The 71,211-nt window shown below is 49.5% G+C and overlaps 2 protein-coding genes and 1 long non-coding RNA gene across 4 annotated transcripts in view; 2 read left to right on the forward strand and 1 right to left on the reverse strand.

Annotated features, from left to right (window-relative positions):
• Positions 1-4,937: 4,937 nt before the first annotated feature.
• On the reverse strand, positions 4,938-10,848 carry LOC144163371 (uncharacterized). Its single transcript, XR_013320894.1, has 3 exons — positions 10,525-10,848; positions 7,990-8,074; positions 4,938-5,499 (listed from the first exon to the last, which is right to left on the reverse strand). It is a non-coding gene; the product is annotated as an uncharacterized LOC144163371 (long non-coding RNA).
• Positions 10,849-18,095: 7,247 nt separating this feature from the next.
• LOC144163367 (coatomer subunit alpha-like) lies at positions 18,096-51,589 on the forward strand. The gene is made up of 13 exons (XM_077694324.1): positions 18,096-18,457; positions 21,515-21,899; positions 22,923-23,094; positions 25,748-25,905; positions 28,609-28,771; positions 29,166-29,367; positions 30,066-30,205; positions 30,288-30,672; positions 35,285-35,431; positions 37,258-37,344; positions 37,997-38,182; positions 40,638-40,902; positions 50,287-51,589. Exons 1-13 carry the CDS (start codon positions 18,230-18,232, stop codon positions 51,426-51,428), a joined length of 3,660 nt encoding a protein of 1,219 aa, XP_077550450.1. The 5' UTR covers positions 18,096-18,229; the 3' UTR covers positions 51,429-51,589.
• A 16,252-nt stretch (positions 51,590-67,841) lies between these two features.
• The window catches only part of LOC144162144 (uncharacterized), a 50,462-nt gene continuing 47,092 nt past the window's right edge, over positions 67,842-71,211 (forward strand). For both annotated transcript variants that reach the window (XM_077692631.1, XM_077692632.1), the window contains exon 1: positions 67,842-67,978. Coding sequence is in view for 1 of the 2 variants with exons in the window: in XM_077692632.1 (XP_077548758.1) it covers positions 67,952-67,978 (27 nt within the window). In the remaining variant the exon portion in view is untranslated. The remainder of the gene's footprint in view (positions 67,979-71,211) is intronic.

Consider the following 71,211-nt stretch of genomic DNA (forward strand, 5'->3'; position numbering starts at 1 on the left):
TGCTGTCGGCGTTCACCTCATGAACGTGGCGTTAGGCCTATATACGTCGCGCCGTCGCACGCCTCCGTCAGCCCTCCCTCTGCTGCACATCAAAAGGCCTAACGGAACTGTCGCCAAGTTTCGCAGGGAAGTGTTTTAATTATTCCACACAATTGTTATAATTTTCCCGTCGTCAGAAAAAGTTGGCTTTCCTGCAGTGCGTTTTCACGCACGGACATCATCAGTGAGAGGCTGAAAGCTTCACTTTAAAAGACAAAACATGGTAATACGTATACGCGTCCATTTCAAGGTCGAATTTCTGCGAAACGCACAACCTATTTTCTGCACTGTGTTGAAGTAGACATTATTTTTGTTAAAAGGTACACTTGTTCTACAATTTATAGCAGAAAAGGTGTACGCAATATTGTCACGAAGCCAAGGACGATGCAGTTGTGTTGAAGGAGAAACAAGTTTATTGGAGCGAACTTGTGCTCCCCTAACAACTCAAAAGAATACAGAGGCGGCGAAGCAGCGGTCAACAAAGTGACTTGCACAGGCGAGTGTCGTCGAATCGAATGCCCCGGCGTCCGCACTGCAGGCCTTTTATCTTTCGGCGTGCGTGGTTCTCGAAACGTCGATTCGCATCGAGAACATAGTAGATCCAATAAGATCATTCTGGGCCGTTCACGTTAGATCGGAACGCTCTCCCCATCACAACTCCCCATCGCTCTCCCCGGCACAGAAAGAAAGAATGGAACACGCGCTTCCCTTGGCGCAGAGATAACGCAGACCGGCGCAGCCGGGCGGTAAAAGCAAAACACAAATAAGCAAACCCAATGTATGGTTCGCGGCATTACCCCCACTCTAAGAGTGCATCGACCCGATGCTAACATAAGCGACAGTCCGAACAAATGAAAACAGAAGTTCGTCATCGTCCGTAGAAAGGTTTTAGGCGAACCACGTGGACGACTTCAGGCCGCCTGCGTTGTCGTGATGTGCCGGAGTCACCATCAGGGATCACTTCGTAGGTAAGTTGGCCAACACGTCGTAGAATCTGGTAGGGTCCGAAATAGCGTCGCAGGAGCTTCTCACTGAGTCCGCGTCGTCGAATGGGAGTCCAAACCCACACACGATCCCCTGGTTGGTACTCGGCGTCTCGGCGTCGGAGGTTGTAGCGGCCCGCATCCACCAGCTGCTGGTCCGTTATACGAACTCGAGCGAGCTGGCGGGCCTCCTCCGCACGTTGAAGATATCCGTGGACGTCGGCGTTGAGGTCGTCGTCTTCTACGTGCGGAAGCATGGCGTCGAGCATCGTAGTCGGCCTTCTACCGTAGACAAGCTCGAACGGCGTCAGCTGCGTCGTCTCCTGGATAGCCGTGTTGTACGCAAACGTGACATACGGGAGCACTTCGTCCCAAGTCTTATGTTCAACGTCAACGTACATTGACAGCATATCTGCGATTGTCTTGTTCAGACGTTCTGTTAGTCCGTTCGTTTGGGGGTGGTACGCCGTCGTTCTTCGGTGATCCGTGTTGCTGTAGCGTAATACTCCTTGCATCAGCTCCGCAGTAAATGCCGTTCCGCGGTCTGTGATTAGGACTTCTGGGGCTCCATGTCGCAGCACAACTTGGCTTATAAAGAACTTTGCCACTTCTTGTGCAGTCCCCCTCGGAAGAGCGGCGGTCTCTGCGTAGCGCGTCATGTAGTCTGTCGCTACGACAATACACTTGTTCTGTGATCGTGACGTAGGGAACGGGCCTAAAAGGTCCATTCCAATCTGTTGAAATGGTCTCGATGGGACGGCGATCGGTTGCAGAAGTCCGGCGGGTCTTGTCGGCGGCGTTTTTCGTCGCTGGCAGTCACGGCAGCTCCGGACGTAGTGGGTGACGTCAGAGGTAAGGCCGGGCCAGTAGTACCTCGCCTTGATTTTTCCAATAGTGCGGGCTGTGCCGAGATGTCCGGAAGACGGGTCGTCGTGGCACGCTTCCAAAATTTCGTCACGAAGGTCCGCGGGGATGACGAGAAGGTAATTCGCTCTTGTTCCGGGGCTGAAATTCTTCTTCACGAGGACGGAGTTTCTCAGGCTGAATGCTGGTAAGCTGCGTTTGAAGGTCCTAGGAACGGCAACGTTGCATCCCTCGAGGTACTCGATTATGACGCGTAAGTCGGGGTCGGCACGCTGCTGGGCGGCTAGGTCGCTCTCCGTCACGATCCCGAAGAACGCGCTGTCTTCATCAGAGTCTTCTGGTGGTGGCTCGACGGGGGCGCGGGACAGGCAGTCGGCGTCGGAGTGTTTCCTGCCGGATTTATAAACGACTGTAACGTCGAACTCCTGCAGGCGCAAGCTCCACCGCCCAAGACGGCCAGAGGGGTCCTTCAAATTGGCGAGCCAACACAGCGCATGGTGGTCTGTTACAACCTTGAATGGCCTTCCATACACGTATGGGCGAAATTTTGAAATCGCCCATATAATAGCCAGACACTCTTTCTCAGAGGCAGAATAGTTTTTCTCCTCCTTCGACAGACCACGGCTGGCATAGGCGATTACCCTTTCGCAGCCGCTTTGCTTTTGGACAAGGACGGCACCCAAGCCTATATCACTGGCGTCCGTGTGCATTTCCGTTTCGGCATTTTCGTCGAAATGAGCGAGCACGGGCGGGCTTTGCAGGCGTTTTTGCAGCTCGGAGAATGCTTTTTGTTGGTCGTTTTCCCAGCTGAAAGGGGTGCTGTCTTTCGTCAAGCGCGTGAGTGGCTCTGCAATGCGTGCGAAGTTTGCGACGAAGCGCCGGTAGTATGCGCACAGCCCGAGAAATCTTCGCACGCCCTTCTTGTCTTTCGGCCTAGGGAAGTTCGCGATAGCTGAAGTTTTTGCCGGGTCAGGTAGGACTCCCGCGGCGTTGACGACGTGGCCCAATAACTTGAGTTCCTCGTATGCGAAACGGCACTTTTCAGGCTTCAGCGTCAACCCCGACGTACGAATGGCCTCGAGTACAGACTCCAACCTTGCAAGGTGTTCGTCGAAAGTCCGGGCGAATACCACTACGTCGTCGAGGTATACGAGGCAGGTGTGCCACTTAAGGCCAGCTAGCACAGTGTCCATGACTCTTTGAAACGTCGCTGGTGCTGTGCACAGCCCAAACGGCATCACCTTGAACTCGTATAGGCCGTCTGGGGTTATAAATGCAGTCTTCTCTCGGTCTCTCTCGTCCACTTCAATTTGCCAGTAGCCGGTCTTCAGGTCCATCGATGAGAAGTACTTCGCGTGGCAGAGGTGGTCGAGGGCGTCGTCGATTCGGGGGAGGGGGTACACGTCCTTTTTCGTGATTTTGTTCAGTCGCCGGTAGTCAACGCAATACCTTAATGTGCCGTCTTTTTTTCTTTACGAGTACGACGGGCGCAGCCCAGGGGCTTTTCGATGGCTGTATAATGTCATCGCTCAGCATGTCGTCGACTTGAGTCCGGATGGCTTCCCGTTCGTGTGAAGAGACGCGGTACGGTGACTGTCGGGTAGGTCGGGCTCCATCTTCGGTTATTATTCGGTGCTTCGCTAGAGGGGTCTGACGTAGTTTTGCGCTCGACGAAAAACATTCGCTATAGCGACGCAGCAAAGCCAATAATTTTTTCCGTTGTTCTTGCGGTAGCGCCGGATTCACGTCGAATGGCTGCGGGAGCTTGAATGTTTCTACGGGTGTGCGTTCAAAGTCGGCGACTGCGATCACATCACTTGCTTCTTGCGTTTCTTCGAGGAACGCAATTGCAGCTCCCTTGTTTAAATGCAGGTACTCTTCAGTGAAATGAGTGACCAAAACGTGAGATTGGCGTTGCTTAAAGTGCGCAATGCCTCTTGCGACGGAGACACCGCGGTCGAGAAGCAACCTTCGATCACTCTCTACGATAGCGTCGATGTCAGAAGCAGCATCCTCACAGTAGACGGCGATCATCAAGCTTGCGCGGGGTGGCAGGGTGATGTGATCGTCGGCGATCCTGACAGCAGCACGGTGATCGGGGTTCGGCTGCGGCGTCGTGGAGTGATTGGAGGAAAATGTTATCGACTTGGTCTGCAGATCAATTATTGCGCCGTTGTCCGTCAAAAAGTCCATTCCGAGAATCACGTCGCGGGAGCAGTTAGGCAGAACGACGAACGCCGCAGGGTACGTTGTGCCGTCTATGGTGACGCGCGATGTGCACGTTCCACTTGGCGTCACGAGGTGGCCTCCTGCTGTGCGTATGTGCGGACCGTCCCATCTGGTCATAACTTTCTTCAGTTTAGACGCAAATGGTCCGCTCATTACCGAATAGTCAGCTCCCGTGTCTACGAGGGCGACTACGTCAAAGCCGTCGATGGACACCTTGACGTCAGATGCAGTCGTCCTCGAGTTCCGGGTTCGTCGGGGCGTCGTATCTCTGCTTGTACGTGTTGATGGTCGGGCACTGTGCATCGTCGTTGTCGTCGTCTTCTCAACGGACGTCTCGGTCAGGTCGGGTACGCGTCGCGCCGTGTAGCTGTCGTCGTGTTCGGGAGTCTCGTCAGGGTTAGGTCGGGTCGTCGGGATGAGGGCATGTCGTGAATCACTGTCTTCAGCGCGTCCTTGCGTCGTTGGAGGGTTTCTAGTTTTTCGCCGTAGAGCAACTTCAGCTCCAGAAGTTGCCGCCTTTAGTTTCCCCCGCGTGGGCTGGGGGACCTTCCACGGGCGAAGTCAGCGTTTCTACGGCGGTTCGGCGATTGGTAGGGATAGGGCGACGGCGAACGGTTGAAACGCGCTGGGCCACGGCTGGTTTCAGATAGATACTCGTCGATCTCACGTGGTCGTTGGCCAGGGAGAGGGCGAGGTGCGTCGACGGAGAAACCACGCAGTCCGAGTCTCTTGTATGGGCAGCGACGGTAAATGTGGTCGGCTTCTCCGCAGTGGTAGCACACCCTTATGAAAATTTCTATGTCCAGTCAAAAGACAGTCTGCGTCCCGAAGGAAACAGACTGCGTGCGTCCTGTGTGTTTCCTCTGTGTTGGAATTTCGCCACCGACTTTCTGCGTACTCCAAGTGTCCCGTGTGTTTCCGTCCTCCATGCGTCCAGTTTATCTCCCAAAGGCAACACAGACACCATACGGCCTTTGTGTGTCCCCTATATGTCTTGAAGGCAACAGACCGCATTCGTCCCTTGTGTGTCCCCTGTATTGAAATTTCGCCACCGACTTTCTGCGTCCTCCAAGAATCCTTTATGTTTCCGTCCTCTACGTATCCCACAAGCTTCCACCTTTTGAGTGACCTTTGCATGCTGTCAAATAACAGTGCCCCACAGCCAGCTGCATGTAGAAAATGTCAGCCAGCTCCACAGTCACTGTTTCATGCTGCAGCTGTTTCTGTAAGAGCAAGCTGACGAAAATCACATGAATCACACGACTCTTGCAAACCTGACTATTTTATTCAGGTTGGATCCATACGTGCTGCTGCCACCTGCCACACCAGGTGTCGCCTCATCTTTACCCCTCACAGGACGGGATAGCCACTGCCACGCTTGAACCTGAAATGACAAACACATTGATCGCATATGAAGGGGTTTAAACAAACACGTCTCAAACATTTGCTGGTTATGCTTATAAATATAAAGGAGTGTTCCCATACAAAACTGAACCAAGTATCCTGAAAGAGAAGGTATAACTTCTAGGTTGCAAAATTAGCCACAAAATTTAGACCACATAAATTAACTAATGAGCTTACGAACATCAAATATGACACACCGTTACATAGGCAACACAACCCAGAACTAAGTACTGTTTAGATTCATGGCCTCCTCATGACGGGCATTTATACAGCCTCGCAAGAACATTTGAGATGAGATTATTGCAGCAGCACTGTGGGAACAAAGCAATATGGGGGGGGGGGGGGGGGGGCAGGGAAGGCAACATAAAATTGCATGAACATGCTAAGACAGGCATTGATCAGTCGTCATCATGAGTAGTTGCTTGTGTCTACGCGTTCTTTGGAACCTATAAAGCCAGCAGTTTTATTGTGCATTTCGTTTACGAGACAGCACTTGCATTGTCTAGTTTGTTTGTCTGTGCTTGCTTACAAAAAGCAAAATGTACATCACCATGAACTGACCAACCTCTAGGTTGGCTCCTCACTTTTTATATTTCCTTGTGTCGATGGGTAGCAGACACGGGAACAGAAATAAAAAACAACCCTAGAAAAACGTGGTGGATCACACACTTGCACCCATCATTGCACGCGTGCCACGTGGTCGCTCATCCCAACAGATGTACAGTGCACGGAGTGACCCCCAAGCAGCGAAAGCTGGGCGTGGTCGCTCTGTACTTTGTGAAAATACAAGCTACTAGAAAAATTTGACAGATAGCACAAACAGTGCAGGTGCGCCAACTTTGCACCATGGCACCAATTTTTCAACGCACAACAGAAAACGCACCGGTATGTCAGTGACACCGTGGAGGAGAAATTCGAAGACAAACCAGGACATCAGTGACAGTGAAAGGGTTAAAGCGGTCGAATACAGCAAATTTAATTTCAGGGTTTATGCTTACCAGCAATGAGGAAAGCTACCGCAGTAACTTGAGCAGACTACTCTGTAACGTGCACTCAAATGCTAAAAACACACGAGCATTTTTGCATATGTTTGCACACAGAGCATTCATACTGTTCGGAAATAATGCAGGTTTTTCCTACTATAAACATCATAATATTGCCCCCAACCACGCCATTTGATTTGTTTACAAAATATTTTGTTACAAGCACCTGGCCACACCCTGCAATCTTATCCTTTTTTAAGGGAACCATCTTTTTCCCCTTTTTCCTTTGTATGCTGCACCAGCAGTCCTGTTTGATATGGAAAGGGTGTTGCTTTGCGATCCCTATCCTAGCTTTTCCTGTTTTTTATTGAAAATGTTCTCGATCTAAATGAATGAATGCAAAAGAAACCCTGCAGCATTCAATTCGCCAACGCTCATCCATGCACGTCCCTTTGCTGACTCCTTCGAGGTTTGTGTTTTTTTATGTTTACTGCGGAGCACAAGTTTCCTCCGATAATCTATATTTTTACAAAAACCCTGCATTATCCGTGGCTACATAACAATATTCCAAACAAAGTCTGATACACAAACCAGAACCCCCCACAGCTCTTTCTTCAATTGCTGAGTACCCTTCTACAATTGATTGATTGTAGGGTTTAACGCGCCGACGCAACGCAGGCGATGAGGTGCGCCGTAGTGGAGGGCTCCAGATTAATTTTGACCACCTGGGGATCTTTATCGTGCGCCGAAATCTCGTACACACAGGCGTTTTTGCTTTTCGCCTTCATCAGAAAAGCAGCCGCCGTGGCCGGGAATCGAACCCGCGACCTCGTGCTCAGCAGCGCAACGCCTTAGCCACTGAGCCACCGCGGCGGGTACCCTTCTACAATTAGGACCATCATTATATTTGCTAGAGTAAATAGCTGTTCGGGGGGGGGGGGGGGGGGGGGGCTACGATGGCCAGTGAGACTCATTACACTACATGAAACACAGTGGCAAAAAGGCATGCAATACACCCTTTTCACTGCTAGGCACAAGTTGCATCTAGGGCATTGAAGTGAATTCACCTAAATTCTACTTCTGGGTGCATGGAATTGTTTCACTCATGTAATGTAATCCATAATATGACTTTTGAGTAGAAGTCTAAAGATCTAGTTCATCTGTAATAGGCGGTAGAAGAAAAATCCCCACACACTGTCTGTGGGCACCACGCAACTACCAGTGAACAAGGGTGACAAAGTCGTTATTAATTAATTCATGGAGCAAGGAAGCAGCCCTGATGCGACAAAAAAAAATAAGAAAGGTACCAGGAAGTTTCTCACCCTCATCGGTTCCTTATTTTTTGCCCCATCTCTGCAATGTTCTTATGTCTTAATATCACTAAGGTACCACAAGAATGCCACAATGGTTTTCTATGTTTTCATGTTCTCTCAGCCTTCAAAATCGAGATTTTCATGCATTTGACAGCCGTAATGAACTCCACTTACAGGTCGTGCAGGATAGATAAAAACAGGAGGCAGCCAATTCTTCTGGTAGCTCACAACGTACATCCTCCATGTCAAACACCTGGCCCTGTAAAAAATGGAAGTTCAAGTAGTAAACAAGCCGTAAATATGCGGTATAATGCCGTGAAATACTCGCTCTGACAGGACATGACAGAATTTGTTTTTTGTAGGTGCAAAAAAGGCACCTTCAGTTCTTTCAAGCTAAAAAATAAGTACAGTGCTCACTGATTGAAACGCAACACTGCGAGCGCGTGGCTGCCAATACATGCAGCGCCATCCATGGACGCCGCTGTCGCTGACAGCGCACCGCTGTCGCTGCGGGGAACCACTGCCCTGCTTATTGGCAACCGGAAGCAGCAAGCTTATGGTCAAAACACTCTCATCCTCGTGGTATACCACAATGCAACACCTAGCTTCCACGGGCGTCCACTGGCGGCGCTGCATGTAGCGCAGGCCACGCGCTTGCAGTGTCGCGTTTCAATCCGTGAGCACTGTACATACATGACAATCCTTACAAGGCTTTCAGCCATACTTTAAAGGAACAGAAGCATCCTTACACTGAATTAATGTTAAACTAAGCCTATTAAATATCCCTAGGTGGTAGAAATCTGTGGCCCCAGATTTCCACTGTGCAAGCATATTCTCTGGTCCAGAGGGTGCGAAACGTGGTTACGGCTTTTAAAGGAGCCATGAACAGAAAACACAAGTTTGGTTCTTCAAAGGATTCCGTTGCTAGAATCACGCTGACACCATTTTTAACATAAACTCCACTCAAATAAGCTACAAATTAGGAACAAAGGAAATGGCCATGCGACCCACTAGCTCATTTCCCGCAACAGAACCTATGTCATACCAGCCAGCTCTGCAGTTAGCGGAGGGCGGCAACAGCAAACGCGAATTAGGCAGAGGCTATAAGCTTGCCGAACGAACCATTTGCGCTTAAATTTAGGGCACATTCTTTATACAGTAGTAAGAATGGTGGGACCAACAGTAAAGGTTAGGAAAGCACACGTAAGCATAGAAGTACCGATGCATACTGCTGTTGGTACTGCGCGCACTATGCTTGGTTTAGCTGCACAGGACTGCGGGGCTTTGGGGTTGTCTCGGACAACAATGGCCGATTGACACAAGCAACGGTGTCTTACGTGACCATATTTGTGGAGCGAGCACTATGTTTCACGAAACGATTATTTTCTCGCTGAACAAAAACAAGCCACGTTTAAATACGGTAAAAACAAAACAAAAGCAGAAAGCGGCTTGCCACGGTATGGTGGCACCATCTAGGTTAACTAACGGTAAAGAAGGTTTCCCGATCGGCTGCAGAGCGGTCGGTTCCTGTGATGTCATTGCAGACCCTGAAAATGCACGATTTAGCGGGAAAACCAAAATTTTAGCTTAAATTAATGAATTTCTCAGTGAATAAAGCATCGTTTGCATTTGGACAAGTGCTGGGGGCACCATACCACACGAAATCTTTCGAATAACACAAACTTGTATTTTGTCTTCATGGCGCCATTAAAATTCTCTCTGAGGCACATGGTGAACGTCTCAGCGTGCCAATACCTCCAAGGGGTAGGCAAGTTGAAATGCTGACGAAACGAAAAAACAGGATGGTGAAGGAGCACGGTGGCAAGCCCACGCCCTGTTGAATCTTTTTCGCACCGTGATTGTATCCCCATCACATGCATATTTGTAAGAATCAACACGTTTAACCCATGCTCAACATGTTACGGTCAACACAATTTATGCAAGCCAGCTACAAATAACTTCACACCACACAAGAATTTCTGTCTGATCATGACGATGCTGGATGAGCTTAGGAAGGTGGAAAAATTTCTTGCATTAAAACAGTGGAAGCTGCCCTGTGACTGCACCAGCAATGCAGGCTGGAACAGCATGTTTTCAAGCTGCGACGTCTAAACAATTATCTGGTCAAATGTTCACTGCCTAAAGACCTTGTGCATGTAGTACTACTTATAAAGTTGCTAGCAATGCTTAAATGTTGAAAATTCAACGTATATGCAACTCTTACGTATTATAACTACAAATGTAATGCAGCCTCCTTGCATTTCTTTACCCGTAAACGAAAACTACCCGTTAGAACAATGCTAAGCTGCCTACGTCCTGTAAAAAAATATACTGTGGGTCAACTGCCTCCTAAAAAAAAAAAAAAAAATCTGGGAGTGGGCGTTTTGTTTTACAACCATTACCGCAGTTTTCTTTTTTTTTTTTTTCATGCAACAAGCTTTAGCGTCGAATCCACCCAAGCCAAGCGGCGGCCGCTGGGCCGTCAGCATAATGTTTTCGTTGCCGGCAATGGCAAGGGGGTCGATCGCTCACACAGCATACTGGCCGCCGCTCCTGGAAGCTCATTATGACCGCGCCGACGCAGCCGGTAATTTACAATAAAAGAAGCGCGGCGAGCCGAACACCAAGGAATATACTCAACACGTTTAACAAAACAGCACTGCGGCAACGCGTAATAAAATTTTAACATGCACCACGACAATCACTTACGGCAGAACACGCAGCATTTTTCACACGTCGCGTCGACAGACTGGAACTTGCAGTAGAGACTCTTGATTCACGTAGGCACGCACAACTTGTCAGGTATTTTGTCAAATGGCGACCTCGATGTGCGTTTGCTACAGCAGCGCAGTACGGCGACGACACAGACGCTTTGCCAGCACTCACGATGTTTCAGGTGGCACAAGAGCACTAACACGTAATATTACGGCAGGAGGAGCACGTACTAATTCACGTAACACCAGCAAATCGAAAACAAACCACCAAAACCACGCACAACGAACAAACCACGTCTTTTCTTGCGCACCTACAACAATGACTGCATATATGCTAGCCTAGACTAGACTTATTACTACAGTTGGCTATCTAGCAGTCATAGAGTTTTAGCAGTTACTTTCTTTCTTGATCATCACCCCTGAAGCAAACTAGGCAGACGCCATTATAGTATTTTGTTAAAGTTGATAATAGCAAACATATATATAATGGCAGTATATTTTCTTGATGCGAGCAACGTCTTTTGTTGTCGTAAGTTGTTGCTACTCAAAAGCGAATAAAAATGGATTAACAAACGAAGTTATTATCATCGTCATCTACATCTAGATTGCCTGTTTTGTGTTTTGTTCAGCGTCCAAGCATTCACCATTCACTGTTTGTGGGCTTTTCACAAACAGAACGGCCGGATAAAAAAATTATTCCCCGCAGACATACGCAAACACACGCGCACACGCATATGCACACACACACACACACACACACACACACACACACACACACACACACACACACACACACACACACACACACACACACACACACACACACACACACACACCACACACACACACACGCGCGCGCGCACACGCACACGCACACGCACGCACGCACGCACGCACGCACGCACGCACGCACACAAAAGCACCGTGCGTCAAATCCACGCAGGCAAACAATTCACTCAAATGGAGGCTTAGCAAGACTATGTGAGCTCAAGTGTTTACACCTCGGTTTACAACCTGATCGTGTGCTGTTTTGGTGGCTTGGAGGTTAAGTACTCGCCTACTGATCCAAAGGGCGGAGGTTCGCAACCCGCTCGGTGACTTTTTTTTTTTTTTTAACCGTGCCTTAATTAAAGTTTTTCTGCCTTAGGTTATATTTTGACATTGTTGTTGCTCTTGTTGCTCTCGTCTGGCTGTGTCCCTTTTTTTTCTGTCGCAATATATTTCTACTGCAAGCTCTGCCCCAAAAAACAGTACACCGCTCAGCATTTAGTTGCAAGGATAAGCCATTTTACAACGACCCTGAAGGAAAGCACAGACTAGGACAATCGGAAGCCACTTTTTAGGTTGTTTTTGTTTTCATTGCTTCGTTTTCTATTCGGCTTTTTGTGTTCTTTTTACTTTTTCTGTTCTGTATATTCTTCTCCCTCCCACTTTTTTTTCGTAATGGGAGGGACGAGGCACTTCGAACAGCCTCGTTCAATATGTATCCTTCTTACGCCACTGTTTCATACAAACGTACCAGTTGGTAATATTAATTCTGCGAATTTATCAGACCTCACTAGCACGAAATAACGTATACAGTGCTGCAGAATTTCCGCAAACCATCGGCATTGTTTCTTACCATCTCTAGCCAAGCCAAAAAACTTAACCTTTCGAGTATAATTAAGGCTTACATGCTCGACTTTATGTTTACTTGAGGAAGCACAATCTTCAGAAAAAGAATGTAAGGCAACAAATAGTTATCCTTCCTCCCAGTGTCCTAGAGGCAACACAAAAGACATAAGTCAGTCTTTTGACTTCATTTTGCCTTCAGTACATACATAAGCAACAGCATTACGGCACACAGAAGAATTAAGACAGCAAATTCAAGTTCTCTCTTACAGCCTTTGTCCTAGAGGCAACACAGGGGAAACAGGCCAAAGTCTTTTGACTTCATTTTGCCTTGAGTACACACATGGGCAATAGCATTGCGGAACTCAGAAAGAGAAGAAAGCAAGTCATTTTTAAAGTTTTATACCTCTCATCCGAAATAAAATCTTCGTATAGAAATTTAAACTTTGTCTTTACCATAGTACATATAAAGGTAAAACATCATGGCTGTTTATCCGGCAGTCTATAAAAAGTACACAGCCTGTTTATGTCCTAGAGGTAACACAAAGGAAAAGTCAAAATAAAGGCCACACAGTCAACATGCAGGAGACACAAAGTAAACAGAAAGGAAAAGTTCATTTTCATAAGGGCAGAGGACGGTTATCGGGAGTTCGCCATACGTCCGTCTTCCTCGGCGTCTGGTTTCGGGCTACCGGGGGTCGGGCGGGTGACAGTGGGCGGCGGTACGGCGGGGCCTCTTGACGGCGTGTTGGAGCAGGGCGGGGTCGACGAACAGCCGCGGAGTATGTCATAGCTTGTGGCTCTCGAGGTACCTCGGATGGCGTAGAAGTTCCCAACGCTTGTTGCACTTCTTCTCTAATCACGTCGGTGAGGGAAGCGACTTGGGGCTGCGGCGGCGTTGGGAGAAGTTTCCACAGCTCCTCTCTCACTATTGCGCGGATAGTCTCGCGTAGGCTGTCGGCCGGGATCCGCGTGCTGCCAAAGTCGTTCGCATTGGCCGCGCCAACAAAGTTGCGGTCATACTGCTTAGCACGCATTTCGAGGGCTTTCTCAATGGTGCTGGCTTCGGTCACGAATTCGGCGACGGTTTTGGGCGGATTTCGGACAAGTCCAGCAAACAGTTCCTCCTTCACTCCGCGCATTAAGAAGCGCAACTTCTTTTCTTCCGTCATTTCGGGGTCCGCGCGGCGAAATAGCTGCTTCATCTCCTCAACGAAGATCACGACACCTTCGTTGGGGTGTTGCGTGCGCGTTTCCAACAAAAGGGCGGCTCTTTCTTTCCGCACGACGGTAGTGAAGGTCTTAGTAAACTCGCTTTTGAACTGAGCCCAGTTTGTCAAGGAGCTCTCGTGGGTCTCGAACCAAGTGCGAGCCGAATCTTCCAAGTAAAAGAAAACGTGCCGGAACGTTTCTGCGTCGTCCCACCTGTTGAATTTCCGGACGCGCTCCAGTTTCTCCAACCATTCTTCTGGGTCTTGTGCGGGGGCTCCTCGGAACGATGGCGGTTCCCGGGGCTGCTGCAGGACGATTGGCGACGTTGTTTCTTGCACCATGGTGTTGGTTGCAGCGTTCCTTTTCTTGGGCCCTTCTGGCATCAAACCGAACTCGGGCGGTAAATCTTGCAGGCGGGGGCTGGCTCTTGTTGGACTGGCTTGGCGGCTTTTCGAGGTTGTAGTGGGCATGAAGGGTGCGTACCCAGCACCTCCACCAGATGTCACGAAGCCAAGGACGATGCAGTTGTGTTGAAGGAGAAACAAGTTTATTGGAGCGAACTTGTGCTCCCCTAACAACTCAAAAGAATACAGAGGCGGCGAAGCAGCGGTCAACAAAGTGACTTGCACAGGCGAGTGTCGTCGAATCGAATGCCCCGGCGTCCGCACTGCAGGCCTTTTATCTTTCGGCGTGCGTGGTTCTCGAAACGTCGATTCGCATCGAGAACATGGTAGATCCAAGAAGATCATTCTGGGCCGTTCACGTTAGATCGGAACGCTCTCCCCATCACAACAGATAACGCATGCGGCACAGAAAGAAAGAATGGAACACGCGCTTCCCTTGGCGCAGAGATAACGCAGACCGGCGCAGCCGGGCGGTAAAAGCAAAACACAAATAAGCAAACCCAATGTATGGTTCGCGGCAATATAAATGAGTTTCCCGCTCTTATAAAAGTGCATATTGCCTGCAAAAACGTAAACGTATCACCAGTGTAAAAGTGAACGGTCAGGGCAAAAATGAAATTATGTATGACTGTTTATTCGAGAGTGAATTATTAAAACACTTTTGGGAAAATCCGGCATCGATCTCGTTTTCTATAGGCGCCACCTTTCCTAAAGGTTCAGGCCCCGCATGGTGAAAACACTTGAATAATAAACCATTTAAATTATTTGTTGGGCTCTTCGGCGTACATAATATCACTCTTGGTATGGAAAAGCCGTCTTACGCGCGTGACCTAAATTTCTGTTGCTGGATGGAATCACGAAGCCACTTAATTGGTAGCGTATGTACTGGTTGCGTGAACGGTTTCTGAAAAGGCCCACCTGCCCACTTCGGCAGTGCTCAATAGCAGACAACCAAAGCGCGCGCAGAGCTACCGCACCCCGTGACTAGTTACAAAGACATCACCCAAAGGCACAGACGCGGCAGATGTAGGCTTCCCGGCCCGCATGCGCAACTTAGCCGAATGCAGCAAACGGTCATGCGACGCACGCAAGCGGGGTCGCAAGCGCATCCCGTGCTTTTGCGCAAGATGTTTCCAGCAGAGCATCACACAAGTTTCACGCCCGTTTTCAAGACGATCCGAAAGCACTCTAGCACACATCCTTGGCGAGTCCACTAAGCTCAAGAACCCCCCACCATCCGTATGCCCCCCACCATCCGTATACCCCCCACTATCCCCAATCCCAACCATGTGCACCTATAGAGCGATGGGAGACCTTGTTGTCCAGCCCGGAGGACCTACCGACCCAGCTGGCGCTGGCGGCTTCCACCCCGTCTGGTGCCAGGTGCGTGCACTAACCTTTACGAAGGCTCCATAAAAGTTCATTTTCTCTCTCTCTCTCTCTCTCTCTCTCTCTCTCTCTCTCTCTCTCTCTCTCTCTCTCTCTCTCTCTCTCTCTCTGCTGTTGAATTAGTGATAGAAGATAGAGGAAGCCAATTTTTGCGAATGCGCTTCCTGATTTTCGAGGGAAGATGTTGTCTATTGACACAAGGGTAAACTGCGCTAAAGGTTAAGACAATTGGAAGAAACACATATGGTACTTAGGCTGCACTTCTGAGGATCGTATATCTCTTCGTTTCGTCTTAACTTCTCGCGCAGTTGACCATTCCTTTAGTACGAACCAACTAGCCTGACAAATTTTAATTCTCTCCACGTACTCTGCGAGAAATAGACGGCCAGGCGATGTTCATAAACACAGGAGATTCTTGGAGTAAATACGGCATCTGTTCTTTGTAGCGAATTCTAAAAAGCGTCAACTTCTCAACTTCAAGTCTCAACTTCTCAAGAATGATGAGAGAGTAAGGTGGGAGGGGGGGGGGGGGCGTGTTTTTCGAACCGGGACCTCAGAACTGTTAAGCCGGCCCTAGTTAGGCTTAGCGGAACCGGTAAAGCGCAGCTGAAACGATCCTTGCAAACACGACATGTGCAGCGAAATGGTGCCACGTGGCGTCGCTTAATAGGTCCCTCCATTCCTGGACAGTTTGCTCCCAGAAAGATGCAACAGAACCGAGCAAGACGTGCAACAGAAGCCGGTTGTAGCTTCCAGTGGGAGGCGTCGGACGGCGTGACAGCTGTTTGAATCACCGCAACAGGTTTCTGTTCTTCTGCTGTAACTCACCCCCACCCCCCACCCCCCCTCCCCCCCCACACACACGCACCCTAGAGCACTCACTCACACTTACCTTAGTGAAACGACTCTCACTTTTCTTTTTCTCACTGCCAGATCATGTTTCAGTGCCGCCCGATATTCCTTTACAGTCGAACCTCGTTATAGTGAACACTGACATAGCAAACTATCGGATATAGCGAACTAAATATGAACTTTCTTTGGTCACGCTTCATTTCAATGACAGCTATTATTTTTATAACGAAACGGGAACTTCGAGAGCCGCGCGATATCGGCTATAAGGAAGAAATATTTGGTGTCCGCGAGGCTCAAAACTCGACAGCTAGCATATTAAAAACAAAATAAAAAAAAGTGGGACAAAATAACCATTTTTTAGTAGCTTGAAAAACTGCACAAGCAGAAAAGGCCCTTTATTGCGTGGACACCGTGAAAAACTTCATTGAAAAAACTTCAGTGAAAAAAGCCACCATGCAGGCGAAGGCTACATTGTCCTTCAAGTAAACAAGAACGCGGGCCTGTTTTGCCGAACGAACTTTGTTCTGTCGTAATTAACGTTCTCATGTTCCGGTACATTCATTTCGAAATTCCACTGTAAGACAGGCAAGTATTACCGTGTTTATTGGGGATTCGAAGCCTAACAATGCATTTTTTATCTAGGATTGTTGCACGAGCCAGATTGTTGATTTATAGAGCCATTTTTTACCTCTACGGTTACAACAAATATCGGATATAAAGAACTAATTTACTGCCCCGGTACTGGTACCTCGTTATAACGGGGTTCGACGCGTATACCACAATTCTCGGTGCCATTCCAGCTTACTTATTAATTACAGCAACTTGTAATGTACCAATTAGATCGTCTCTGTTGCGCCTATGCGTGCACGGAGCGTCCACACGCCTCCGGGAAATACTCTTTTATTATTTTTTTTCGTCTTCTTTTTTCCAAGTTTTAGTACAGAAATAATTTAGGACATTTAAAAGTAAAATACACTCGATGTATATATCTATTTGTTGTTCGTGTATTTCTTCCTCGCGGCACCGTAACCACCGCAACTCATTGCGCATTGTAAATAACCAACGCGTCAATCTGTGTTCAGTTGTTTCGACACAAGCACAATTGTCGCAGTGCGGATTTGGCGTCGCTCCAAGGCGAAATAGGTAGCTATTTGTGTAGGCACAGTTCAGCCGTAGACGATGGTACATCGTTTCCAGGTTACGAGGAAGCTGTGTCGGGAGTCTCGACTTTAATTCTGGGTCAATAGTGTGCAAAAAGCAGCGAGTATTTTGTAAGTTGCTCCATAGACGGCTTCTTTCAGTCAGCGCAAAGTGGACACATTTTATTAGAATGTGCGGCCTACATGGAACCGAGATCCCACTTCCTTGAAAGCATGGAACGTCTAGAACAGGGACCAATTACTCTCAGAATTATTTTAGGACCATGGATTCGTCCGTCAAAGCAGCGCCAAGCTCTACGGAGTTTGTTCTCTTATTTAGATGAAATTGGCCTAATTTAAAAATTGTAAATTGTGGCCTAAGCTCAGAACAAAAATATGCAAGTCCGCTACCGCGCCAAGACCACGACAGTTTTTTTTTTTTTTCTGCCCAGCTCTTCCTTGGGCCTTTTCTTCCCACATCCCCAACCCACAGCAGAGAAGCATGTAGGCGTCTGTAAATGCCGGCAAACCTCTCTGCTTTTCCAATAAAGAGCCTTCTCTCTCTCTCTTCTCAATCTGTGTCACCGAGCGGCGGTAACTCTACGAATAATACAGTTACGAGCAGCCCTCAAGTACAACTCCTGTTGACGACTCCACGAACGGGATTTAGCCCTAGTGGGAGAATACGCATACTCATTAACTTGCGTACAATTACTACAAACACATTTCTATGTTAGCCAGGCTTATATGACATCTTGTGGTAAACTCAAAAAAGGTAGGTGTATGGAAAATGTTTGAAATACGCGCCATATGACTTTGTAACATTAACGTAAAACTCCAGCTTAGCAAAATAAGTTTTGTTAAAAATAAAACCAATTATTACATTATGTGCTTATTAGAAAATGGAAAATATAAAATAGAGAACATATTTTTGCGTTTCCGGTAGCGCTGGGATCAAACCGGAAGTGACGGGTCGGCAGCGGCGCTGGCGTGCGCGACAAGTGCCACGACGCCAGAGTTGATGTTTTGGGTCTAATAATATCGGAAAAGTGGCTCGTTACCTTCCCTAGCGCCCGACGACTGCGAGGACAAGATGCTGACAAAGTTTGAGACCAAGTCAGCCCGCGTCAAGGGGCTGAGCTTCCACCCGAAGAGGCCGTGGATACTGGCGAGCCTCCACAACGGTGTCATTCAGCTATGGGACTACCGAATGTGCACGCTGCTCGACAAGTTCGACGAGCACGATGGGCCCGTGAGGGGCATCTGTTTCCACAACCAGCAGCCGCTGTTTGTCTCTGGTGGCGACGACTATCAGATCAAGGTGAGGCGGCTTTTGCCCAACGCACGACGTGGACGTCAGCTGACGCCGGTCTTTTCCGAGGGGTGCGGTGCCCCCCACATGCTGGGGTTGCTAAAGTGAACTCGTACGCGTCTGTTGTAAACGTAAGGTCACACTAACCAAGCTTTACGCAAGTTCATTCACGTTTGTAAGTGCCGCACTCAAAGCAACATTCACCTGCAGTTGTCCGTCAATGCGAACCTCCAACCAGAAGTGCGTTGCTATAGGGCAACGTTTGAATTCGTATTGTGAGCATTGCGTGATGCCCCTGGCAGAAACAAACAAAAAATCAGTACAGGAATGAAGGCAAGCAAAAATTGCACGTGTTTTAGGTTACTGGCATTTTATAGTAGAAGTTTCAACTCTTTGGCTATGTGTGACAACGTGTAGTCAGCATTCCAGTAGTTTAGGAAGCAGCACGGTGTATTCTTGTATGTGGATGCTTACCGTTTTGTTTGTGACGAACAAAATATCAAAATTGATCTGTAAATCAAGCAGTTGTAGCTACTTCTCATCGAAATGGGTCGTCTATGTGCCTGAGTACACTGCAGCTCGTCAATGGCAAACACGCAAATATCTTGTGTACACTAAACGTACAATTACTAGGTTGTATAAGAACTATGAATGGTGGTCTACCAAATGGGACACTGAAAAACTTTTTGAGCGAGGGATATAATCTTGAAAAACCACAGGGACTTCATCAAAGCCATCTATGATGGATGTCTTTTTTTTATATGAACAGCAGAAAACGCTCACCGAAAAGCTTGTAATCTTTTCATCTAATTTTTTTTAACCCCCACCACCTTTCTTGCATTACCATAGTGTTTTTTGCATCATTGAGCTAAGGTCCCTAATATTGGGAAGCTTTTCTCATGCACTTCCAGGAAAGGACAGGCATCATCCTCTCATCTGCACGCACTCTTGCCTCGCTGCGTCAGCATTGGCGCTTTCAGTTAATTACCATGATTGGCTGATGCATGCTTACATGCTGTCATGTTTGTCAAAGTTCCTTATGATACACCTTGTCACAAGACATGAAGCGGTGTGAGGTTTTCAAAAGACTCGTACAGGCTGCCTGAGTTCACCTTTCCATTCAGTCACCCCCGGTGCATGTTGAAGTGTTTCGTGATTACAGATTGTCCACCATTTTCTAATTATGCCTTTTGAAGAGGCTAAAAGGACCAAATTTCACGCACACTTGCGAGTCTGTCATTGTTTTCTATTTGCAGTGTATTGCCAACATTAACAAATGTATCTTTTTAGTAACTCAGTGGGCATGGCTCAATGAAATAGGTGGCCCTGCAAAGGCCTGCATAGTTTCTAACTAGAGCACTGCACAGGCCTGATTTTAAGGCCCTAGCCCACTTTGCGAAGCCTGAGTCCGACCCGGGCCCGTAACACCTAGCCCGGGCCCGGCCTGGGCATTCATAAGTGAGCCTGGCCTGGGCTCGGCCCGGGCCCGGTCATTCATTTTTTGGTCTAGGGAGGGCCCGCGCGTGTGTGACCAGGACCGGTCTTTGACGCTGACGAAAATTTGTTTATTATATTTGGTTCAGTGTCTTCGTAGCAGGCGATCAGACGGAGCATTCAGTCTGTACAAGCACGTGATGAACTGAAACTCAAAAAATAAGGTTTTAAAAGTGCACATAGTTTAGCTTTCACCATCTGCAGTTCACACCACATTGGCGTAATAATAGCTCGTATTCTTACGCGAGAGACACCATCACCTTTGATGACCAGACTCTTGGAAACTCCACGTGGTTGTCTCGGCCACAAGTTGGTATTACTGCAATTTTTTTATCCTCGTTTGAGTCCACGAGTATGTACGTGCGTTGAAATATTTCACCTGCAGTGGCTGTTAAGCAGTGGTGTTTCTCTAGCATGCGAGTTTGATTCCCGGCCACGACAGCCGCATTTTGATTGGTGCGACATCTAAAACACGTGTACATTGACATAGGTCCGCAGCTCCAGGTTGTCTGAACTAATTCCTTCCCCGCTAGGGCATTCCTTGTAATCGTATCTTTGGTATGTTATACACCAAAATATAAAATCTTGATGCAGTACATGAAATGTCATTAAAATTATAGTATAGCGACCATCAGACCTAGCAAAACACGTTTTTAAAACAATGCATACAACTAACATCAAGAAGCGCGCAAAAATAAACTAAAAATATTCATTTTAATGCTCTTTTCTACACTTCACGTCGGACCTATTAACGGCCGTGCCTATGAATTCAAGCCCGAGCCCGGCCTGAGCTCGCCGAAAATCGACTTCGGGCGGTCCGGGCTTGTGGGCCGAGTTGGGCCCAGGCTTTTGGGCCGGCCCGGGCCCGTGCAGTGCTCTACTTCCAACTATGTTTGGTTAGTCATGTTCAGTTTAGTTTAACTATGTTTAGTCACAGCTGAGTTCAAAAGCGGGAAATGATGTCCTTATAGAACACTTGTTTCATAAGCTCCTAAAAACCTTTCTGAAACAACTAACATGCGTTGAGTTCACTGTTGTTGTAATGTAGCTCAACTACTTTACAATAACTCAAAAACTGTGCCCGAGCACACTAATGTATGGCTTATCTTCCAGCAGCATGTTCTCCGCCAAAAATTACGACCTGAGTAGTAGTACTTGGCATAGTAGCACGGGACACATGGAAGTGACAATGCCGGCAATGCATTTCCACTCTCAGCTTAAGCTCAGTGTGCCGAGAAATTAGCTATTTTTGAGGTGTGAAATGTACGTGCGATGCGTAAAGCAAGGCCTTGGCAGCGAATGGTGGAGTGTCCGATTCGCGGCAAGGCTGCCATGTGGCCGCTCCTCTATTCCTTGAAATTTCGCTCGCGGCTGTATTTAGTTCGTTCGTGATGGGCATTGGTAGGACCATTTTTTGCCAACTGCATTTTTAAAGGGGCTATATCTGCGCACGTATGTGGATATTCCTGGCAAGCGTGGTATTCCTGGTGGCTCTGGGTCGATGTTTGTGCGAGGGTCTTTGTCTTGGGGCCCTCATGCTGTCGTGCTCATCTACTCCTTCTGTCGACCCAGGTGTGGAACTACAAGCAGCGGCGCTGCATGTTCACGCTGCTGGGCCACCTGGACTACATCCGGACGACGACGTTCCACCACGAGTACCCCTGGATCCTGAGCGCCTCGGACGACCAGACCATCCGCGTCTGGAACTGGCAGTCGCGCACCTGCATCTGCGTCCTGACGGGCCACACGCACTACGTCATGTGCGCCCAGTTCCACCCCTCCGAGGACCTCATGGTGTCCGCCTCGCTCGACCAGACCATCCGGGTCTGGGACCTGGCAGGTTTGCGCAAAAAGAACGTCGCCCCGGGCCCCGGTGGACTCGACGACCACCTCAAGAACCCGGGCCACACCGACCTGTTCGGCACCTCGGACGCTGTCGTGCGCCACTTTCTTGACGGTACGTCCTGTCTTGACCTGGCGGTTTACTTGAATTCTTTGGTTTCTTTCCTGCCCAAATAATTGGGTGTTGTAATTGGGTGACAAACTATTCCGCGTAAGTCATTTTTTTCTTCTTGGGCATGTTTTTGAAATGTTTTTCTACAAAATGTGTATTCTAATTTTTTTCTACTACCGGTGGTTTGTTATACACAACTCCCTTTTTTTATCATTTTCTTCGACAACTGGACAAAAATTTTGATTTTGATATTTATTTTCGCAACTATGATGTATGAAAACATTTAAAAACTGGTGTTATTGGAAAGGCTGTTAAATAATCTGCACTTTGTGTTCCTGTAATTAGTGCCTAACCAAGTTTTTGAGCAGAAAAAAAAATGTTTTCTTGGACCCCTAAAAATTGGTCAATTTTCCTGCAGTCAGAAAAGAGTTAAAGTAGCCATGAAGACGTAATTCAAGTTTTTTTTTTTTTTTTTTAAACCGGCTGTGTCCCAATAACAGTCTAATAACGGTGCCAATTTTACTTCAATCATCAACCGATGAAGCAGGATTGACTCCCCGGCCACTTTCTGGTGAGGTTGTCGTGATGTCTCGGAATCTTGTTCCTGCGATTAGCGGCCATCGACCAACACCTACACCAAGAAACAGGACTGGGCAGTCGTTGTGGGGCCCCTAATTTCGTTTGACAGTGTCACTGAAATGCTGTAATGCGGAACACACGTTTTTACTCAAATATGCCCTCAGTGCTGGCCTCTATTGTGTCACTGTAGCGCGAACTGTGAAAGGTTTTCAATATTGCTCGCATTTTTCTGGTTAACATAACTTCTTTCAAGGCTGGAATGGTGCAAGCGAGTACCAAAGGATGGTTATTTCAAATTGAACCAGGTTGTATTTTGAAAAAAGCGTTTCACATTGAAACGTAGGGTGGATAATATATACCAGTCAACATTTGTAGTTCCCGGGTCATTGTGCGATCGAATTTGAGTAGGTGGCATGAGAGCCCCTGTACAGTCTCTCTGTGTCTCAGGCCACGAACGGGGCGTGAACTGGGCCGCCTTCCACCCGACCGCACCCCTTGTGGTCTCCGGTGCTGACGACCGTCAGGTGAAGCTTTGGCGCATGAACGAGTCCAAGGCCTGGGAGGTGGACACCTGCCGTGGCCACTACAACAACGTCTCCTGCGTCATATTCCACCCACGGTCAGTCGGGCTTGGTTGGTTGACTGTGTGAGCCAGCGCACCGCCATGTTTGCCACGTGCAATTTCTTAATTTTGGTGTAATGAGGCTGTAAAGTGTATAAATGAGTGGCGTCACAGATTGTCAATGGGGAAATTATTGGCATAGCTTGTCGAAATGCGTTTTAATGCATAAGCATTCTTTCGCTATTCTTTCCTTTCTAGCATTCTTTGTAGACTTCCCCCTAGAGCTGTGCACGGGCCGAAAATTTGGGCCCGAGCCCAGCCCGGGCCCGGTGCTCATAACAGTAGGCCCGGCCCAACCCGACAAAAAAGGCCGACGGGCCGGCCCGGGCCGGCCCGAGACCTCAACCTTATGGCCCGGGCCCGGCCTGCCCGGCTGCGTGTTTCTAGCCCAAATACCCTAGGGGCCCGTGCCTGATTGGGGCACGTTTGGAAGCGAAAACTACCTAAAGGCGGTAAAATGCATCGTAAGGGAAATGATAACAGGCCAAACCAACATCAAACGGGCAAAACAACCCCAATTAAACATAACAATCATGCACATATCCCTACCGCAGCTGTCCTTCGCTCAGCTACATACGCAAAAATTGAAACCGACATAAAAGTGACCGAACCGCCCAACCTAAAAAAAAAAAAGATGAACCAGAAACCCGCCAACCACGGACAACCTCATGGTAATATTGAAAAATATTCAAGAAAAGTAGCCGAAACCAAAATGGCCCAAACCACTGAAAAGTAAAAAAAAAAAAGAGCTGAAGCTCACCTAAAGGGAACAAACCCACCCGGCATTTTATGTAGAACTTCATAGTGCCATATGTGAATTAAAACAAGCAATTAAAAATAGAATGGCACCTTGGGCAATTGAACCTGATTCTTGCGATTGCTATCCAGAAATGGAACCTGTATGCCAGGGGACCAGCAGGTTTGTGTTTGTTTAAACAGGGTGTCTACTTGCTTTGTTGATTCGTACGTATACGTTTCCTTTTCTCAAGAGTATATAGGGCTGTTGGTCTAGGTCCCTTCTTTTTATCGAGACACAAAGTACACGCGCGCATTTATGCACATTTTATCGTTGCCGCTTCACTACATTCTATACCAACACATATCGCTTATCTATAAAGTTTCAATCATATTAAGTATTTCTGTTTAGGCAGCTGTTGGCGCATTTAAACCACTGTACTCCCCTGTTGCGCTTTTCCTTTCGTCTTCGTCTGCCGGCCACGGCGCCCGAGGGCACAGGTCACCTCCTGCCACCAGCTACGCTCGCCAAAGTTTCCCCGCCGAAACAAAAAGCAAAGCTAAAGTTGAATTGTCACCTCAGTCTTTGACAGCTTCACTTTTGTTGGCTCAGAGAAGGAAACGCAACTCCGAATAGGGCACTGCTACAGAAAACAGATGGAGACGCAGGTTTCCCTACCAGTGTTTCCAGTTCAAAGTGTTCCATCTTGAAAATTTGTTTTCGCCCGAACTTAGAGGTGGAAACTAGTCACGCTGAATTGTCATTCGTTGCACTTCCCTAGGTGGTGTGTCGCTGAGCCGCATGTGTTGCTCAGTTCATCCCAAGACATGCAGTTGCAGATCTCTCACACTTACCGGTTTGCCATATGCCCGCATGTGCCTCAGGGCCTAACGATAAGTCCCGTGGAATGTAAACAGAAACCTGACCTGTGCTTTTACCGTGTCAGCAACATGTGGTTTCTGTTATATCAAAGAAAACCTAGCTATTGCTTCACTGTGCCGGCTCGGCCCGGGCCCGGGTGCAAAGTAAGCGGGGTGGCCCCGAGCCCAGCCCTCGGGCTTTTGGGTAAGCCCGAGCCCGTGCACACCTCTACTTCCCCCAGTAATCTCGTTCTGTAATGTGCAGCCCAATGTACTCTATTGGTATACACAGGCTGAGTTGGGAATTTAATAAAAGGTCATACGGCTTTCACGAATTTATAAAGACAACTTTTTACGTGTGTTATAGAATCAGTGCACATCAATGCACGACATGGCATTAATAGGCAACTATGCAGGGAAGGCGTGCTTTTGCTTGTTGAATAGCAAATCACTGGGAATCTGGCGCTATTTAGGTCTTATTTTCATAACTCTGTTTTTAATTGATTCATGTGTTTCTTAAGCTTCTCTTTCAGGCTGCCTTATTTTTACAGCATACTATTTGTTACCCAGGGGTGCTTGTGCTGTAGAATCCTTTAAGATCTCTTCCTCGATGCATGCGTTTGACGTGCATACAGTGGGTAACAAAATCCTTTGACACAGTTCAGATTGTAGAAAAAGTGTTGTCAAAATAATGAAAAACAAATTTGGCAGCTAGCTTAACATGTAAAGCTTGGTCATGTACAGCGGAGGCCAAAAGTTTGCAGACACAATTTCGACGGCAACTTCTCTGGTGCCTTGCGGTTTATCTCCTGATACGCGTATGGGGATGATGCTTCGAGGGATGATGCTTTGAGTACGAGTACAAATCATGTGCTGGGCCATTCGACGGCAGAAATAAACTTTGAATGTGGAAATCGCGTCTTCGAAACTTTGGTCTTCGGTTGACTGCAGGATACAGCTTCTGTCTGTTGGCTCCTGTTAGTCCTAAGCAAAGTCGCACTGAGGAGGCTGGGGAGTGAACGTTGACTGGCTTGGCACGCTGGCTCTGCCCCAGGCAAGAGCTGATCCTGAGCAACTCGGAGGACAAGAGCATCCGCGTGTGGGACATGTCCAAGCGCACCTGCCTGCACACCTTCCGCCGCGAGCACGACCGCTTCTGGATCCTGGCCAGCCACCCGACGCTCAACCTGTTTGCGGCCGGACACGACTCGGGTGGGTGGGTCGGTCGGCCCCGGCCTCTTCGTTTTCTTTCTTCTTGATCCGAAAAGAGAGGCCGGGCTAGGAATGGTTGTTCTTGAGCATTGTACCGACACAAAAACGAGTCTGTTATGAAGACAACCCTTTCGAAAAAACACTGGTGCACTCAGAGGAACTTTCTTTTTTTCTTTTTTGATGAAACTGAACTCGGGCACAAGCAAAATCTTCAATTTCCTTGATAATTCACTTGGGTTCGGGATTCAAGCCTACATAGGCTGTGGTTTATATTGTGCTACATTGTTGGTAATAATTGCCACCAGGTGGTCTGGGGTGGAAATCGAATTTGCCACGGAGCAGTTATATCTGCTGTAAAGAGAGTTGCCATATGTGGGCAAAGATCAGCCTATTTCAGCTGAATTAGAACTTTTCCTTTCTTCTTTTCTTTTACCAAAATATGACAAAGGGAGCACTGCATAGCAAAGCCAGTTGAACGCACCATGTAGCTGAGAAATTTATCCTAGGTTGACCAGTGGGATTTGCCAGTACGCCCATGCAGAACATGCATCACTTCTTAAAATTTTTTCACATTTTACTTTCTGCATCTGCAACTCTGGATACTTGTTTCTTTTTGGTTTTTTTTTTTTATTATTATTATTTGGAGGAGTATCTGAAATGTTTGGTTAATTTCATGTGTGTGTTATTTAGGCTTCCAGCAATTTTGTACACAAGAATATCTTTTTACCAGAGAATGTGACGTACTTCTGGCTCGAGCAGAAAAGTTTGTACCGTATTTATTCGAATCTAAGCCGATAGTTTTTTTGAAATACTGATATATTAAACTCCAGGGTCGGCTTGGATTCGAAGATTTTGAAATACGCGCCAATTTCCAAGTGAAGTGGTGCACAGCTAGCGCGACCCAGAAAAGAAAGTATTGTAGCCATTACTAGACGAGCCAGTAGCCATTAAGGGCCATAGGCCGCCATTTTGAATTGTGCAGATAGTGGCCTGCGTGCGGTGTGGCGTTTGGTTTTGACAGCGCAAAAAGAAGCGGCGCCATTATAGTGCCGCTTTTAAAAGAAAAGTTGTTTTAGCTGCGGAGTTGTCGTCGAACATTCAAGCCGGGCGGGACTTCGGCGTGGATGAAAAAAATGTCCGTCGTTGGAGGACGCAACGGGAGAGGATATTTGCGTGCGCCGCAACGAGGTTGGCAATCATCGGACCACGAGAATGCCGTCACCATGAAATGGAGATGGCATTGGCTGACTTCGTTCAGACGCAGCGAGCAGCTGCCCTTCCAGTAACGACGGAAGTGCTCCAGGCAAAAGTAAGGGCGCTTTTAAGGGAACGAGGCTTATCGCGGGCACACCTCAAAGCCAGTCGGGGCTGGCTACAGAAATTCATGAAGCACTTCGGCTTTAGCCTCCGTCGTCGAACCTCAATCGCCCAGAAGTTGCCCGGTGATTTTGAAGAGAAACTGATTGAGTTCCAGCACCGCATCTTCATGTTCAATAAACGTGTTTTTTTTTGTGAACGCTGACCTCGCCTTTTTGTTCGGCCTACATTCGAGGTAAGTTTTTTTTTTTTTTCGCGCCTCCGGACTTTCGGGGGTCGGCTTAGAATCGGGGCCGGCCTAGATTAGAATAAATACGGTATGTGCACATGTCCCAAATTCCCCTGTCCCCTAACATCAATAATCTTCTGCTCGATACACCCTCATCTCATGATGTCATTGTCGTCTTTCAGTCTCCTAATGTCCAACTCGTCCCGCTAGTCACGACTTAGGTGCAGGTTGAGAAGTAGAATTGCAATGCACTCCTTAAAGGAATACTCAAATCAATTTGTAGTATAGCCGCATTGAGACATTCCCTTTTTTTCCTCGCTCTCTCCCTCTCTCTCCCGCATCCTTTGTATTCACTCTTATTCCTCTCTCCCAATCCAATTAGGCCAGTGAAGAAGTAGCGGGCTATATTTGCATTCCTCTGGCTTACTTTGCCATCTTCCATTAAAAGTTCCCGATCTTTCTCAATTTGAATTGAATTGAATTGAATCTAGTTTTAACAACCATGTTGCAGGAAGACCAGGGGAAAAAAAAGCTGTTGAAATGACTTCAAGGGCCCTGGCCACCTTACACCCAGAGCAGCAAGTCAAGCACGACGAGGGGAATTACAAAACAAAGTGCTCAATCAATCAATCGACCAACCAAATTCAGTAGTTTCAGGACATGTTTATGTTGCTCATAAGGATGTCCCCGTATGCGAGGAGTGTACGGCACCTCCTCTCCTGTATCCGCACCTATAGGTGGTATTCATTGAAAAGTTTAGCTGTCAATCTCTTCGCTTGGCAACACTGAAATGACCACGGACATGGCCAAAGTGCCATGGTTTGTGCCACTGCAGCCGCACGCTGAAGAAAAAAATAACACCAGCGTGCGTTGTCTGCTCCGTTTCAACCCGATTCTCAACAGTGGTGTCAACAGAGTGGTTAATCGCACTCACATTGGAGTTGAGGCATTACTTTGTCGAGAGCTTGGAATGTCCAACTCGTATGATGCGCTTAGCACAGACAAGTACCGCCATCCTGCGGAGCACAACGTAACCAGTGACGGTGCGCTCACATGGTTGCCTGCATGCGTGCCTCGCTATTGAATGCAGGCTATATACCGTGTATCGTGCACTGCCACTTCTCCCGTCCTCACTCCTCCTCCTGCTCTTCTGCCAGGCACGATCCTGTTCAAGCTGGAGCGCGAGCGTCCGGCCTTCTCCCTGCACGGCAACCTGCTGTACTACTGCAAGGATCGCTTCCTGCGCCGCCTGGACCTGACCACCTCCAAGGACGTGGCCTACCTGCAGTTCCGCGGCGGCAGCCGCAGCCCCGTCTACAGGTGCGCAGCAGCTCAGGGCAGTTGGGAGGACGCAGTTGATGAGTTCTGGGGATGAAACGCGGTCCTTACTAACTGTGGCCACGTGGCTGTGATTGGGTTGCATGAAGGGGTGTATCACAAGTGTCCCGATTGTGATGACTGAAGAGGGTTGTGCATTCACTGTGCTGGTTGGTACTGCAGCAGAAACTCCAGAAGACATGCTTTGGGGCTTGAAAGTGGTCGTTCGAAGTATACGTTGTTTTCGTATCAAAATAGTTTACAGCATGCACGAATGCTAAAGGAGGTCCCAGGATTGGGAACATGATTCGGGCCTCCTCTTGGCTCGCCGGAATTTCCGACTTTTGTTGTTCTTCCCTCCCTCTCTCTCTCTCTCTCTGTCTCCCCCTTTGTGCAGCATGTTCTACAACCCGGTGGAGAACGCCGTCCTCCTGAACACGCGCACCACGAACCCGGACAACAGCACCTACGACCTGTGTATGGTGCCGCGGGACTACGACCCCCAGAACCCCGACATGGTCGAGGGCAAGCGGTCCGCCGGACTCACCGCCGTCTGGGTGGCGCGCAACCGCATCGCCGTGCTTGACCGCACCCACAACGTGAGCATTTCTGGCCCCCAAGGCCACGCTGCACGCTTAGTTTCACTCTCACAAAATGTCAGTTGTGAACATGGGAGCGTGTTGCTTGGTAGTGGTACAGCCGTTGTCAAAAGATTATGAGCCACGCGTGATGCATCTGATTTACAAAGAATTCGAACCAAAAGCTGACATCCAAGTGCGACGGAATCATTTTGTGATAGTAGGAAAGGGAAGGCCTTTTGCCAGCTTTCTAGCATTTAACATATCAGCATCATTCGATAGGTAAGCTCATACGTTGAATTCTTTGCAAACTTTTACCATTTGGCGTGGCCGAGAAATTTTTGACAAAGACTACCTTCATGTCCAGAGGACAGGGGTTATGACTGGACCTAGGTTACGATAGGGTCAAAGGGGCTGTGAAACTCGTGCTGAAAATTATTAATGGGCTTATGCATTGTTCTTCTGGCTATGCAAGCTAGGTATTGCACGTCCATGCACAACGAGAAACACCTTCTCTTTGCACTTTTGAAACATGGCAGCTGTACTGCAACATTTACTGTTTGCAGTTTTTTTCTTGCCATATTTTTTAGATGCACTTTTGTGGTTTTCAACACACCACAAGATGTCTGTGCTCGGCATTCTTGTTCTGACTTGTGCCATGCTGTGCGGTTTTTTTACGTGTGCACTTAGTTTGCCTCGATCATCGCCCTCTTTTCCAGATTGTCATCAAGAACATGAAGAACGAGGTGAGCAAGAAGGTGCAGGCCCCGAGCTGCGACGAGATCTTCTACGCTGGCACGGGAATGCTGCTGCTCCGCGACTCGGACAACCTGATCCTCTTTGACGTCACCCAGGGCAGGTGGGTTGTTCTCTGTACTCTGGACAGTTTCTCGGTGTGATTGAGGTGCAGAATGAGACGGCCAAGTCGTGCTCGATTGCAGGCAGCGTGCCCAGACCAAGGCCAAGGCCAAGTACGTGGTGTGGAACGCGGACCTGAGCCACGTGGCGCTGCTGGCCAAGCACACGCTGACCATCTGCAACCGGCGGCTGGAGGTGCTCTGCTCTGTGCAGGAGAGCACGCGCGTCAAGAGCGGCGCCTGGGACGACTCGGGCGTCTTCGTCTACACCACCTCCAACCACATCAAGTACACGCTCACCAACGGGGACCACGGCATCATCCGCACCCTGGACCTGCCCATCTACATCACGCGCGTCAAGGACTCGAGCGTGTACTGCCTGGACCGCGAGTGCCGGCCCCGGGTCCTGGGCATCGACCCCACCGAGTACCGCTTCAAGCTGGCCCTGGTCAACCGCAAATACGACGAGGTGGGTGCCTCTGGCCTTGCAGCAAGGACCCAGCTGAAGTCTGCTAACCCAGTGAGGGTGACAATCAGGTTTGCCCTAATTTAGCTGGGGGTTTGCGTTCGTTTTCAAAGCTAGCTATCTACTGGCTGTGGGGGCAGTGGTTTCACTGGCAGAAGCAGGCAGATCACTAGTCCCCTAGAGTCCTCGTTCTGAACCCCCCCACCCAGTCAGAAGGATTAACTCTTTCGTGACTACGGGAAAATTGACCGATTTTCAGGTGTACAAGAAAACGTTTTTCTTTTTCTGCTAAATAATTGGTTAGGCACTAATTACAGGAACACAAAATGCAGATTAGTTAACGGCCTTTCCAATGACACCAGTTTTTTAAATGTTTTTGTATATCATAGTTGCAAAAAAAACATCAAAATCAAAATTTTCGTCAAGTTGTCGAAAAAAAATGATAAAAAAGGAGTTGTGTAAACAAACCACCAGTAGTAGAAAAAAATTAGAATGTACATTTTGCAAGGAAACATTTCAAAAACACGTCCTGGCAAAAATGTCGACTTGCGCGGAACAGTTTGTCAGATGTAAAAAAACGTTAGCACGCGTGGTGCTCGTGTCATGCGGTGAAGCCCAACCTCCATTTCAAAATGTGCAATTTTGGGTGGTTCCCTGGAAGAAATCTGGCGGTTTGACATTATCAGAGGCACCAATTTGCCCCCACGTAACGTAAAAACATCTTGTCAATGACTGACTTTACATATACAGCCAGCACAATATTTGGGACAAGCACACGATGCGGAAAAACATGCATGAAGTTGAAAACGGAACTCTGATTGATGTTGATGCTTGTTGACGTTCACGGTCATTTATTTCTCAAAACATAAAGTTGCGCTTTATTATCTTCTGACTCGCTATTGTAGCCTTGCTTGCAGATATGTGGTGCAATGTACTAGAATCGTGCCGTGCAAACTTTGGCCGAGTAGCTGTTGAGTGATAAAAAAGATCAGCGCAACGAGCCTCCTCTATTGCAGCGCCACCTAACATTTTTAAAATGAAACAGTACAAAACTTATTCGAGACTCCGTCCGAATAGACAGCTCAACTAAGCAGCAACACTAGACCCCTGGAGATACCCTCGTATGGAAAGGAAACTGGAAGGTGAAAGCTGGTGGTGTGTAAGGTCAGTTTGAAGCGCACTCCTCGTCGGAACAATACAGTGAAACCTCGATATATCGAACAGCGCGGTGCCTGCAAAATAGTTCGATACAGTCGAATCCCGCTACAACGAAATTGACAGGACGTGCGAAAAATTTCGTTGAAGGGAAATTCGTTGAGGTGAAATCAGCCCCAACACAGCACGGAAGGGCAGTAAAAATAGCCCCGGATACTTCCGCACCATTGGCAGCATAATACAATGTTTATAAAAAGGAGTTACGCGCAGTAACGTCGTGTTTATTCAGATAACAAACATACAGATGGTTATCTGGTTTTTTTTACAAGCACGCAAAGAGCACAACTGAGGAGGAGGGCAGAGGTGAAGAAATGACGAAATGCAGGCGCAAGGCGCAAAGCTGTACAACAAGGCGTTTCCACCGAGCTGATTACTTGCAGATAGCTGCTAGGCGGTTTGAAGCCCCCCTCTCACTTGTGGTAGGAAGGGCACCGTTATCTTATCCTCTGACTAGGCACCGCAGCTACTGACCTTGGCGGGCAAGCCGCGTGCGCTATCATTTAAAGCGACCGCACTCTTGTGACTAAGATAGGATGACGCGGGATCAAAACTAATGCTTTTGACTTTGAAGAATTGTAGAAGGGAAAACTGCAAGGACAGCTGCTCACAACACATACACGACGGCGCTGCGCCAGCAGCAGAGCACATTCACGCGATTTTAACTGGATACGGATTGGCTATAGCTCCGGCTTGGCAAACCAGTGCTGTGCCTCGCACAGAGATAGCCAGCCACATCGTTATCACCAGCAAACAATGGCGTACACGTATTAGTTTTTTTTTGCATTGGGTGGCAGTGTGCGCACACCGCGCATGTTTTTGGTGAAACTAAGGGACCTGAATGTATAAAAAGTTACAGATAGCCGGCGCTGTGCTTATTTTATTGTAAAATAATTGTTCAAACCCAGCCCAAACCATCAAAAATTTCGTTGAAGCGAAAGCAAGCCAGACAAATGGTTCGTTGTGGCGAAAACTTCGTTGCATTGACTTCTATGGCTAGCTGACGGGGAATTGGAAATATTTCGTTGAAGCGGACTTCGTTGTAGCGGAATTAGACTGTATAACCAGAATTCGATATACAAAATCACGTAAAAAATGCGTCATAAACCGGTACAAATCAATAAATGAACGAATTGTTCAGTAAATACTCACTTGGTGCGTCAAAGTATTTATTCTGTTGGCTTAAAGTACTGCAGCAGGGTAGCCTGTCGTGTTATACATGACTTCCTCAACGTAGTCCAAATGTTCCACAAGCGACAGGCCGGTGCCTTCTATAGCGCTGCAGTAGCGGCGCGGTAGGGCCAAAACCGCTCGATCGAAGTCGGAAGCAGGGCACTATCAGCGCTTGCTGGTGCAACCTCGGCAGCTTCTTCGTTTGTGCGCTCAGTAGTAACCTCCGGTAGGATCTCCACATCCGTCAACTCCGCCGTCGTTCCGGTGCTGTCGTTACCACCAACAAAGTCACCAATGCGCATGCTTCGTGGCTCAGCACCAACAAAGCACTCCAGCTGGCCGCAGGTTTCTTCGAGCTCGCATTCTTCTTTTGCACCGTCCAATTCTGCTTCAGTGCAACCGATGCGCAGGAGTCTGGAACGCCCATCGCACCACCGCTATCCTCGAGGGCACTGCGGGATAGCTCGCCGCCTGTCAACAGAGCGCGAGTGGTCTGGGCAGTCTGGGGTGGCGGAGTTCAATATACCCAATCCATGTCCGTCCAAGTTCTAAATAAAAAATTAAAAATGCATGTGATTTTCCGCGTGATATAGAAAGTGTTCGATATAGGCAATAATTCGATATACCCCTGTTCGATATATCAAGGTTTGACTGTATCTGGTGATTGGATGTTATGTTTTGACTTGCATCGGAAGTTCTTATTGCAGAAATCGGGTTGCGGTTGGGTCAAATCAGGAGCGGCGTGCTTCGTTCGAGGATCAGTCGCGGATGCTCAAGGCGTCACTGCAGGTAGCCTTGGAGTTGGGTAACTGCGTAGTAGCACCAAATATGAATTTTGCCATGCAGAAACGAAACCGAAACTGTTGTAAACTGTTTGCGAATGGTCCTGGGGTAAGTAGAACTACCACAGAACTTAGAACAACGTGCACAAAGGCAATAAAACTGCCTAAAATCATCAAGTAGCTTTGCAAAGACGCACTGCTTGACATTTTCAGCCGATTTCAGGGATTATTACTGTCAGAGTGCATACCTTACGATTGAAAATCGTTTGCTGATTCACCATTTGGGCCCTGATAACAAAAACCAAACGCTGATGCAGAGTAATTACGAGTGGCACGCATTCTTCTTTGGGAGCAGTGACGCGCGATGACCACGCCCCTTTTCCACACTCGGGTGATGCAAACGTGCGTCAAAAATCACGTTTTTGTTGCGAAAATTAACACAAAAGTTTTTTTGAAAGGGCATTTTCTGATCTAACTCCAAACAGCTTTACTTGTTCGAGCAACGCCTGGAACGCTATGAAAAGGCGCTCCCAAAGTATCGTTCAGATTGAAGGATTTTAAATAGGCGTGGTCACGAAAGAGTTAAATTGTCTAACATACCTGAGTGTGATTGCTTGTTAGAAGAATTGTCCCTGCCGTTTGAGCTGATGCCCTCTGTGTAAACTTGGTGGCAGGAGGTCGGAGGTTAAACAGCTGGCCAAATTGTAGCACCCTGTGCTTGATACTGATACCGAAAGTGGCACAGAAGAAATATGTACTTTTGCTGTGAGCTGGGATTCTTGCAAAGTGCAGTGCAAGGGAGAAGGAAAAGGGCATAAAGGTGCCGGTGGAGAAAGTGGTGTAACTGGTGGAAGCAAACATTAAAATCGCTGTTTTGCTCCAATAACGTGGTACCAATTTTTAGTGTAATTGCAGCCAGTTGCAGAGCTGGCTGGTATGACATCATAGGCTCTGTTGCGGGAAATGAGCTAGTGGGCCCCATGGCCATTCCCTTCGTTCCTAATTATATAGCTTATTTAAGCACAGTTTACATTAAAAGTGGTGTCAGCATGATTCTGACGAGGCAATCTTTCGAGTGAGCCAAACTTGTGTTTTGTCTGTCTGCATTGCCTTTTTAAGGAAAACAGATGGATCGCTTTCAGTGCTCTTTCAGCCAGCACTTCTGGCTTCCCAGGACTTGTCCGTGTGTTATTAGGGGCCACCAACCATAGCCACCACCAGAAAACTTGGCTGTGCCATTTTATCGTGCAGTTCACACACCGATAATGGTTTCATTTCCCCCTAGTTACGTCATGGCTGATGTTGTGTAGTACGATATTTGAAAGTTTTGCAATATCTTCTGCCTCCCTCCTTTTTGGTGAAAAGATCTTTCTGGGAAGGGGGGGACAGAGTTGAGCCAGCTGAAGAACGAGGCTAGGCTCTTTCGAATTTCACCCTGCCCATTGCAGGTGCTGCACATGGTGCGCAACGCCAAGCTGGTGGGCCAGTCCATCATCGCGTACCTGCAGAAGAAGGGCTACCCCGAGGTGGCGCTGCACTTTGTCAAGGACGAGAAGACCCGCTTCGCCCTGGCCCTCGAGTGCGGCAACATTGAGGTGAGAGCGGCTCGAGGCTTGTTGCGGATGCGGGTGCGCCCTACGTGCTAAAAAACCACCACCGAGTGCAAGTTACTTGCTCCAACAAATGGGATTTATCTACTCCGTCGTTGCAATCAACAGCGGTGGTGAAAAATTCATTCCCAGGGTTGCAAATGCTGGGCAGCTATTTTTGGCAAAGATTTCCCGTTCTTGGGCATTACTGCACGATTCCTGGCCCTTGTGTATTGACTTTTCTAGACCGGGCTGGTGTAAGGCCCCGAGGTGGAGTAAGTTCCTGCTAAGGGAAAATTTGACAACTAAAATTTGAAAAATTGAGAATTAAATTTCCTTTTTAGCCACATAGCTGCATTTGTAGGTAATTGTGAAATTTTCTCTTTCCAGTGCTTTTCCTGCAATGTAGACAGCTTAATCGCTAGTTCACGTGCTGTGAACTTTGATAGCATTTCTATGTGAAATGGAAGTTAAAAAAAAGCAAGTGAAAGTTGCTGCCATACATGGGCTTCTAAAAAAAGAAGGAAAAGGAAAGCATATACGGTATAGCTTCATATAGGTACAGTGGATATTGCGCTTGCTACATGCCATCCTCACCACTACTGGATTTTAGAGGATGTAGTGTGAGCGACACATTTCTCACGCTGTTATTTCTTTTTTCTTTGCTCAGCCCATTTCGCACTGGTGGAAAGCCGATTTGAAGGAGCCCTGATTGCGTACAAAATAAATGTCGGTAGCAGCATAGGGCCATTACACAAGATAATGAAGACTGCCATAGGTTTTAGCACTCTGCAGCCAGTCAGCAGCTAGGATGTTGTCAAACTCAACGCGAAGATCACCAGCCTGTTTTGGCAAGAGCAGACTGTTGAGTTGCCTGCTGTATGGTGTATCAGCTACGGGAAGCGGGGGGGAAAGCTACGAGGACACAGTGCTGAAGGTTTTTATTTTTGATGGCTTCAACCAAAGTTGCCCTCGTCTGACCGTGCCTGCTGGGCTTGCATGTTCAATGAGTTCTTGACCCTGTGACTTTGGCCTCTGAATCTAGTAGGGTGTATTCCTTGGGGTAACACAGAGGAAGGGGTGCCATTTGCAAAGCGCACTGTCAAACTTTATAGGCTGGCAGTATTCGGTAACAATGCTATGGGACGACATTAATGTAGGCGACCTTCGACTGTCCTGAGTGGTTGGGAAATCTGAGCGTGGAACTGCATTGCAGGCACTTTTATCTCCTGCTCCCTCTTCATCCAAGCCCCTGAGCTATGGAACTCCTTGCCAGTCGACGCTAGGAGGGCCCGAAGTGTCGGGGAATTCAAAGACTTGGTGCAGTACAGAGATGTGTGACCAACTGCACCTCCCCTCACCCGTATATACTGCTGTGTATAACTAATAACTCCCCTCATCTGTATGTATGTTATCATAATCATTTTCACATGCCGTACATATTGTTAACATACAGCAGAGGAGGCAGCCAGCACTCTGGTGTATGGGCTCCTGCCTTTTGGCTGCCTCTGGCTTTCAGCTGTATGGAAGTTAAGCCAATAAACTCCTATTGTCCTATTGACCTATTGAGCTGTCTAAGCTCATTTGCTGGCTGTTTGGCAAAATACTTAAAACCAGGGAATCTCTTCCGCCGGTGTGTAACATCACTTCTCGAAGAGATAGTAGTGTTGTCTGCAGCGACAAAAAAAGAAAAAGGCTGTCGATTAGGCCTGGCCTGCTTGTGTTTCCGTAGCACCTGTGCAGGTTTGCGGCAGAGTTTGTGCAGTTCTTGGTTTTGCGGCCGTGTGAGGGCGTTTATGCAAAATGGTGCCTCCCTCTGTCTCTTCTGGCAGGTTGCACTGGAGGCTGCAAGGACACTGGACGACAAAAAGTGCTGGGAAAAGCTGGGAGAGGCAGCGTTGCTCCAGGGAAACCACCAGGTGATACTCAACACCGCTCCCCTCCCCTAGAGCAGTTCAATTCAACACGAGTGTAACACTGGTGGTCATAGTGTAAAATGGTAAATCCCTGTATTGATCTCATGGTTGCACATAGCCATGAGGGTGGCGGAAACACGCCACCATGAAAATGGCTAATGAATAAAGTCGCACCGGTTCGATGATAAGCTTGCTTTGTTTGAAAAGGGCTGTCTTCTATACCTCACTGAGCACATGTAAAGTGGCAACGAGACGTGCAGTGTAAGAATGAATGCTGAATTCCTTGCCCCGTTGACCACAATTTTGTGATGTGGTGCATGTGGAAACGGTCAGCGAGTTAATTGGTGCCAACTGGCAAACAGTGCAGTTATATGGGAGTTAGGGCCTCCTACTCATCTCATCGGCACCCACATAACAACACTGCCATTGGTTTCTCTCTCATTCTGCGCATTGAAACCCCTGGCAACAGTATCTCTCACAATACGAGTGGCCGCTGTGATGGCTTGTGATATGGCTTGGAAGACAGTAGGCCCATAGCAATGACAGCGTGTTGTAATAGGAACATTGGCATACACTACTGCTCTCGCGCGTGGCACTTACAGGTGCACTGTGAGGTAAATGTTTTTCTCAGTTGCCATTTCCTCTTGCGTGGCAGGTGGTGGAGATGGCGTACCAGCGGACAAAGAACTTTGACAAGCTGTCCTTCCTGTATCTGATCACGGGAAATCTGGAGAAGCTGCGCAAGATGCTCAAGATTGCTGAGATCCGCAAGGACACCAGCGGACAGTTCACCAACGCCCTCTACCTGGGCGACGTCCAGGAGCGCATCAAGATCCTCAAGGTATCCCACCACTGCGGGCCTCTCTCCGGGGGGTTGCACGGGTTCTGTGCAACTCTGTAGTGACACGTGGCAGTGCTTCTTACCTCCTCCTCTGAAGGTGCTGATCTTTTTACGCTTTTATTTTCCTCTTTGAAAAGAGTCGCGGAGCAAAAGTAAGTTTTACTTGGCTCTTGTTATGAAATTTCTTTGGGGGGGAATATTAGAGAAATGTGAGTGTGTGAATCTTGCATTAGGGTGTGAGCAAGGGATCATCTTTGGCATTAGAGAAAACAGGGGTGATCAAAAACAGGAGCAAAAGATGGGTATGCAGTAATAGTTTTTGATAGGGCCATCCAGTAAGATCTGAGTGAGTTCTCCAGTGGCTCAAAAAGGACCAAAACAATGTTATTGGAAAGCCGTCTTTTGTAGAGTCCACTTATAACGATAACATTTATAACAATATATCGGATATAACGACGAACAACTGTGGCACCACCCAATTTTGTATGCTCTCTGTCGTAAAATAAACCGCTTATTACTATGCTCCAATGCCGTGACATCAGATATAAAAATTGAATCCGGTCACAGTGTGCACCAAAAATGTGAGCCAGTGCCCGCTATCCACACGGACTGCACCGACGGCATGCGCCGCGTGCCGCGATGCGCCTCATGGTCCTTTCACCTATCAGAAAACGAGTTGACTGCCCCACTTGCAAGGAAGCGAGGGGAAGGGGAGAGCAGTTTTCCTTCCGAATCACCTTCCTGGCGCCGTCGCTTTGGCATCGTCCCCGTGCCCGCTTGCGAGCTTGCTTGCGCGTTCACTTGTTGTGTCACGTGCTGTGCACCTATTTGAATTTGACTGGGTGCCTCTTCAACCACCTCCGTATTTCTGTGGAAGAAGCGTCAGGGCCGGTGTTTCGGAAATATCCGAGTGCCTCATTGCGGATAAGGCCCCTCCATCACGGCCACAGCCGCTGTAGAGGCCTAGGCGGCGGATGAGAGCAGTGTGTAGTGGCTTTAACTGAAGAGGTGGTTGTTGTGCGGATACGTGCTGCGGACAGCGGTGGCAGTGATGACTTTTACAACGTAGTTGCGCAGCTTACTCAGGTAGGGTCTTCACAGGAGGCCAAATGCAAGATACAGTACTCCAGGGACTTCGTTTCTGCCAAGGACCTTTAGCTCAGCCAGGTGGAGTACTTATAGATGCTCTCGAAAAAGATGTACCCAAATTTCACGTGCAGCAAACAAAGCTGACACACTATGGCTTCTTTTCTGCAAATTAGTAGTAGTGCGACCTTGCTTGCATGCTAATAAAATGTTTTGAGCTCTGTTGCATTTTTTTGTTACGCAACCCGCTTATAAGAATTATCGGTTATAATGATGGATTTTCTTAGCACTTGGATATTGTTATAAGTGGACTACACTGTACTGTGTGCATTTGCAAATTTTTTCGCCCCATATCATTGCGGAGTTCTATAAAAAAATACTTATGCATATCAGCTGTAGTGACAAAATATTTGTGCCAATGGATAAAAAAAAATAGCAATTCTGGAAGTGCTGTATCTCCGCACTGCTGGGTGGTGTTTCATTGGTTAACTGGACATGTGTTGAGTGTCAAAATCTAGCCAATTTGGTTTAGGCTTTTGGTTATTAAATGATATAACGGCTAAAGTGTATGGACCTTAAATGTAAAATTTGGCAGTCGTAAGGAAAAACACTTGTACATTTTTAGAATGCCACTTCCAAAAAAGCAATTTTTTTCGTGCATTTTTTTACCCCAGAGTACATGTCCGCTCTTCAGCGAAATCCTCTGGCAGATTTAAGAAGCCCAAATGTGACTGAAGCCTCAAAATAAACCACTTAAAGGGGGCCCTAAACAGGGTTCTGAAGGGTTTTACGCTTGCAATTGTTGGAGCATTATCCAAGGAATGTCATCCTGCAAAAATGTTCCGTATTAGTCGAGTTATCGTTCACCAAAAAAGGGCCAGCCATCAGCCCCGCACGTGTTGCAGAACTGCGGGAAGACATGAAGCAGTAGGCTTGGTGATGCATGCATCAATGCCATCTTGTTTTAATTACACATTACGTTGTACCTGTTGCCGCTGTCAGTACTTCAAGCAAAGTTCGCACACGTCCTTGGAAACCTTGAAAACCCTCGAATTTAGAAGTGTCATTTTCGAGGCCTGGAATTTTTAGCGGTGATCGATAACCCTTGATCTTCTTGGCGGCACTCAGTCTTTTCAGGAGAATATAAAATGTTTTTTGTGCATTTTAAATTTTAAGGATCGTAAAAATTTTCTAGCACACAAGTTTCAGTGTATTGCGTAAAGCTACAGCACGGTTAGTGGATTTCTCTTCAGCACGAGGCAACACTTGGAGCAGGAACTTGTCAATCCAGTTCAGGGTGCAACGCAATCGAGTCGAATTCGGGTTCTGACAGCCTAACATGTGTTTCTCTCTTTCCATGTTCCTGCAGAACTGTGGGCAGACGTCCCTGGCCTACCTGTGTGCCCGCACGCACGGCCTCGAAGAGGAGGCCGAGGCGCTGGCCCCCATGGTTCCCAACGCCGAGTCTCTGGGGACTCCGGACCCCAATGCGGTGCTGCTGATGCCCCCGGTGCCCATCCAGCCGTGCGACGAGAACTGGCCTTTGCTGAGCGTCACGCGGGGCTTCTTCGACACCGCCGCCACGGGCAAGAAGACAGCCATTGCCGCCGAAGTCATGGATGTCGACGCCGAAGGTGGGCTGGGCTGCCTTTTGGGGCTGTTGCGGCTTGATCGCGTCGATCTGGTGGTGCTCTTGTGCTGCACCCACAATAGTGCGTTGGAGGCTCTCTTTCTGTGTAAATATTCTGGGTCCACCATAATACAGCGAAACCCCGATTATACGGTATTTACTCGATTCTAGGCACCCCCTTTTTTTCAAGGTCCCGGTACTCCCTCAAAGTGAGGGGGGGTGCTTAGATTCGAAAAATCCAAAAACCCACCTCCTTTTGGCGCCAATATTTTGACAAAATTGGCATGGGAAGTAACATCTTATTTGACGTTTACGAAAAGAAAACTAAAGGGTAACCACATGGAGCGTTTTTTGTGAGTGACGTGACAAGCGATTTTTCGCGACTCAATGGGTACAATAAGCAGGTAGTGTGGCGGCACATCGCTTGTCGCTGCCGCCATACTACCGTAGCTGTTTACTGTACCTATTGAGTTACGCGAAAAATCGCTTGTCGCGTCACTCACAAAAAACGCTCCATGTGGTTACCCTTTCAGACAGCGAACCCACCGTTTGGGTCCGATAGCCCCTCACTCGCTCTCCCCATCGCTCTCACTTGAGTTCGTGGAATCCTTTATAAAGCATTTGCACCGCAATTTTTCCTTGAGCAAGGGTTAACTCTCGCTCCCATGTGTGTTCAACGGCTACCACGATACACATTCCCCTCGGTTTAGTCTTTTATAACTCGTTTCGATTGTTCGTGACCCAAAACCCATTGAAAAAGTGACTACGAGCACTGTGGTGAGCGAAAATGTTTTCGCATGGCTTTCTCCAAACTATCGCCTGCTCCCTCCGAAGAGTTGGCCAAGCCGTAGGTTATAGCCAAGCGATCACAACAGCTGCAGAGTAGGCCTGTTGAGGGGCCAAAAAGATCTAAACACCTCCGAGGGGCTGGTGCCTGTGCAGATTTTTTTATCCCACACTGGAGGGTGCTGTGTTATATGGTCTCAGCAGTGTCAGTTTTGCGATTTTCTTTGAACGATGAAAAAGCATTGTCTTGCAATGTGTGCAAGCATTGTCTTGCAATGTGTGCCCTCACCTTACACTCTCTGTGCCCCACAGCAAATCGTCCTCCGTTCCGTCCAAGTTGTTCGTGATAGAACACTTCTTGAACGACTTCGTGATGGTGTCCACTTCAATCCGCTTCCACGCATTGGAAATCCAGGTTGCTATCGTCGATGGGGACGCTTTCTGCAACTTTCCCATCGGCGTTTTCTTCCGGTCGGGGTCCCGCACCCACTCTTCGTACTCCTGGCGAAGGTACACCTTAAACGGTTTATTCACCGAGACATCCAGGGGTTGCAACACTGGCGTCATTCCACCTGGAATGACGACCAAGTCGCAGTTGCTCTTTTGCAGCCTCCTCTTCACCTCCGGGGTAAGATGGCCGCGAAACGCATCCAACAGCAGCATAGATCGCGTGCTGAATGGTCCGCCGAGCATTGCCCCCGGGCGCCGCTGCCACACCACTTCGATCCAATCGGACATCAGTTCACCGTCATCCACCCTTTCTATGTACCCTTACGATGACATCACCAGGAAAAGGTTCATTCTTCGGCATGTTCTTCCGCTTCAGAATGATGTACGGTGGGAGCTTACGGCCGTCAGCGGTTATGCACAACATCACTGTGACGCGCTGTTTCTCGTATCCGGTCGTCTTCACTCTCACTTCTCCGGCCCCTACCTCATTCACTGTGTAGGCACTCGGCATGTCAAAAAACACTGGCGTCTTATCTGCGTTGCCGATCTGGCCAAAACTGTAGTCGTGATCCCGGCGGAGGCCTATGACATACTTCTGAAAAGCGACAAGTTTGTCGTCAAAATCTCCCGGCAGCTTTTGGCAGATCGTTGTGCGGCGTCGCAACGAAAATCCGTTTCTTCGCATCATCCGTTCAACCCAGCCGCGGCTTGCACGTAAGACTGCGCGGGGAATCTGCATTCTGCCGGCGATCTCCATCGCTTTCGCCTGGATGGCGTCGGCAGTCACAGCAAAACCACTGCATCGTTCGCTGTGAACAAATTCACAAACTTCCTCCTCGAGTTGGGGATGTTGGCCCTTTTGCGGTCCCGTAAACTTCTTCCATGTCATGGCGCCTTTAAAAATTTGGTCCCGCTGCTTTCTCCACCTGATGATGCAGGCACGGTCCACGCCGAATTCCGCGGCAGCACTGTGGTTTCCATTAGCTTCGCCAAACGCGATAGCAGCTTGCTTGATCTTCAAGCTGTACGAAGACCTTTTAGAAGTCATACCCACATCACAAATATGGAACAACGCCAGAACAAAGTAACGCCTGCGTGCGACCTCTGCACACCGCAAACCGCCCAGATATGCCCGCCGCCGGACCTGCCGGACCGGACCCACCACCAAGCGCCGCCGACTTCTGTGTCGCCATCTCTTGTGTGTTTCGGGAACCAGAAGTGCAAAACCACGTGTCCAGACGGCCTCGGCAAATGGTTAGGGGAGGGAGAGGTCTTGACGTCACGTTGTGTAAAGCCGCTCCCTCCAAGCAACTGAGAGGGTGTTGCTCCAAGTCAAAGCGTTTGCTCGGCCCCTTTTCATTTCTCTGCTGCGCCTCCCTCGCCATCTCTCCCCTACTTCCGTTCAAAGAGCAGCTGATAAAATTTGCCGCACGCGGACGCCGAAAATCAGCCGTAGTCGCTTTTTTCCGTGCCAATTTTATTCACACTCAGAACTACTTACTAGTGGCCTCTTTGATGCTAGAACTAGATGCTAGTGGCCTCTTTGGAGCAAGCGCGCTTGGCGGCATTGGCTACGCGCGCGTCCTTGAAAACAAAGGGGTGCTTAGATTCGCAGGCAAACTTTTTTTCTGAATTTTTCCCCAATGTTAGGGGGGGTGCTTAGAATCGCGAAAATACGGTACGTTTTCCGGCTCTACAATGACGCGCTTCTTACGACGGATCACCTTGGCCCCAGCAAACACCCCTTAGAAACAATGCATTAAAAACTGAGATTGCACAACGCTTGGGTGCACGCTGTCCACTTCATACAACGGACGCTACCAGGGATAAACCGGCATTTTTCCCGCCCTTTACGCTGCTTCGCCGCCTCGTCCTGACCTTTCCTTATTCTTCACCCCCGTTTGACGCTGCTTGATGTGCAAAGGTCAGCAGGCGGGCCAGACCACTTGCTGAACAGACGCAAGCAAGCAGGCGGCTACTGGCGGGTGGGGGTTAACCTGCGACGGCCCCACATGGCAGCAGAACACCAATGCGCCAACCACGAGTCAGTGGACCGCGAATTTGAAGCTCCTGTCAAGCCAACGAACATGAAAACACGTATGCCCCAACCCCGTGGCGATGACCGAACGCCCGCTTTCCTCGCCCACTCGGTCCAAGTTTCTTCTTTTCATGACGCCCTCTCCTCTCCTGTTTATTGCTTCAACCTCCACATCGCCGCCCCGCGGTCATTTCTTTCCAGCTGTTACCACTCTTACCTCCTGCTCCCTGCTTATCAGTGTCTTTCAGCGCCGTGTGGTGGCTGCGTTCCTTTCTTCCCTGCCTTTTTCCCCATCGGCGTCTCGTACTATCATTCGTTTCGCTTGGCCTTGGCAGCTTCACGCTCTCGCATTTTCCCCTCTCAATTTGCTCGGTCGCGTTGGCCTTCCCAACTTACCTCGCGCGCGCACGGTACAAGGCTGGCGGGCTAGCACCGGGCGGCATGGGGGTCACGTGGCGCACGGCGTATGTCTGGTGTCGTAATGCAGACGCTATGGAGAGGAGGGGGCCACCAAATAGCTGTTTCTTTCTTTAGAAACGTGGGATTTTAGCTAGGGGCTCGAAGCTGACCCACGAACGCTCTAAATAAAGCAGTTAAATTCTTTGCCCACCTGTTGCATGAGACAGTCTACTATGCCAACATTTACGTGTCGTACCCCAGTCATACGACGCTTTTGCGCGGTCCTTGAAAGTTGTATTATCGGGGTTCCACTGTAGTGCATTTCTGACAAGGGGAGACCACTAAAGCAGCCTTGTGCAGGCAGTATGCGCGCTTCATTTAGAGGAGTCTCATTCGGGGCAACATTCTTCCGTCACCAAAATTTTCCCCTTTCTCATTTTAGCTGAATACCAAGCTTTAGTCAGGAAGTGGGATTTCAGTCAACTTTCATGAAATTTTTCTAGCAGTGCTATCTTTTTGGTGTTTAGTGGGCTTGCACACAATTTGTGTATTTGGCCATGTAAACGTAAGACCACTTTTGACCCCACCGCTTTTCTGATGGAGGCGGAAAGCAAAAACGCCCGTGTGTACGAGATTTCGGTGCACGTTAAAGATCCCCAGGTGGTCAAAATTAATCCGGAGCCCTCCACTACGGCGCACCTCATTGCCTGCGTTGCGGCGGCGCATTAAACACCACAATCAATCAATCAATCAACTTTTGACCCCACTGGATATGAAGACTCAGTAGAGCTTGGAGTTGGTAGTCTGTTGTACCTAGTGATATCAGTAGTCCGTGTGCCCAGATCGCAGTGTAAGGTTATACTTTTAGGTGAGGGCACACATTGCAAGACAATGCTTTTTCATCGTTCAAAGAAAATCGCAAAACTGACACTGCTGAGACCATATAACACAGCACCCTCCAGTGTGGGATAAAAAAATCTGCACAGGCACCAGCCCCTCGGAGGTGTTTAGATCTTTTTGGCCCCTCAACAGGCTTACTCTGCAGCTGTTGTGATCGCTTGGCTATAACCTACGGCTTGGCCAACTCTTCGGAGGGAGCAGGCGATAGTTTGGAGAAAGCCGTGCGAAAACATTTTCGCTCACCACAGTGCTCGTAGTCACTTTTTCAATGGGTTTGGGTCACCAACAATCGAAACGAGTTATAAAAGACTAAACCGAGGGGAATGTGTGTCGTGGTAGCCGTTGAACACACATGGGAGCGAGAGTTAACCCTTGCTCAAGGAAAAATTGCGGTGCAAATGCTTTATAAAGGATTGCAATTTCAATACACACAGCTGGTAAAAAAACTAAGTGAGATTATTTAACATTCCCTGCGATCGTAAACGAAGGAATGTGTGCGCTGCAGCAATCCCCTGCTAAGACCATCCTTTGACAGATAATGACGGTACTTGAAGTTGACACTTTTCTGAGTGCATAGTTGTGAAAAAACGGTACCGTATTTATTTGAAGATAAGGCGAGGTTTTTTTCCAAAATGTGCGGTCTCAAAGTCATACCCCGCCTTATATTCGAAGCTCAGTATCCCAATATGCCGACTCTGGTGTGACAGTTTTGGTTTCCACCTTGCAACCATTTCCAAGCTTCCAAAAGAGCCCGACGACACTTTTGTAAATGTAACAAAGAGATTTCAGAATAAAACGCATAAAATTTTACACGAACGCAGGTTGCAGATAGTAATTACCGAGTTTCGGCAACTGCAAGGGTATTGAATAGTTCGCAATACAGCAGAGGCCATGGCAGCAGACGCCTTTGACCATGTCAACGAGCTGAGCCAGTAGTAGCCGCAAAGCTTGTAAACAAGTCGGTACGCCATTTTGCATTTTTTTTTGTTAGAGCTCTCGGAGTCCCTGTTGCAAGATTTTCTTTCTCTGTGCTTGTTTCACGCGACCAGCGCAATGGCGAGTCGTCGTTGTACTATGATGCAGCCTTCAAGAGGAAAGTCATAGCAGAGGTGGAAGTCGCTAGAAACTGCGCGGCGGGTCGCAAGTTTGACGTTCCCGAGAACAACGTGCGTCATTGGCACAAACAGAAGATGTCGCTTTTAGCATGCGCCGCGACGAGGAAGGCTTTCCGTGGCCCACGAAAGGGAGCGTTTCTCGAAGTGGAAAAAGTGCTGACGGGCTTCGTCAAAGAGAGAAGAGGCCGCGGTTTGGCAGTTACTACTGACATCGTGCAGATGAAGGCACGCAAAATCGCAAGAGAGCATGGCATTCCCGCTCTCAAGTTCAAAGCCAGCCGGGGCTGGGTGCAAAAGTACATGAAGAGGGCCGGGCTTTCGTTGCGAAGGCGGACCTCTGTGATGCAGAAGTTGCCAGGAGACTATGAAGAAAAACTAATTTCCTTTCAAAGATGTGTTATCGGCCTGCGACATGACCACGACTTCCTACTTGGGCAGATTGGCAATGCCGACGAAACTCCGATTTTTTTTCACATGCCGTCGGCCCAGAGCATTCACCAAAAAGGTGATCGCCAAGTGAGCCTGCGCACTACAGGCAACGAGAAGGCTCGGATAACCGTGATGTTAGCCTGCACCGCCGATGGGCAGAAGTTGCCCCCCTTCATCATCCTGAACAGAAAGACTATGCCAAAGAACGAGGTGTTCCCACAGAACGTCCACATCCGTTGCCAGGAGAAAGGGTGGATGACGGAAGAGCTTTTGCTTGACTGGACAAAGGCGGTGTGGTGCCGGAGACCAGCGGCAATGCTCGCTCGGAGGTCAATGCTGGTGCTCAACGCCTTCCGCGGGCACCTCACGGAAGGTGTGAAGAAGCAGCTCATGGACAACCAGACGGAGCTGGTTGTCATTCCTTGGTGCATGGCGAGTCAACTACAGCCGCTTGACGTTTGCCTTAACCAGCCCTTTAAGGCACACGTCAGACGGCTGTACAACGAATGGATGGCGTCTGACACTGTGGCCCTGACGCCGTCGGGACGCCTGAAGCGGGCGTCCCCGTCTATGCTCGCCCAGTGGGTGGTCGACGCTTGGGCAGCGATCCCCGAAGCCATGGTTGCGGCATCGTTCCGCAAGTGCTGCATTTCAAATGCTCTTGACGGTGCCTAGGACGATGACCTCTTTGAGTGCGCAAGTGACAAGGAAGATTTGGATACCACCACCTCTGAAGCGGTTTCTAAGTTGCACTTTCGTCTCGCTTTGAATAAATCCCGTTGTCTGCAGATAGTTCATGAATACTTGATGTCTGCTTTGCTGAAAGGTAAGGAATTTAGTTGCCTTTTTTTTTTTTTTTTCGTTATTTCACCTTATATTAGTGTGCAAACTTTTTTTCTTTTTCTTGGGTCCTTCAACTCCCCCCTCGCCTTTTAATCGTGACCGCCTTATATCGAATAAATACGGTAATTTTTCAGAGCTTCGAGGGGTTCGTGCTGCTTGATGTAGACGAGGTGCTCGCTCGCAAACGATGCAGTGCCATCCATAGTCCCGCTACCACCGCACCCCAGCAATCGTTCTCAGCACCAGCAAAAAGGGAGCATCCCCTGGTGAAGCAGGCACCATGAAATACAGCAATACAGCGAGGAGGCTGGCTGAAGCTGGAATTAGTGAAACTAGAATGCTGATGTTTCTGCATTGTAAATACACGAAGCTGTGGAGACAAAGCGGCGTTGTCAAGGTCTGCGGCGGTGCATAATGTCAAGAGAAGCTTTGGCATGGGTCTTAGCACGTCTGCACTTTCACAGCTGTTTTAAAATTACGGGTAAGCTCGCACGTTGGGCTCACGTTGTGTGAGCTCGCACAAAAAACCTTGCTTTACACGTATGTTGCTGGCGCCTGCGCACCACCTTGCTTGGGACGGTCGTTGGTGCAGCCATATGGTGGAATCGCATGAAGTCGAGGACGCTGTGAAGTTAGGAGCTCCACCACCAGGTGACCTTTCAATTGAAGGTCTACGCGCAGCGCCACCAAGTTTATTTGACAGCTTTTTTTAGCTGCTGTGTCTACGCCTAAATGTATATCTTACATCTCGGCCGGGTCTGACAACAAAACCAGGCTACCTTTATTGCTTTTTTTTTTTCTTTTTCAGAATCGCATACTTAATTAAATGCAGGGTATTTGCTGCTCCTTGTGTCTGAACTGTTCTGACAAGTGTTGCCTATGCAACTTTAAAGTGGTGACCCTAAGACACTTAAAAAGCACATCAAGGTACAAGAGCGCACGCACACACACACAAAAGCAAGTAAATGCTCTTGCTGTGCATTGATTAATCAGGAGAGAATTTCATGACTTCTTGCTTTGTGGCTGTGGTTGGAGGCCTTATCTTTAGCTTTGTAGCTACAGTCTACGCCCGTTACAACGGACCCTCTGAATCCGGAAAAAAACGTCCGCTGTAGCCGAAGTATGCAGTATCCGACGGGGGGGGGGGGGGGGCTATGAGCTCTACAGTGGGTACTTTGACCGATATTGCATGCATAGTACATACACTTTGTTCTTTCTACACGCCTGCAGCACCTCTGCACAGTGTTCGCGCGAGGGCAAAGAATCGCGTAAACACCGTTTCCAAAACTTAGCACCGGCACTTCGAAAAGGCCTAGCGCATGTGGTCAAGCGTGTAAAGACGCAAGATGAGCTGAGCAAACAACGCAAGAATAAACTAGGCGCAATTATAAACTAGCTATAAAACATCAGTCGTGCCCATCAGCATTAGCTAGGCTCTTTTAAATCCCCTCACGACGAGGCAGGTTTTCCCGAAACCGTTCGTCAAACAAATCGGATCGCTGCCTGACGTTCCCTCAAGGCAGATTCCACATTTTTAGCGATTTTATTCTGGTCATTGAAACAGATGTAATGAAATAATCTGATGACGGTCAGCTGTAAAATCGAAAGTTAGACCAGTTGGACTGCGCACGGTTACCGGCAGATTGCACACAATGGATGGGGAACAACCCCTACTTGAGGCATTTCTTACCTTTTTCACCGAACGGAACGGGAACGATGCGTGCGTGGGAATAATAAAAGCCGAACTTCACTGAATCCGAGTTTTTTATTACATAAAAAAACTGACGCTGGCAGACTCGCCTCCGAGTGCACCACTTCGAGTATTCGATTGCCCTGTTTTCAATCTCACCGGAGTCGCGTTTATCGGCAGCGGCCTTGTTCTTGACGGTACAGCGGACACTGTGCTTAGACAGGCCTGTACTTCTGGCGATGTCAGCCTGTTTTTCCTCGTGTTCAACAGCGTTAATTACGCTTAATTTATCCGATAGTGAAATCAGCTACCCTGCCGCTCATGCCGCTCGTCGCACAAAAAAAAAAGCCACTGGCTTGGCTTGGCTGCGCCAACGACCCGGCTGCCAGCAATGTTGCCAGACATAATAGTTTTCTTGCCAAAATAAACGAAAAAGCACACCGGGTGCCGGCCCCGCGGAAGTCCGCTATAAACGTTCAGTCGAAACAATTTTCGCCTAAAATTTAGTCTGTTGTAGCCGATAGTCTGCTCTAGCCGGGTCCGTTGTGAGCGGAGTGGACTCCATTTAAAATGCATGGGTACCAGACAAACCAACAGAAATGGTCTGTTGTAACCGAAAGTCCGTTGTTGCCGGATCCGCTGTAACGAGCGTAGACTGTACTTAGAAATCTACAGGGACTTCCCGTATCAACCGCATGTTGTACTGATGGAGTCTCTTCTCTTTGTGATTCTCGCCAGGCTGGGGCGATGATGCTGAACTTGCCCTGGATGAGGAAGGCAACGCAGCAGAGAAGGAAGCACCGGTGGCAGCCGAGGCGGGTGGAGAAGGCGGTGGCTGGGACGTCGACGAGGACATCGAGCTTCCGCCAGAACTCGCCGAGACCGTGGGGCCGACCCCAGGTGCCGGGGACGAGGGCTACTTCGTGGCCCCGACCAAGGGAGTGTCCCAGAGCCAGCAGTGGGTCAACAACTCCAAGCTCGCCGTCGACCACGTGCTGGCAGGATCGTTCGAGACGGCCTTCCGCCTCCTCCACGACCAAGTTGGCGCCGTCGTCTTCGAACCGCTGCGGCCGCTCTTCATGGCGACGTTTGCGCGGTCCCGCACCGCGTTCCAGGGGCTGCCTGAGCTCCCGTGCCTCTACGGCCACCCCCTCCGCAACTGGAAGGAGGCCAGCTCGTCCAAGGGTGGACTCCCGGCCGTCGGCTGCAAGCTGTCGGACCTGCTCGACCGCCTCCAGGTCTGCTACCAGCTGACGACCTCCGGGAAGTTTGCCGAAGCCGTGGACAAGTTCCGGGCCCTCCTCCTCTCGGTGCTGCTGCTCTCTGTGGACACGAGACAGGAGATGGCGGAGGCCCAGCAGCTCATCGAGGTCTGCCGCGAGTACGTGCTCGGCCTCTCGCTCGAGACCGAGCGCAAGGCCCTCCCCAAGGACACCCTGGAGCAGCAGAAGCGCATCTGCGAGATGGCGGCCTACTTCACACACTGCAATCTCCAGCCGGTCCACCAGATCCTGACGCTCCGCACGGCGCTCAACCTGTTCTTCAAGCTGAAGAACTACAAAACGGCGGCGTCGTTCGGCCGACGCCTCCTGGAGCTCGGTCCGCGACCCGAGGTGGCCTCGCAGACCCGGAAGATCCTCCAAGCCTGCGACAAGACTCCGACAGACCAACACGAGGTCCGGTACGATGAGCACAACCCGTTTGCTCTTTGCGGAAAGAGCTACGTCCCCATCTACAGGGGCAAGCCGGAGGTGAAGTGTCCGCTGTGCGCTACGAGTTATCTGCCGGAGTTCAAGGGCTCCGTGTGTGTCGTGTGCTCTGTGGCAGAGGTCGGCAAGGATACCATCGGCCTACGCATCAGCAGCCTTCAGTTCCGTTGATGCCTCCCCCCTTTGTTTTTTATTGTTGTGGCCTGCCCTTGTAGAGCTAACAGTGCGTCCCTTGTATATGAGTCGGCAGTGCTCAGTCCTCTTCACTGGAAAGGGTCTGAAGTCTTGCTTTGGCACTTCATTCCAAGTAATAAACACAGCTTCTGTGGGTCTCTGCTTCTTTCCTGTTGATGTGTGCTGCATAGTTCTTTATGTGTGTTACTAGAGCGAAAATTCTCTACGGCAGATCCCCCAGGGTTTGCTATGGGGACAGGAAACTGCAGGGTGGTCCTAAACCGTATGGTGCAACTCTGCCCAGTGGCAAAACTCCGAAAGGTGTACCGAATGCATTGTTTGTATTAGCACTGCACCAGTGCAATACTGCTAACACATAGTATCTTGCATTGAGTCTGTCTGTTAGTGGGCACTGGGGACTTGGCAGTGGCCTGAGCTTTCTTTTGAAGACATTGAACGTGATTGGAAGAACTCCTTGATTTCTCTGTGATTGACGAATTGAACGTGCACAGTTCTCATTCATTATTTAAAAGGGCTATGAAGACGAACGACAAGTTTGGTTCGTTCAAGAGCCCGCATTGACCCAATAACAATGACGTCAATTTTTACGCTACCTTTAACATCAAATGATACAGTGGCAACTTGCTAGCCACTTTTGTGCCATGCCTTTAGGTCACGGGGACATGTTTGTGCGATTACCAACTGCCAGCCACAGCCACCTCGAATCAGTTTGGATCCCCAGGTGGTCAAAATTAATCCGGAGCCCTCCACTACGGCATGCCTCATCGCCTGCGTGGCATCAGCGCGGTAAACCCTATACAAATAATCAATCGAATCAGTTTGATAGTACCACTTCAATGCCAACATGCAGGTAACTTAACTGACGAGTGTTTTTAGTACTCCCTCGAATTCAAAAGTATTATCTTCTGTTTGTTAAAGAACCATCTTTCGGGTAGTGGAATTGAGTGAGTCTCCAAAGACGAATTTTGCAAATGCAACTTGTGCTGCATTTTCTTGGGCCTTACAAAAGGGTGTCGAAGCCTGAATAGCTGTGTTTTAACTGGATGGTGTTACGTCTTGTACCTCTCTCGGCTTTAATTCAAACACCAACAAAGAGAAATAAGCCGGTCTGTCTCCCATTTCCCTTCGATTTTTTTCAGTGAGGTCAAAGCGCGTGTCAAAAATTCCCCGCATTTCCCCGAGAGGAAGAATGTGAAAGTGCGAATGCACGAGTTGAATTTGCGCGGTTCGGTAATGTTCGCAAAAGAGAGATCACACACACACACACAACTACAAAGAAAGAAAGATGCATTTATTCACAGACACCTATTTGTGTTGTCGTTGTACTTGATTGCTAGAGCGGATCTCAGGTTTGAAATTTCGTGTCAGTACTCCTTTAAGCGGGTGCATTAGCCCTTCTCACGCCCGATTCCTGGGCAATCCCCCATGTGGGTATGTGCCATGTCAGCGGCCAGGCAGCGCGCGCCCATCTCCCCCCGTTGCCAAGGAAGACGAGGAGATTCCTGGCCAATCCCCCACGTGGGTATGTGCCATGTCAGCGGCCAGGCAGCGCGCGCCCATCTCCCCCCGTTGCCAAGGAAGACGAGGAGCGCGCGCACCCGCAGCTGTTGCTATGCGGACGGCGGCGGACGCTTCAGGCTCGCTTAAGAAGTGCATTCGCACTTAAAAGTGCTAATTGCAAGCTAGGGCCCGATTCTCGGTTTTTGCTTGCTTGTCATCTTCCTAAAAGCTTGTTCTCACTGGCTTTCACTTTTGCCGCAAAGATTAGAAGCCAATCTTAAACAATATGGCGCCGCGCGGGCAAAGTCGGTCATCAAGCACTGCCCCTCTGTGCCGCTCCAGGCAAAGCTTTCCCAGGACTCCCAGGAGGTGATGCCAAGACCAGGTGTAGAGTGTCGTACTGCTATATACTAGAGGGAGATCAGGTGCTATGGTCTATAGTTCATCTCACACACTGCGTGCAGCAAGGTGGATGCTGCACTGTACTCGGCAATGCGGCCACTTACTGCGTCAACTCGCCATGACATTCTACTCAAAGTTTCATACGATAACACTTTATTATTTTATGAAACTGATTCTACACTGGGTGGTGGAAGACAAGCTACAGTAGGCGTTGGTGCTTCGGGAGGGGATTTCCGTCCACATCTGGGCAGGTGCAACTGCCACTGTAGATGTCGCGGTGAGTTGGGACGTGGTGTGGGGCCGGATTACTTAGCACACTTTATTAGATGCAGAGCATCTGATTCACTCGCCTTGTCCCTCCGGCGTCGTCGTCGTCGTCGGCGGCGTTGTCCGCCCCTCTCCCATTCTCCTCGCCGCACCAGCTGCGCTCTCCGCCGCTCACCCCCTCTCCTCTCCGATAGCGAACACACTCTCGCGAGGGGCATTGGATTAGATTCGATTGGATTGGATTTGGATAGGATTAAAGTGGATTGTGTTGCGTCATAGCCCCGCAGACGCGCTGGGGCCGGCGCATGTGCAGTACTCTCTCTTCCGCGGTTTCCTCTCCTTCGGGCGCGCTGCGCATATAACCATATAACCGGTGTGCAGTTCTCCGGCGAAGCAACATCCACGCTTGGCTCAAACACCTAGAGTCCACGCCGCTTTACAAGTACGCCAACGTCGTCATCGACTGGGACCGGCTTACGCAGTCCCCTCAACGTTATGCGCGCTATAAAACACGGTCCCTTCGCCGCTCCGCATATGCGTCGCATCTACACAGGGGTTCCCGCCAGGGGAGGTGGGAGTTTTTTTTTTGCATGCGAGCCACTAATTTTGCGCTAATGTACCACAAAAAAAGCATGCTTTTTTTACTTGGCACTGCTTGCCAACAAGCTCAAAAGTGATCTGTGGCCAAAAAAACTGCAATTGTTTTAAAAGACTAATAGTTTATTAAATATATAAAAGTTGTGGTACCGGGGTTCTTGCACCCGGCCGCGGTTCCCCAGAAAGACAGTGCACCCCCTAAAACCACACCTTTACTGAAGTCTTTTCGCGCGCAGTGCAAGGTAGATCCCTCCCCCCATCGTACACTCACAAGGCGGCAGTCCGTCCTCCTCTGACAGATTCAGACAAACACATTACCAACTGAACATCTCGCACATCGCTTTCGAAATTTACTCGGCACCCCTGCTTGCTCCTTCTGCGGAGGTTACACAAACATATTCCACACAATATGGGCTTGTGATCGACATCCAAAGTTGACCCCCATCCCGAATCCAACTATAGCATCCTGGGAGGCAAGTCTGATTGATTGATTGTAGGGTTTAACGCGCCGACGCAATGCAGGCGATGAGGCGCGCCGTAGTGGAGGGCTCCGGATTAATTTTGACCACCTGGGGATCTTTATCGTGCGCCGAAATCTCGTACACACGGGCGTTTTTGCTTTTAGCCTCCATCAGAAAAGCAGCCGCCGCGGCCGGGAATCGAACCCGCGACCTCGTGCTCAGCAGCGCAACGCCTTAGCCACTGAGCCACCGCGGCGGGTGGAGGCAAGTCTGGCTGGCCCCAGCGCTGCGACACAGCTCCTGCTGACGTCCAGAGCAGAGGAAGCCATGGCCACGGCTTCCCAAGACGGCGCCATTGACTAAGGGTGCTCAGGAAAATGAAGTTTACTTCCTCCCTTTACTTGGAGTCCTGTTCCACCAAGGTCCGCTCCTCAGACGATCCGGCGGCGCACACCTAACCCAGCCGAGTCCGCCATGTTCTAACCTCGCTCATCTCGCGCCACATCTTCATCCTCACCCGGCACATGTCCATCCCGTGGGATTGTCCCCCGCCACTATTGCCGGGTTCCCACACTCTCCCCCCCCTCTGAAGAAAAGGTTGAGACACAGTCTTCGAAGATTTCGAGAAAGAGCCGAGAGTAACTGGACGGATTGGAAAAGGCTGAACAGCAAGCTTTTGAAATACTGTCTCGTGCAATCGCGGAAACAGCGGCGTTAAAGATACCGGACCTTAACAAACAATTTGTCTTGCAGACCGATGCTAGCGACTATGGACTGGGTGCAGTGCTGATGCAGGAGGTTGAGGGCGTTCTCTGTCCGGTCGCATTTGCTAGCCATACTCTCACTCCGGCTGAGCGCAATTACACGGTCACAGAACGTGAGTGTCTAGCAATCGTGTTTGCACTGAAGAAATTTGACATGTATCTAGACGGTGCCTCTTTCACGATTCAGACGGACCACATGGCATTTACGTGGCTGCAGCATTTGCAGAACCCTACTGGTCGTCTTGCGCGCTGGGTGCTTGCGCTTCAGCGCTACGGTTTTACCATTCAGCACAGGAAAGGTTCGCAGAACCAAGTCGCTGACGCGTTATCATGCGTCAGCGACTTGGTTCTGCGCGCGCGTTATCACGCGCGCCCCTGCCGTCATCTTCGGACGCGGAAGCGCCGGCGCTGGTGGCTGAAGTGAATGCTGACGCACGTTGGGGTACGCTGGTGAGCAGGGCAGATCTTCTCGCGCCGCAACGTGCCGACGGACTCTGCCGTAAGATCATTGAGCACCTCCGGGCACAGGGCGCTGCTCCCACCAGCAACAATGGTGAGTTTGATTCATATGCGCTGGCGGAGGATGGTCTCCTGCTGCGGTATATTCCGCAGGAAGACGACGAAGCTAATTCACCATTCCACGCTGTTGTACCTCGTAAGCTTCGGAGGGCTTTCATCCGTTACTTTCACGATTCAGCACTGGCTGGACGCAGCTCTGGCAGCAAAACTTATGAGAAGTTATGTCGGACTGTCACGTGGCCGGGAATGAGGCAGGATGTGCTGGGTATTCTAGGAGCTGTCACGTGTGTCAGACCGCGAAACCATGAGTCGGTTGCCCGCCCGGATTGATGCAGTCTGTTGAGAGTAAGAGCCCCTGGCAAATCGTTGCTTGCGATATCATGCATGGGCCCTTACCCCCGCAGCCCGCGTGGTAATTGTTATTTGTTTGTGGTGACGGACCATTTCACGAAGTGGGTAGAGCTGTTCCCGCTACATACCGTCAATACACCGAATGTGTGTATGGAGGTGCCTAATGGAAGTGTTTTCGCGCTTTGGGTTCCCCGCACAGCTCATAACGGATAATGCTACGTATTTCACGAGCAAGTTGTTTGAAGACAACTGCCGAGCTGTAGGAGTGAAACACAAACGTATGACCACATATCACCCTGAGGCAAACATAACTGAGCGTGTGAATCACAACCTCAAGGCGATGCTAATTGCTCATGTAGAGCGACACAAGGATGGGATGCTAAGCTGCCTGAGATTGCATTTGCCACTCGCACCACGGTGAATCGTTCAACCGGATTCACGCCGGCTTGTCTGAATTACGGTCGGCAGATGCCATTTCCTCTCGACAGAACACTTCCAGAAACGGAGGCTGGTTCTGGTCTGTCGCCCCATGCTGTGGCTGTCCGCCAGCGCCTGCGTGACGCGATACAGGCTGCGCGGGAGCGGTTTGACGTTGCTCGTCTCCAGCAGGCAGAGCACAACCGGGGCCGTCGAGATGTTCAGTTTGCGGTTGGCGACATGGTTCTCCGGCGCACTCATCCGCTGAGCGACGCTTCACGCAAGTTTTCCGTGTCGCTAGCTCCTAAATGGGAGGGCCCTTTTACCGTAAGCGAGAAGCTGTCTTCCATAACGTATCTTTTACGCAACAACAGGACAGGTGAACATGCAGGCCCGGTTAATATAGCCGACCTTAAACGGTACCATGCGGACTGATCATGTTTCTCTTTTCAGAGGACGCCTTCGCCTAGCGTTGCGTATGAGCGCTAGCGAAATAACAGAATTCGTTTTTTTTTTCTTTTACGTACTATCCACATTTTCTTTTTCTCCTCTGTTTATTCTTGACCTATCTTTTCTGTAAAGCCTTGATCAGTCCTTTATTGTTCTTGTGGGGTTCACTTATTCTGTAGTACCAGCTTGGCTTCCTCTTTTTTGTTCCCTTTCAATATTTTTGTTTGTATGTTCTGCACGCTCTCGTAGATGCCCCCGCAACCACGCAATCTTCCTGGGCCCTCTCGGGGATGGGGTCATTCTGCGTATGCACAGGCCCGTTTTCACCCCTGGCTTCCCCGGGCGCCACGTCACCGCCCCCCAACACTTCGCACCGTGGCCACTTGGACGGTCGTGGAGGCAGATTGCTCGGTTGGTTGGGCGTCCCGCCTCCCATGGGAACTCCAGCCCCGTCCTGAACGTGGGGATCCAGCGGCCGATGTCCCAGAGCCTTTCCGGGGCCGTTTACTCTCGGACCGGCATCCCCAGGAACCTCCATCCATCCACACGGCAGAGGAGCTCCGTCGCCTTTGCCCTTACTGCCGGGTGCCGCAAATCCATCTGCCCACGCACCTGGCAGGTGCTCTGCACCGTGACTGCATGACTGCCGCCATTGCTGCAGCGGCGGCTTCCACTGGACCCCGAACTGAAGACTTCACCACCGCCCGGACCTCCTCCGCAACCATCTCCCGGCCGACCACGTCATTAACATGTCCGACGAGTATTGACTTCGTTTTCGGAGGGGGGGGGGGAGAGAGAGTGTGGGAACTGCGCTCAGAAAAGGAGGAGAAAGAGGTAGTTCAGGGCACGCGCAGCGTGTGCGCGCTGGAACGAGACGAGGGACTGAGGCAGTGCGTGCCTGGGCTTCGAGGAGATCGGACGTCTGAGGACGGGTTCGGTTCTGACCTGACTAAAGGTGTCGTTTCCTGGGACTCGGTGTCTTTCTTGGGAGCCGCGGCCGGGCGCTAGGACCCGGTACCACAAAGTATAGCTAACGAAAAAATATTTCGTCATATTTTAGTAGCTTCACGTAACTTGAACAAGAAAAAAAAATGTTGCACCCATTGGCTTTGTCATTAGTCCATAAGAAGGCTTATTGCAAGCAGCTCCCCTCCCAACAGTGGCGTAACTAGGGGGGGGGGGGGGGGGGGGGCAGGGGGGTACAAGTGCCCCGGGCGCCACTGGGGAAGAGGTGCCGAGCCGAGTCCTCCCAACATTTGCCCGAGGGAAAGAAGCACCGGGTTACCGTATGTCACCGCAGCCGGGTGGCACTGCTGCAAAAGTCGCTGTTGAAGAGAGCGCCAGTTTGGGCTAGTTGGCACGACATTGCAGCAAAAGAATAGTGCTGAGGAAGACAAGGACGACAAGAGGGGGTCACACATGGGGCGCAATGTCGGCGACGCACACGGGGCACTATCGCCCCTCGCACCTCCCGGCATAGGGCCCCGTATATGACCACCTCTGCTTCCTCAGCACTATTCCTTTGCTGCAATTAATGTGGCTGTTCAAGCAGTTTTTTCCTTTCTGCTTTCCGTTCTGCTTTCTGCTTTTCTTACTGCTTTCCTTGTCACGAAGTGGCGCCACCGATGGGTGAATACTTAGGTACGGAGTCCAGGAGGCAACCCCGGTGTGCGTGCGTGCTGCATGTGTGCATGTGCTTTCTGTTTCCGTTTGGATTCCAGAAGCGGGCGGTGGGATGGGTGACGCTCTTAAAATTTGCACCCTTACACTTCGATTAATCCTTTGCCGGTATTCTTAAAACGCCAGGTGAACCACGTGCAGTAGATTTTAGGGATCCTCTTTTATATTCACACCAAGCCATTATGGTCGTGTTCCATCAAAAACGATACTTCCAGTGGAAGGCGTTGCGCTCCTGAGCTTGCGCGGTTGCGTTCTATTTCCTGCCTCAGTGGTTCCATTTCCTTCCGCAGTTTCGAGCTAGCACATCAGGATGGCTAGGTTCCGCTGTCTCACCCTTCGAAAGACGCACCTCGCCGTTTTCTTTCCGTCGACTCACGGCCGGGCGGCCGGGCTACAGGGGTGGCATCCGCCGCTCTAGCCCTGCCGTGGCCGACGCTGCTGCTTTCATGACACCGCCCGCGAATTTTAGGTAACGGCTGGCAGAATCTCTCGTTTCACTCTTTGTAGAGCCACATGTGTGAATCCAAGTGACGTCGCATGGGCAATTGTTGTGGGTGTCGTTTAAAGGCCTGCATCCCAACCACCTTAACAGCGTGGATTGGGGCCAATTTTTTTTCTTGGCAACTTGCTGACGATGAGCATCAGCACCGACGTCACAAACGGCAGTGATATGCGACGAGGAGACCACAGAGATTGCCGGGATGAGTTTTTTTTAATGCATCATTATCATTAATAAACAATATGAAGTTTGCAATAAATCATTTGAGCAATAGATTTCATGGTCCTATTTTACGTAAAGCGAGACGAGAACCGGTGACCGACAAGGTCCAAATTTTTTTTCACTTTTCTTTCGAACCTTGCGGACTTCTGGGGTACGATGAATACATATGCTAAGACGGCTATAGTCCACTGTAGCGAAAAATCAATAAAAAAATCGCTCATTCGCTTTCCCGGAACAGCCAGATGGCCTTCTTTCAGCATAGATGACGACGATAATAATAATAATAATAATAATAATAATAATAATAATAATAATAATAATAATAATAATAATAATAATAATAATAATAATAATAATAATAATAATAATAATAATCACTATCATTATTATCATGAGGAGCGCGAAAATATATTTGCCATGGGCGCCATCCTATCTAGTTACGCCACTGCACACAGGGTTCAAGTACTCCGCTTCGAAAGCAGCAAGTAAATCCCACGAGGAGTGTTTCGCCTCTCGTTTGGCCGCCACACGCTACTCCTCGGAAGAGTAGCCCAATGCTTCCAAAGAGAGTGAAATATGGGACAAAAGTTTTTACTCCTAGACAGAGTGCCCAGCACTCCTCGTCTTAGAGTGATTGCTTTCAGAGACAAATCTCTCTCGCTCCGCAATGCCTCAGACAACTCAAGTGTGCTTTATATAACGTAGAAGTGCAGCCAACAAAGGAAATGTTTTTGGAGCGCACATATTGTGGAAGTAAATTTTTTTCTCCATGAAATAGGTACTTAGGTCACGCACTCACAAATTACATGAGGACAACAAACACCATGTCGCGCCGGACCAATTACAAAGCGCTGTCGTCTGTCCATTTTCGACTTCTCGTGATTCATCTTCATGGCAGTCGTATTCAGCCTGAAAAAGCAATTAGCCACCCAGCAGAGTGACCCGCTTTGTCGCCGGATTTACGACGGTCTCTGGGAGACAATTTTTTAATTTTATTTTTTAGACGCCGAGACGTAGCTTGTACTGCTGCGGGTGTGCGCCGAGATGCTGCTTGTGTTGTAGCAGGCGCGAGGCCTGCTTAAGTCACCGTGTGTCGTCGACGTCCCAGGGGTCATTTCTGTCTGGGCGGTGAAGGACTCGTGCTGAAGTACGTAGCCACCGATGATGAGGCAACTGGCTTATTCAATGCGATAACCCCCAAAGCCTCTGAGGTGCACACTGCTGCGCTACACTGATGAACCATTGGCCGGTAATTTTAGCGGCTCCAAAGTTTTGGTAAACTGAGTCACTCCGTGACCTGGCCCGACACGAAGCGAGAAATTTTAAAGCAAAGCTTTCTAGCTCTACCAGCCAACGGTTCTTTCGTGGCATGCGGGACAACAAACTCCCAACGCGGCGGAGGAGGCGGGGGGGGGGGGGGGGGGGGTCACGGGTTGATTCATAAAGCAACCCAACGGGGAGTCTTCGCCCGTGTGCTCCATTACGAGGAGACGACGAGCCTCACGCAGCGGCTGTAGCCCGGAGTGCAGTGATTGACTGACGTGCTTGGACTGACAGCTTTCTATACTCGGTTACAACTCAAGAACGGCACCACCTCATGTAGTGTACCACTCCGGCAAAGCGCCGGACCCGTTACGTCAGTGCGCGCGCGTTTTGAAAGGGGTTTGCTATGAATGCGTGATATCGTCTGCCTTGTCTCACGCAGTTTGTTTGTCGTCACTGGAGTCGTTTATAAGCAAGCATATTAAGTCCACAAAATCACGGGAACGGCTTACGCCATGTTCAAAATATTCCTAGTAACGCCCTACTTGCGCCTCGCGGAGAAACATCCGGCTATACGGTGATAAGGCACAGCGGCAACTTCCGGTGCCGTTCTGAAGTTGTCACCGAGTATTGGCGGTGAGCGCGAACACAGGCGGCGCTGCGAAGCGCGCCTCCGTGACGTCAGCTTAGGGATTCTCGCATTTGTCGTCTGCTTCACTCAGGATCGCTCTCCCTGCTGTTTCTTTGCGCTCGGTCAACGTCTAATGCTTCTCCGCACCAGAATTGGCGTGTGGGTAACTTTTTATCATAATAATAGGTTTAAAATCGCATACACTAGCTCATGGTGTCAATTAAAGTATAGTTTTAGATACCGCTACGGGAGAAACATTGCCGGCGCCATCCCATTCCTTGCGAAGCCGGTCCTGTGCGGAGCGCGAAGAGTCGGAGCTAGGCGTCAGCTTCTCATGTAAGCATTCGAACAAAAGGAACAGTCAGCTGCTAATAACCGACAACAGCGAAAATGGAAGACCAAAACAAATTCTAGGCCTTCAGGGCTGTCGACTTTGGCAGAAGGCATCAGGATTCCCGGTAATCTGTAAGGTAAAACAGTTTTTGCAACCTTGCCGAACGCTCGACCGCGTTTTGTCACATCACTTTACGTTGTCAAGGCATGAAAGTTTGCTGACATGCACTATAGACTGCAAAAACTGTAGGTTGAGTTCCAAATAACCCAGTGTGTATATACGCGCGTGACCCGCCGCGGTGGCTCAGTGGCTAAGGCGTTGCGCTGCTGAGCACGAGGTCGCGGGTTCGATTCCCGGCCGCGGCGGCCGCTTTTCTGATGGAGGCGAAAAGCAAAAACGCCCGTGTGTACGAGATTTCGGCGCACGTTAAAGATCCCCAGGTGGTCAAAATTAATCCGGAGCCCTCCACTACGGCGCGCCTCATCGCCTGCGTTGCGTCGGCGCGTTAAACCCCCACAATCAATCAATATACGCGCGTGCTGATTGTATACCAGGCATCTAACGAGTATGGAGGTTTATTGAGCAAAACGAGTCACGTCTTCGTTAAATTTATAGTAACACATATATGTTTGTTAAGACCTGGAGGAATATTTCGGAACATTTTGCACAGCCATATCTTCCCGATATTCGGATATGCGTTATAGGAAAACTGCACTCAAGAGGAGGAGGAGGAGAAAGGGGAGGAGGCGAAAACTTTGTTTAACAATTAAATCGATCTGGTTAGTGGGGCGGGTCCTCAGTCCAGGACAAGAGAGTAAAAGTAATTTTCTTTAAATCATAGAAAGCCATCCCGAGTAGAATAGGATTTGTTCTTCGCGCCTGGAAGGGTTGAAAAGCAATAAAGAGCTGCTTGGAATTCTTCTTCGGTTTCGAGTCTTGTAATATATGCAGGTATACTATTTATTACGTTAGTTAGCGAGTATATCATGCCTTCAACACCGTAATCATATCATCATTGTTCGAGTTGAGAGTCAGTTCGTTATGATAACGATATAATTACGATAGAAATTCGGAGCACAAAAGCCGCCTTCGAGTACTGTGGACCACGTTGTTTAGGGCGCGATCGCGGTGGCGTAGCACAAACCTTCTCATTGTATTTGCATGTGAATAAACAAAGCACGCTGCGGATATGCACCTTTTGCACGCAGCCGTAATGAAAGTCAATTTGTGAAGAAGGAATGTATGCCATACAAAATGAAGGAAATATCCACACGGCCTTTGTGAGGCTCCCAAACATCCCGAAACCTCCTAATAAGAAGTTGGTGACGGCGCAGAAAAATTAATGCGTTGGGCAGAAAAAAAAAAGCAAGAAACATTAATCCGATACAAGACAACAACGAAAGAAACAGAAGAACGCCGCTTTATTTCCTGCTGTGCGATGAGCGTGTAGAGGCCGCTGCTTGGTACGTAGTATTAGACTGTTGAGTCTTCATAGGAGCATCTCGAAAATACTGCAGGGAAGCCTACGCATTTTGAATACTTATCGAGAAGCTCTGATCGCTGATCCTCGCGAATAAGCAAGAAAGGACGAGTTACACACGATCTTCTGACCGATACTCTGAAGAAAGTTGTTCTCTATCTCTTCGTGTGTTGCAAACTTGTGGGGGATACAGCTTCAAATTATTCAGATGCGTCAGGTGCTGCAAAATAACTGAGTCGCTAGAAATACGCTTTTTAACGCACTACAGCAACGAAGCAGGCAATTTCTAGCCCAGGCACTGTTGCCCCTCACAAGCGGAGTGTAGCAGACGACAGCGGCGCGAATCCCTAAGCCGACGTCAGAGCCAGGGGGCGCCACTCAAAGATCTCACCGCCAATAGGACTGACAGCCCTCTTTATGCCTTTCTAAATCTCTCTCTTCACTTTATCCTGTCACTCCCACTCTACTTCCCTTCCTTTAATTGCACTGGGTTGTATGCAGGTGAGCTCCCTTCCGAGCTCAAAATATCCCCAGTGCCTTTCTTTTCCTTTTCCTGTCGCAAACCACAACCACCACCAGATGGCGCGGCGAATTTACCCAGCGTTCCCCGCACGGGAGTGCCTGCTCGCCGGCGGCGGCGGCGGTACGGCTTTGTCGTCTGCTTTAGTGACGATTGTTTTGGGCCTGTTTTGGTGCAGCTTCGCGTCCATCGGGCGGTGCCATCGCACGGCTTGATTAAGTTGTTCGCCAGCACCTCCTGGGTAACCCGGACACGACGGAATTAAGGGTTTGCAGGGCGGGAAAACAAAATGTAGAGACCACATACAGACATCTGGCCGTTAGAGAAATGCTACCATTTCCGCACTGCTTGCCACGAATGGGACTATGCATTTTCTGAATTGGTGAATACCAATGCGGTTGTGTTTTAAGAGGTATTAAAAAAGGCGAAAGTAGCAACTGGTTCTGATAAATAGCGATTATATAAGTTCCCTCAGCTTTCTCTCAATTCACAAACTTACTATACTAATTACCGTAAAAACCCGCGTATAATACGAGGTTTTTTTTTCAAATTTGACTATGTCAAATTGGTGCCTCGTATTATATGTGGATCCCAAAGTTTTCAGCCAAAAATTATCACTTTCGGTTTCAGCGGAGGGTGCGCCATCTTGCGGTGGCGTTAGCTGGCTGCTGCTTTTCTCAGCCGGCGCCATTTTTATTGTTTTGACCACGCGAAGAATCTCGGCACATTCACCGCAAGTCTATCACGATGTCGGGTGCACGAAAACAGTATTCGGCTACAATTAAAAGAAAAGTTATTTTATGTGCCGAGACCATCAAGAATTGCTTCGCAGGATGGCAGTTCGGCGTCACCGAAGGCAACATTCGTGGGTGCAGAATGTTAACAACTGGTGCTTGGCTGGATAAAGTCTGTGTGGTGTCGGCGGCCTGGAGCACTTTTGGGGATTCCCGTCAGTGCTCGTGTTGGACGCCTTTCGTTGCCACCTGGCCGATTCCATGAATAAGTTGTTGCGAGAACCCCGCACCGAACTCATTGTCATGCCAGGAGGAATGACATCCCTGCTGCAACCGCTAGACGTTTGCATCAACAAGCCTTTCAAAGACAGCATCAGGTCCTGCTACCAAGAGTGGATGAGGTCAGGAGGCCCGTAAGTGACAGCTACCGAATGGCTGACGCGGGTTTCTCCAGCGGTGCTTTGTGGCTGGATCGCGATTGCGTGGGCCAGCATCCCAGAGGAGCTCGTCAGTCGCTCTTTTAAGAAATTCGGCATCTCGAACGCCCTTGATGGCACTGAGGACCACTTTCTGAGGGAAGACATTTCCGACAAGGCGACTTCAGGAGACAGCGGCAGCGAACCTGACGATTACTGCACGCACGTCGGGAGACAGTGCAAGCGAAAACTGACAATGACTGAACGGTAACTGCAGTGCAAATAAATGTTTTCTGTGCTCTTTACCTCGCATTATATGCGGATGAAAACTTTTTTTCTGATTTTGCTGTCCCCGAATTACACCTCGTATTATACGCGGGTTCGTATTATACGCGGGTTTTTACGGCAGTTTAAATCGGTATAAATAATCACTAAGCCCACATGCCGAATTGTTTCGGTGTCTGCGCTTGTGTCGCGCGGTGGTGTAGCCCCGAGCTAGCAAATCAGGATGGCTAGGTTCCGCTGTCTCACTATTCGAAAGACGCTCCTCTCCGTTTTATTTCTCCCGACTCACGGGCGAACTACAGCAGCGGCGTCCGCCGCTCTAGCCCGGCCGTGGCCGACACTGCTGCTGCGTTCGGGACGGCGCCCCGCGAATTCCAGGTAGCGGCTGGCAAAATCTCTGGCTTCGCTCTTCAAGTGACGTCGCATGGGCAGTTGTTGTGGGTGTCGGTTAAGGCTTTGCTTTCCAACCACATTCACAGAGTGGATTGGAGAAAGTTTGTTTCGCTATTGCCTACCCTGCCATGTCTGTCAAATGGGGAAGGTGCGCGGTGGAAAGCCGCCTGGAATTATGAAACCAATTGACAGTGTGCGTCCTTGGCAGGTAGCCGCTTGTGACCTAAAGGGAACTTTTCTGAGGAGCAAGCAGGGCTATACTTACCTGGTGTCTCGGGCTGACTATTTGACGGAAGAGCCCACTGGTTCTACGTGGTGACAACGAGGCACCGCAGCTGATCCAGGCTGCTCTCGGCCGCCTCATAGGTACAACCTCAGCGGGAGGCCACCTTAGCGATCATCATCATCATCACCAGCCTATCTACGTCCACTGCAGGGCAGAGGCCTCTCCCATAGATCTCCAATTATCCTGGCCCTGTGCTAACTGCGACCAATTTATCCCCGCAAACTTCTTGATCTCACCCGCCCATCTAACTTTCTGCCGCCCCCTGCCACGCTTGCCTTCTCGAAGGATCTGCTCTATTACCCTCATGACCCTTAAAGTTCGATTAGCGGCCGCCACGGCCGGGAATCGAACCCGCGCCCTCGAGCTCAGAAGCGCAACGCCTTAGCAACTGAGTTACCGCCGCGGGTGTTGCGCGGGATTTCATTCTGCACTTCCACCTGCGCACCCCACTTGGACAGTACGGGCCTTCTAACCTGTAATCCAGGGACAGCCGATTCCATGTATAAACGCCTACCGGAGCTGCAACCACCGGGACACGGCACCGATCACTGCGCAATGTACTCATCAATGTTCTTGCGGCAGGTTGTTTAGACGATAGTCTTTCTTGGGCTACTTAAACCCATAAATTTTGGTCTGTCTGTATGTCTGGTTGTCTGTCTGTCTCTCTGTCTGTCTGTGATTCGATTCAGCCACCCGGCGAAAGTAAAAGTTGCCCTCTTCGAACGCCGACGTGAGCCCATAATTCTTTTTCAGCACGAAAGGCTTTCCGCGCGACATTTTCGCCCGTGTTTTTCACGCCTAAGCCCGCGCCCATGCCCGCGCCCATCACCAGTTGCTGGTTTGTGTGTGCACTGAACGGGGGTGATAGCAGGGGGGCGTGCACGCACCGCTAGTCTTCATGCCGCTACCAATGACATGCGCGTTGTGCTGGCGGGAAAATTAAACGTACAAGACTCGCGGCTCAATGCGACCTGTCAGCTGTCCTCAATGTCGAGCAGTTATCGTTTGGGTTGGAGCGTTACAAAGGCAGTGAGATGCCTACGACTCGGGACGGAATTGGACCGCCACATGTTTGTCCACTAGAACAAAGCTCGAGTCCTTCTAGGTTTTAGCTCCCTATGGACAGACGCGTGTCGTGCGCTCGGAGGAAGAACAACGGGAATCGAAGGAGCGTCCTCCCGAACAGAACTGCGAATGGGTGCAAAAACCACAGAAAGCGGCTGCCGCCGTCTCCACCGCACGTTCCAGCTCCCCGAAAAGCTGCGAATCTCGCCCGGATGAACTGCAACGTCGACGTGAGCCAATATTTCTTTTTCAGCTTGAAGGGTTTTCTGAGCGACAATTTTGGCGGTGCCTTTCCCTTCTAAGCACGCGCCTATAACTTGTTGCCGGTTTATAAGGCACGAGTTGGGAGGGGAGGGAATGGGGAAGGGGCATGCACGCGCAGATATCGGTTTCATGCCCTCACTGATGACATGTCCGTTGTGCTGGCGGCAGGTTTAGACGTGTACGTCCATCACCCCAATGCAAATTTTCCAGTGTCCTCAGGGGTCGAGCGGATTGGGTTGGTGTGTTACGCAGACAGTAAGATCCTACGACGCGGGAGCGAAACAGACAGCCCGGTGTTGTCCACTAAAATACATATCGAGTCCTTCAAAGTTTTATAGGGCTAATTGATAATTGCTTGATCGCAAATTACAAACAAACGTGTTTTGTTTCTTACATTTCATATACTGCGTCTAGCTTCGCAGGTCATCCTTCTTCAGAGTGGAAGGGCACGCATTTTTTTCGGCCTGGCCTTCTCTTTCGTACAACTATCTTATCGAAGCTACGACAAGCGAACCTCAACTGGACGCAAGCGCACTGCCTGTCTTTTCAGCGCTGCGCGGGGCCTCATTCTGCATTTCCTCCTGCGCACCCCACATGGACAGTATGAGCCTTCTAGCCTGGAAACTAGGGACAGCTGAATCCACATATAAAGGCCTACCGGAATAGCAGCCACCGGGACACGGCACCGATCACTGCGCAATGTACTCGTCAGCGTTCTTTCCGCAGGTGAGTTACCTCGATTGCTGCTGCCTGAAAACGTCAAATCGGTTTCTCATTGCACTGTCTGCCCCCTTGACATGAAAGACCAACTGCAGTGGTTTTATTGCATGAAGTGCTTGGTTACTACCATGTCGTACTTTCACACTTGCTTTTGACGCTGTCGGGAGACGTTGAATCAAACCCCTGCCCCGTCTGTAAGTTTGGTACTCAAACACATATGCTTGACGTCTCAACGGTTTTAGAGGCCCTTAACAGAGTCGTATCTGGGCAGGAAAAGATTTTGGATGAATTAGCTAATATTAGACTCGGAGAGGCGAGCATTCAAGAAGCGATACAGAATCTTTCTGCCCGGGTGGCCTCTTCAGAGATGAATAGGCTTCTGTCCGATGGGAATGCGGGCATGCTGCAGCCTCAGATATCTGAGATAAATGAATTACGAACACGTGCGGAAGACGCAGAGAATAGGCTGCGCCGGAGCAATCTACTATTTTTCGGCTTCTCGTATGATCGGGCAGACATGGAAGCAGTTGGAAAAACTGATTGATTGATTGTGGGGTTTAACGCGCCGACGCAACGCAGGCGATGAGGCGCGCCGTAGTGGAGGGCTCCGGATTAATTTTGACCACCTGGGGATCTTTATCGTGCGCCGAAATCTCGTACACACGGGCGTTTTTGCTTTTCGCCTCCATCAGAAAAGCGGCCGCCGCGGCCGGGAATCGAACCCGCGACCTCGTGCTCAGCAGCGCAACGCCTTAGCCACTGAGCCACCGCGGCGGGTCAGTTGGAAAAACTCGGAATTGCCGTGGACCGAAATAACATTGATCGAGCTTGCAGGATAGGCACCTTCCAACAAAGGCAAGACTGCCGCATAGTTGTTATGTTTTCCAGGTTTAAAGAAAGAGATGCGTTGTTATCGTCTGGTTGGCCGCCATTGTTGGCCGCTGCCCAAAGCGACGGCGTCAGCCGCTTCTAACTGGGACAGCTGGTTGCCGCCTGGCAAGACTCTTCGGGTGCCAGGCGTCTTCGGAAGTGTGCCTGCTGATAGGTCTGTTAGCGGAAGAGCGGCGTGTGGCTGTTTCGGCACTTCGTAACACGGCTGCCATTTTGTCGGCAGAATGGGGAGGTTATGTGGGCTCAACAGTCCATCAAGGCCTGTACGCGCTGGCGGCGGAGAGGCAATGCGTGAGCAGACTCTGTTCAGCGGAACGCCAGGTTCTAGATAAGCGCCTTGCGGGAAAGCCAGCAACCTGTGGGAGGCCGCCTGTATAATATTACCTAACGGGTCACCCGCTTTCTAACGGGGACAGTAGAGAGGCCTAGTTCAGCCGCTGATCCGTGGTGTGGCGCGCGAAACCGGGTCGCCTGCCTTACGTCACCGCTCGAGCTTGACACGGAGCATGACTAACAGACACGGAGAAAACATGAACGCGCAGCAGCACCACCTCGCAAAGGGGGGACAAACCCTGTAAACTGTTTCTCATATTTTCAGAAAAAACTCTGCAGCCAAGGGGTTGACTGCCCCAGACAAGAGTAGAGGCAAAGGATAGCACATGGTACAGGACAGGAGATAGCACAGCAAATGCGGCCCCATTGTCCTTTTCCGGCTGACGGGAAAGGCAACGCAGTACAGGCAGCGTTGACTGGACTGACCTGTTTACATTAAGCGCAATCCAGCCGGTGGAGAAAATCTCAAGCCACAGGGAGAACGATGCATGGCACGACTATACATGGCTTCGGCTTCGGTGAGGTATTGTAGAGTCCGCGGAGAAAGCTGACCAGAGCAAGCGTCAGGTGTTGGGGTGGGCCTTGCGGGTTGTACCGGCGTCACCGCTTTTTTAAAGCGAAGCTTTTTATCTTTCACTGGTGGCGTAGACGTCCGAGTAAAACGAACTGCAGGAAAGCCGACTTTAAACATACGGCAAGAACGACAACTTTACGCAATAGGTTGCCCAAAGGGTACATAAATCATACACCGCATGACATAACAAATGGATGTCTTCGAACACCTAAGAGACCTCTCGTAATACGCAAAATATAGTTTGGCAGTAAACACGGCTAGCGATGAGGATGATGATAAAATGCATTGTCTGAACAGGATTGGACTTTGGCTTTGCACGTAGGTGGTGTGGGGTTGGACGTTGGCCTTGGACTTTAACACTTGTATTTTGTGCTTTGGTGGAGTGGACTTGGGGTTTGGGCTTTGAATCAAGTTGCATGTGAACAGCTCTCACGTTTTAACCATCTTTCTCTTACGCAGGGTGTGATTTTGTGTTGCGTTACGCTGTAAAGTAGGTCTATAGCACTTCGATTGGCGCAAAGTGCAGGGCAACATGACGCAATGCCCAGGACACTCTTGTCTTCGGCACGCAATAGCAGCCACAGTCCGGATTGGACAATGTAGCTCGACCGAATCGGACCGATACGACACAACCCCTCTCCCAAATCCCCCTGCGCGAATTCCTACACTGTTGCTCACGTGCCAGACAACGTCCCACATATAACCGGTGCGCAGTCTCAATTCCGCGATATAAGAGGCTCTGAGTAACCCCTTCGTCGTGAACAAACGGTGAATGTAGAGCAGCAAGTAGTGCACTCACTCTGTTGCGTTCAAGACTAACTATATAGAGGACGGTGAAGCGATACTTGTGAGCGCGCTGTGGGATATAGCGCGGACACAGTCTTTCGGCCTGCCGTTACCTCTTGAGTCGCCTACTGGTTACTTTGACGTTAGCTCTGTGGCACTTTGACGGAACAGAGCACGAATCCCACGATTCTGCACGGCCGTCCTTACAACCGGCAATCATCCCGTCCGCTGATGTAGCTATTCGCCACTGAAATTCTATAAACACCGCTCCAAACGATGAAATGTTGCCAACAAGAACATGTAACCGTAACTAAGATTGTCGTCTTATAATCCATGCTATATAACCTAGCCTACGCTATAAAGAGGCTTCTCGTGTGAGTTGGTATATGCGACGTTAGAGGGAAGAGAGAGAGAGAGAGAGAGAGGAGAGAGAGAAGAGAGAGAGAGAGAGAGGAGAGAGGAGAGAGGAGAGAGAGAGAGAGAGAGAGAGAGAGAGAGAGAGAGGAGAGAGAGAGAGAGAGAGAGAGAGAGAGAGAGGAGAGAGGGGGGGGGGAGGGAGGGAGGAGGGAGGGAGGGTCGGAGGGAGGGAGGAGGGAGGGTGACCTTTATGTGAGACCATTCTGGTGGGCGAGGGGGAGCCTGGCCTTCCCCGTGA

The sequence above is a fragment of the Haemaphysalis longicornis genome, unplaced genomic scaffold, assembly GCF_048455015.1.
Source record: "Haemaphysalis longicornis isolate Haplotype H1 unplaced genomic scaffold, Haemaphysalis longicornis Haplotype H1 scaffold_12, whole genome shotgun sequence".
NCBI lineage: Eukaryota > Metazoa > Arthropoda > Arachnida > Ixodida > Ixodidae > Haemaphysalis > Haemaphysalis longicornis.

Coding starts and splice junctions, on each gene's coding strand:
- LOC144163367 (XM_077694324.1), top strand. CDS start 18,230: ATGCTGACAAAGTTTGAGACCAAGTCAGCCCGCGTCAAGGGGCTGAGC. Junction 18,458..21,514: donor GCGACGACTATCAGATCAAG/GTGAGGCGGCTT, acceptor CTGTCGACCCAG/GTGTGGAACTACAAGCAGCG. Junction 29,368..30,065: donor TGCTTGACCGCACCCACAAC/GTGAGCATTTCT, acceptor CCTCTTTTCCAG/ATTGTCATCAAGAACATGAA.